The following is a 72,089-nucleotide window of genomic DNA, read 5'->3' as shown; positions in this document are numbered from 1 at the left end:
TTAATTACTAGGGATGCACCGAATATTCGGCCACCGAAAATTATCGGCCGAAAATGGATAAAAAGGCCCTTTCGGCTTTCGGCAGAAAGGGTTTTAGCACCGAAAAAATATCACCGAATGTCAGAACAGGGTTACGTTGGTAACCTAACGTGTTGTTGTGATGACGTAATAAAGACGCGGCGACCATGCTCGCGGCTGGCTCACAGGGGGGGGGAACATTGACCTTTGTCATCGAGATTGCCCTGAGCCTTTAACAAATCGTATTAAATAATCTGATGACAGACTGTAAACAGAATAGCTGAAATTTTAACAAACTAAATAACTCAGTTACCTCTAATCATTAACCCATGTTTGTATCATGTAGTTAACTCCGTGTGTTGCTGCTAGCATACATAACACCTGACGTGGAAACGTTACTCGTGGATGGGGCTGCAGAGCTGCTAGAAAGACGGTCGAACCCGGTACATTCCTCCGTCTGCATGCGGTGCACTTTTGCTAAATGTTTAGACAAATTGCTCGTGCTTACATGCTAAACTCTTATTGCACTTATGGTAACAAGTATTCTCCACATCGAGACGGGTAAAGTTTAACCACACCTCGGAGCGCGTTCTCTCCGCCATCTCCGCACTGTGCTCCGCTGCTTGTAGCAGCTGCGTGTGTGTAAACTGCCCCGCCCCCTCGCACACAGACGGGGGAGAGAGATCTCGTCTGATCGAAAATACATCATAGACGCATTTGTTGTCTTTGCATATTAGAAACGAGTTGGCGACACTAAGACTGCGATATCATGTTTTTTAGCAATAATACATGACATATATAAATGTACTGTATGCATTCAAAAGTGCTGAATAAATGTTTTATGGACCCATAATAGTGATTATTATTTAAGTTAAGTTTTGCCATAATCATGTCTATTTCCATAATCAGGTAGCTGAACAACATTGGTAAAAAATGTATACATTATATATATATATATATATATATATTTCTATTAATCATTTTCGGCCTTTCGGCATTCGGTTTTCGGCCAACTGTTTCCTATTTTCGGTATCGGTTTCGGCCAAGAATTTCCCATTCGGTGCACCCCTAATAATTACTGAGATCCTCGAATGCAGCGACAATCATTTTAAAGACGTCTAACAAGCAACAAAAAACAGCTAGTAACCTAAGAAGGAGGTTAGCCAAACTTATGTGGTGTGTTCATGTGGTTAAGACACTCTGGAAAAAACGCTACAACTTGTGAGATCGTCTGACTGCTGACTTTGTTCCCAGATATAACCTATGGAGAGCAATATTGCCATTACTAACAACACAACTACTGTAATAACAGCCAATGTGTTCAAAATGAACTGCCATTTACCGTAGGTCTGGTACACATAAGAATGTATCAACATAACAACAACAATATATCTGAACAATCCTTCATAATTAGATGTCAAGCCAATGTATTCTTAATCCCATGCAATATTGTATTTGTGTATTAAAAAGTGATCTGTGCATTATATCCATTTAACATAGATTACTGTTCATTACAGATTTCTAATTATATTTTCTGTGCTTCTAATTGGGTTTTGCAAACTGTCTTTGGATTAGTAAAATAAAGCCAATTACTATCTAACTCCCCAAACATATTGAAAGCAATGGATCTGAGAGGATTTACAGACAGATTTATAATACAAAACCATCGCTTTTACATCTGTGGGCCATTTGATGCCTGGAGCTCTCCTCTTAATCACAAAGCTGATTGTTTTCACCCAACACAACTATTTGGAAATAGTTGTTAATCTCCCTCCCAGTGGAGTCTGTTTTGGTCAGACATAATCTGTTGAGTCTGATTGAGCTGCATAATCCCTGGATGAGGAAGTGTAGGCCCCCGCCCCCGCCCCTCCAGCCTTTATTGGATATCTCTGTGGCTGGCTGGAGATGTGACCCCACCCCCGTCTCCTCTGGCGTAGCTTCTCTACTGTATGAGTCTGCCCTGGGGGCTAAACAATATGCTCCTATGTTTCTAATTAATCAGAACCTCAATCTGTGAGAGCAGATCTGTGCGGATCTGAGAGGCTTTCCCTGTTGATTGGCTTCCCTCCCTTCCTTCCTTTCCTCTGTCACCTCCAAAAATCCTTTCCTCATCCCTTCACCATCTTTTTCCTTTTCCTACCTGATACAACTCTCCATATATCTGGAACAAACTCCCAGAAACCTGCAGGTCCACTGAACAAACTCAACCGTTGACTTTAATAAAGTGTATTATATCAGCAAATTGTATTAAATTAGCTGAAAACAATCATATTAAGTTGAACCTAATATGTTTGATTTAAACTTCATATTATTGCTTTCAACTAACCTAATACAATTATGTGTAATCTGTTGACATAACGCATTTAAATAAAGTCAACGTCTCGTTTTCAGTGTAACCCCCACCCCCCATCTTTCCCTCTCTTTTCCTACTTCTTCTGCGTGTCAGGATCTGACTCAGGGTCAGCGTGTTCTGTCCTGGGTGCTCTGGTAGCGGTGAACATGGCACATCACAGATCTGAGCGCAGAGCGGCGTCTGCAGCTTCCTGTGACTCTGCAGCCGTTGGTGATGCAGTGACTGACAGCTGGGGGGCTCCAGGAATGAATGGAGGATCAATGACACATATCAACAGACTACTCTGAGCTGTGTGTGTGTGTGTGTGTGTGTGTGTGTGTGTGTGTGTGTGTGTGTGTGTGTGTGTGTGTGTGTTGTGTGTGTGTGTGTGTGTGTGTGTGTGTGTGTGTGTGTGTGGGGTGTGTGTGTGTGTGTGTGTGTGTGTGTGTGTGTGTGTGTGTGGTGTGTGTGTGTGTGTGTGTGTGTGTGTGTGTGTGTGTGTGTGTGTGTGTGTGTGTGTGTGTGTGTGTGTGTGTGTGTGTGTGTGTGTGTGTGTGTGTGTGTGTGTGTGTGTGAGGGTTAAGACTAGGGCTCTGCAAAATGGAGGGAATCAAATATCAATATTTCTGATTAATCACCGTACTGCAAAAACATTGGCGGCTGGACTATTGATTCCTTTACAAAATCTTCTTCCAGTGCGATTTTTTATAAGATTTGATGATCATCATAATGTATATATAATGTTTATGGTTAAAAGCCATAAGAACAGCTGGACAGGCAGGCAAGTTACCAGAAAATGAAATCACTTCACGACATATATTCATTAGAAAATGAATGTAAGAATGTATCTAGTTTAATATCACTATATTGATGACATATCAATAAATTGCTCAGAACTAATTCAGACGGACTTTTTGTCTTTTGGCCATATCTAAAATCATGTAGATCACTAAAGTTGAAGAATTTATTTGAATGATGAAAAATATCCATTTATATAATTGATTTTAACTTGAAATAACAATTAGTTTTCCTTCTGAATTTGTTAATATTAGTCACATAAACCAAGAAAATATGAAAAATATGAAATATAATACAATTGTTGTCTAGTATAGGTCTACAAGCATGATTGTCATCATTGTGATACAACCATTAAATGTCATTATAATCATTAAAGGTAACTCTTACACAAAGCCTGTGTGTCCTATTTTTAATATTCAAGCCATAGCAGAACCTTCCATAACTCTTCCGCCATTGACTTTGATCGTTTCCACTTCAGATTACTCTCTAAACACTCTGACATTGAAAGAAAAGTATCCCCATACAATGACTTGTGATAGTCACACACTGAGCTAGTGTGTGGATCATTTCCTCTCTTAGAGCCCCCTCTGCTGGGATCAGTTGAGCATCACTCCCATGCAGACCTTCTGTATAATCCATTCAAATGTCCCTTGTTAATAAACCTATTGCTACATAGAATGTCTCTTAATGTTTAGCCATTTACATTATTCTTATCTCTGGAGAAGTCTCTTTTAACTTGAAACATTTAGTCATTTGCTCTAAGAGAATTGTGAAATGTTTAATGTGTCTTTCTAATCCAGAGAAAAAACATAGCTGCTGTTCTCCAGGAACGTAACCTACCATGTTCACTGCAGGTATATGTGTACTGGGTAGAATGGAAAGAACAGGGACTTGTTGACATTATATTAACTTCATTATTTATTTATTTATTTCTGTCTTTTTCAATTAGGGGTTCCTAAGAGATAAGCTTGTTAGCGGCACACAGGTCATTTAGGTCAGGGGTCTCAAACTCAAGGCCCGGGGGCCAAATCTGGCCCGCGACTTCATTTTATGTGGCCCCACAAGAGCTTGCAAAGAATATAATACGTTTATTATACGGTTACATTCCACTTTACAGAAGCAGGTTGCCCATAAACTACATGTTCCACAATGCATCTCGTTTTGTGACATGCGCACTGAAGAGACTTGAAATTATTTGCCCTGGACTTCTGCTTTCAGACGTAATTAATTACTAAGTTATTATTCTATCCGATAATAATCCAATTCAGAGGCAATAATGTATGATAATACATTATATTATATATTTATATAGTTACAACCGGCCCTTTGAGTGCAACCTTTATGCGAATGTGGCCTGCGATGAAATTGAGTTTGACACCCCTGATTTAGGTTATTTAGGTATGCCTGGCCTAAATATTTTTATACGACTATGATAGATGAGGGGGGGGGTTAAGTGCATCTTTGGGCATTACTCACCTGTTATTGCAATCAGAAATTGAGTTTAGAAGAGGACTGAACTAAGACTAAAAAATATAATGCGATTACAAAGTAATTAAAGGGTGAAATACAATTCAATACAGTGCAGTTTAACGGCTGTATCAGACTCTGTTTTTATTATTTCCTTTTTTTGAGAGAATATGTGTTGTTTTTACTGTTGGTTGGTAATTGTCACGTACGTTCAGACCACACGGCAGAGAACAATAGACCATCTGTGATCAAGAACAATGGAACTGTCACAATAGTTTAAAGAGAAAGGGAGAGAGAGAGAGTAAAAAAAAACATAAATAATAGAGTGGAGCAGAGAGGGCCAGGAAGTGAGCATCACAAGGTCTCCCTCTACAAAAAGTAATGGCATTTTACACATATCATCCTTATCAAATATGTTTATTTAAATGTATGCAAATTGTTTTAATTGTCCTAAATATACATGTTGGTATCAGTTTCAAAGCAACATCTGGCATTGCAAAGGGCTCCCTTGACAAATGGATTTAAAAATATTGAAGAACATAAGAGCTGCAAACACACATTTTTGATACTTACAAGTTTTTTTCAGCAGGATAACTTCCATATGTAAATGCCATTTTTTTAATAATGAATGTGCAAATGCAATTGCCAGAAGTTAAAAGCTAGCATTAGGCTGTAGGCAACTACATTACGGTCGCACGGCTGCGCATCACCACCGCTAAGCAAAAGGTGGCTAATGTTGGCGTGATGACGCTTAGCAGTCTCAATTAGTCACTAGTTAGCTGCTGTTTGATGATGCGTAGGAGCGTTGGATTTTCACCAGTGGGGTCATAGAACCAAACATGAACATCTCCTGAGCTTACATTCATTTAGGCATCTAACCAAAAACACTTTCAAAAAATGGTTGACTTCAAGATGAGGGAACCGGAAAGAATGGTCACTGGCGCGTGTGTGTGTGTGTGTGTGTGCGTGTGTGTGTGTGTGTGTGCGTGTGTGTGTGTGTGTGTGTGTGTGTGTGTGTGTGTATGTGTGTGTGTGTGCGTGTGTGTGTGTGTGTGTGCGTGTGTGCGTGCGTGCGTGTGTGTGTGTGTGCGTGCGTGTGTGTGTGTGTGTGTGTGTGTGTGTGTGTGTGTGTGTGTGTGTGTGTGTGTGTGTGTGTGTGTGTGTGCGTGCGTGCGTGCGTGTGTCCTGGTTGCCATAGTGCTGACTCTCCTCGTTCTCCGAGGTTATAAAGTATGGAGGCAGTGATGTGGAGATGACCTCAGAGGTTATCTTGTTCCTCCTCCAGCAGGTCGTAATGTCCACTAATAGGATGCCCTGTATCCCCCAATGGTGTTAGATTGTGATGTTGAGTCAGCTGGTTTCTACAGAGCCTCTGGAAATATACTCTGGTAAGTAATAAGACATGAGCAATATAACATGTTTGGAGGTGTGAGGTGTTTGTAGATATATGATATGAGAAATCCCCAGACTGTCTACAGGAAGAGTTATTATCTTTTATATATTAGATGCTGCTTGTGCAACTTGTGTGGAGAGAACCTAGGTTGCTTTGTTTTTCAGTACATCCTGAAGCTGGTGTTTTTTGTCGGATGTAAAATGTAAGCATGGCAGAGTAAACGTTACGCTCCTGTGACATGGTTCTTCAACAAAACTCAATTCCCCCTTTTTCCAGCCAATGAGATTTGTTTTCAGTTGTATACAGTATGTCCGTCCTGTTGGCCACCACTTTGACTTGGTTACATTCAAAAAGTGAGTTTCATAGTGTCAGTTTGACTGTTTAACAGTTTCAGCCTCCCATCTACACGACACCGGTCTATTTTGTCTCCCATCCAATCTTTTCCATCCCACACAGTCTCCACTCTCTTTGAAAGCTCATGTTGTGTAACGAAGCTTGTCACAGCCGGATAGGGACAATTCATCCAGAAAGGTCTCCTATTGGTGGCGGGCCATCTAGCTTATGTGTAACAACCTTCAACCTATCCAGCCCCCAATGATAAGATGATGATCCTCCAGCCTACCTTCCTAAAGTCAGAGGTCAGCTCTGGTGTCTCAATAGAGTGGTGCAGGAATGAGTCCCAATCCCTCGACCCACCCTCATCGCATAGTCAATGGGTTTTTGGTTAAATGCCCTGAAAAAAGATCTGTTGTTAGTAAATAACCCACTGGTGAATGCCCCAAGATTTTACGAGTCTTAAAAACAGGTGACAAAATCAGACTACTAAACATCATAGTAATTCATATTAGCCCCCTTTACCTTAGCTATGGAGACATACATTTGAATTAGCCAAACGTTAGGTATTTACTTCTGACAATTGCATTTACTTTTCAATTATAATAAAAGTGGTCTTTTAATGTGTGTTATCCTGTGTTTGTCCAATGGTCAAAAAGAATGCATTCACACAACAAACACAACAAAATAAAAATGTTGTTTAAAAGAAGAAATATAAATAATGAATACAAATAAATAATGACATTTAAAATGAAATACGTAGGGCATTTCTAAAGGGAAATTACATACTAATAATCAATAATTAGTAATACAACCATATTTGTATTTACATTACATTGCATTTAGCTGACGCTTTTATCCAAAGCGACTTACAATAAGTGAGCGACTTACAATAAGTGTATTATAGTCATAGAGCGTTTATAAAATTGCATTTATTCTAAAAGGTTTTAAAAGTATATCGTATTTTTTAAATGTGTAAGATTTTGTTATTTTCATTACATTATTTATTATTATTATTATTATTATTATTATTATTATTATTATGATTTTAGTGAAAAGGCTGAACCTAGTTTGGACTATTGTTTATTTTTTATATATTTAGGAGGCCGATAGAAATAAGTAGCATTCTTGCACTGCTCCAATGTAGCACCAATGTTTTTTTGTGTTGTTTTTTTAATCTGACAGCATGCACACAGATCCACAGGACAGAAGAGCCTCCATCAACATGAGAAACTGAGGGGAGACGGTCAGCTGTACCTCGGACCAAATGTTGTGCCATATTGTCTGTTTACCATTCTGACCCTGAGCTGAACGCTTTATGCAAATGATATGGCAGTAATTTAATTAATGAGGGGAAAGGGATTTACTATCTGGCTGACATTCTGAGATGTTAAGGCTGACATATGGTGGTTTGTTTATCAGGTCTGCTGGAACACACAATGGTGAGCATCAGTAAACAACAAAACACACACTTACCAAACATGCACATGTGTGTTGTTGTGTCAACATGTATTTAGTCTGCATGTTTATAACAAATTGTTATTTGGAATGTAGTTTTTAAAAGTCAAACTAAAGATATTCTTTATTTTGTTTCACTAAGCATTACACATGTATCTCTATTTTACTCAAGCGGCAAACTCTTATGGGCTCAGAACAGTCTCATAATACACACATGCGCACAGAAGGATTCACACTTGTATTTCATGATCCGCAAAAGGATCCACACTTGTGTTTTTCAATGCACACACAAATGTATTCCGTTTCATATACATGTAAATAAAATCCAAATACAGAAAAAAGTTTTACATGTGTATTTTTGATCCTCACATATTTGTTTTCCGTTTAAATCCTCTGAACCTGCAAACACAATCCGCTTTCTGTGCACGGATCGCTGTGCATTCGTGTGTGGGTTTTTTGAGACTCCCCTGACGGTCAGCCGATTCGTACTTGTAATTTTTTCTATCTATAGCCAATCAGATGTCTCCTTCATTCTAAGCCAATCACATGAGCGCGCCCCCACGAGGGTAGATTTCTTGCGTTCATGACGTACCGCTGCATGTACGCATTTTGCGCAGTCCGGAGCTGACAGCTCCATGGAGCCTGCCTGCAGGCGCTAATCTCAGGACACCCTCCACTCTCAGTACAGCGCCACTTTCCGAACAGGAAATGCACGCAAATACAAGCCTTTATATTATTAAGGTACAGCGCCACTTTCCGAACAGGAAATGCACGCAAATACAAGCCTTTATATTATTAAGGTACAGCGCCACTTTCCGAACCATTGATGAATGCTTGTGTACACAAAAACGGCAGGCAAACCCGTTTTAAATGAGTGTTTCCTGTATGGCGAATACAGCTGCTTTATTTATGTCTGTATGAAGTTGTTGTGAGTGTGGAGGGAGCAGCTACAGGTTAGCTTCGCCTAATCGATCAGTGCACTACGAAGCCAGTGCTAGACAGTGACCTGTTAACGGGGGGGGAGCCCCGCCGGTCATTATCGGCCGATATTCACTCTTAATAGTTTGATCGGTGCTCTCTATAAAGGCCGATCAGGAGAGCTGGATCTGATCGATATGGACATAAACGCGAGTGAAGTATAACCGGACGCGAGAGAGAGATCAGATCAGCTGCTGAGTGAGTCTGATGGAGACACGCTGCTATGCATGATCACCTGATGCTCCGCCCTCTGTTTAGCGAGCTGACCGGACTGCGCAAAATGCGTATATGAAGTAATCTTACCCTCGTGGGGGTGCGCTCATGTGATTGGCTTAGAATGAAGGAGACATCTGATTGGCTATAGATAGAAAAAATTACAAGTACGAATCGGCTGACCGTCAGGGGAGTCTCAAAAAACCCACACACGAATGCAAAGCGATCCGTGCACAGAAAGCTGTTTGTGTTTGCAGGTTCAGAGGATTTAAACGGGAAACTAATATGTGAGGATCAAAAATACATATATAAAACTTTTTTCTGTATTTGGATTTTATTTACATGTATATGAAACGGAATACATTTGTGTGTGCATTGAAAAACACAAGTATGGATCCGGAAATACAAGTTTGAATCCTTCTGTGTGCATGTGTGTATTATGAGACTGTTCTGAGCCCATAAACTCTGGGGTAGAGCCGGGAAGCCAATACGGAAGTGCCACACACTGCAGTTCATATATTGGACGATAGGCGATGGCTGCAGAAAGGAGCAATTTCCATAGATCCCCATGTTAAAATGCCCAACTTTACAGCAGAAAAAAACATGTTTCTACCCCTGGCTCCATACATATTATTATCGATATAGTTAGATTCCACCTTCATGATTATGGATCTGTGAGTGAATTGTTTTCTAACGCGACCCTTTTATTTATATTAGGTCTTAAAGTTTGTGCATAAATTAGGGCGTGGTCACATTGAGTGACGGCTCTGTCAAGTGCCTGCCGCTGTTAGCTTCTTGTCTCTCTGCTAGCTGCTCCGTGAAGCTAGCTACAGGGACTCTGCCTGCTCAGCTCATCCAGGAAACACAACTTGTAGCCGGCCGTGGTTGTTTGTTCTTCATGCTTATATATCGGACTATTGTGACTCGCTCTGCGGTTAAAACAGACGGTGCATGAATGCGGTAAGTGACATTTGAGTGCTTTATTTATGTGTTAATGATTTTAATCAGCTACGTAATGAATGGTAAGGCTTGGGTTAGCATATAAGCTAGTGGTAGCTACATCGGTGCTAACGATGCTAATCGTAGCCTCCAAGTTAAAATCATAGACTGTATATATAAAGGTTACAACGAAATAGACAAGTGTTAAGTGGGATAATACTGTTGAACAAACGGCTTCTGTTTGAGGTTGATAAAATAAGGTTACATCCTTGTAACTTAGAGATATTTTATTATGTAGGTAGAACTGTATGGGGGACCCTGATGTAAACAAGACGAAAGTCTTTCTCTGGTCTGCATCCCCTTAACAATTGTATGTTTTGAGCTGTACTGTACTGTACCCAATATACAAGCTGTTTTAAACTTTTCAATCAATCAATGCATCTAAGGTTAATTTAAATTGGCTATGCTCAAGTATGTAGACAAGCTAATGTCGAAGTAGTGTATGTGAAATCAACCTCACAATAAGATGTGTGTATATTACAATTATTAATGTCATATTTCAAGATGATTACTTAGATATTACAATATGGTTGGTTGAGCTGGAGTTCATTATCGAGCTTACACGTTAACGTCACAGTCATCTGAAGAACGAACCCAAACCTTGTTGTTTTTATTAATTGCATTACCAAATGGGTATCAAATAAACAGTAAGCATTGGTAACACAACTTCCAAAGTTACAGTAAAATAAAAAGGACCCTGACTCGGACAATACACAATCCAACATGTTCAACAGAAGAGAATCAGTTATATTGTTTGTACACATGGCACTTTACATATATATATATTAGGGGTGTAACGGTACACGTACCCGTACCGAAATTATTCGGTACGGGCCCTTCGGTTCGGTACAGGTGTGTACCAAAGTGTACCGAACGAATATAACGTTAAACGTAAAAAATTGAGAACGTAAACAAATTTTTGGAAGTAATCTCAGCATTCAGAGTAATTTGCTCACATTGGGTTCAACGCGTCATAGAGCGAGCAAGTCATTTCATTGGATGAGAGGCATACTATGAGAGCTGGTCAGAGGGATGCGTTCAAATGTAGTCAGTAATTTGAGGAACTGTCGAAAATTAATGGCGAACGCAGATAAAGTTGAGCTCGAAAATCCTCCAGCATCATTGAAGTCTCCGGTTTGGGAACATTTTGGTTTCGCAGTTACGTACAAGGATGAAGGACAAAGACAGGTGGACCGAACCAAAGCTGTTTGTCGGCATTGTTCAACTAACATTGGTTACGCGGCTGGCAATACATCAAACTTGCACACTCTTGAAAAGGCATCACCCGAACGTGAATATCACCGGTACCAAAAGAAAAAAGACTGAAGTGCAAACCCAACTCCCACTAGCATTTAAGCCTCCACCACTCGCAGAGAGTTCAGACCGAGCCAAAGCTATTACAAACGCCAAATATCCTTATGTTGCCATGTTAGCAAAGCGCTACCTGGCTGTACCTGCTACCTCTGTCCCTAGAGAGAGGGTGTTCTCCACAGCAGGAGACATTGTTAGTGCCAGCAGATCTGCCCTTTCGGCAAGCAATGTGGACAAGTTAATTTTTCTTTAAAAAAACATGAAAATACAATGACAAGCAAGTCCTAATGTCAAACTGGCTGCTTAGGAACTAGTACAGTTCAGTTCAAATACAGATTATTTCAGTTCATCGAAAAGCTGCACCTTAATGTTTATTTTATTATATTTTGTATTTATTTGAGTGAATATTCACAGTTTAATAATAATTAAAAACCCAAAACTAATAGTTTATGTTTTGTGAGTACTAGTACAGTAAAGTTCAAATACAGATTATTTCAGTTCATCGAAATGCTGCACCTTAATGTTTATTTTATTATATTTTGTATTTGAGTGAATACATTATTCACAGTTTAATAATAATAAAAAATATATATATATATGTTTTGTTTTGTGAAAAAAAAATTCTGCTGTACCGAAAACGTACCGAACCGAACCGTGACCAAAAAACCGAGGTACGTACCGAACCGAAATGTTTGTGAACCGTTACACCCCTAATATATATATATATATATATGTGTGTTTAAAGTGTCCAGGTGATGCAGACAGGCTGGACCAGAGAGTGAGAGACAGAACTGGACTCCTCACAGCAGTGAACTTCAGCACAGGTACAAAGACTCTTTTTTCATACTGTACAAAGAACCAAGAAAGATATTGGTTTAAATGAATGAAGTATTGACTTGAATACACTGATATAAATTCCATTAAACAATACTAAATACTAGATCACCTACACATCAGTTAAGTTGAGGGTTTTATCCATGCAAAAAGTTACATTTAGATATTTAGCAATATGATTTTGTCAGCTAATTTAATGTATTAAAGGCAAAGATATTGAACACACAGTGAGAACTGCTACTATTTATCTCTCAATATTGTCTGAAAAAAATGTGGTAAAAGTGATTCTTTCAGTGAGACAACAGAGCAAGCTTCTACAGTTGCACTACGTTTTGATAACAGTTCAATATTATTTTGATAATAACATATATTTCAATGTTGATGAACTTCATACTGTTCATTCATAATCTGATTGTCTTTGTAGCTCTGTTGAAATAAAAAAAAAACATTACAATTACAAAATAATTATATCTACAGCCCCTAAACACACAAACACACCGCTTTCATAAATAACACACTTGTTCTGCAATAATATGTTTTATGTTTCCTGTCATTTTTGTTAGGAAAGGACATGCCTGAAAGACAGGACATTTTCTCCTTCTCTGAGGGTCAAGAAGAACATCCAAGAGGAACATTAAAAGCTGATGTTATGAGATTTTAAGACCAGTACAGGACATTCACTAAGAAACTACTTTTATTGTAAAAACAGTCAGCTGATCGAATGCAGCTATTTCCACATCTACACTCCATCCGCTGATTATTTCTATTTGCCTCATTTTATGAGCTTCACATCACTTGTGCCTTGTACCGCAGAGTTTGCAAAGTCACAAATAAATGGGGCCAATCTTCAGTCAGATGTGAATGTGTAATCTAACATTTTCAGTAAGAATAATGGACAAAAGGAGTGCAAATACAAATACAATTTATTGAAATGTGAACCAAAAGTTAATCAAATGTTTTAAATAAAAAGCACATATGGACAGAAGGTGTAAACCTGTTAAATGTATTAAACACATTTAGTCAAATAAAGTGACCGACTAGGCCTGTGCAGTTGGTATCAGCTTTGCCCAGCATGGGCTCCTTCATCAGCCCTGGTCCTCCTCGCAGAGGAAAGACCCTCAGTCCTCTCCAAACCAACAGACAGGACGTCCATCACACGGAGGTTTCTCCCTGAAGTCTCTGCAGCTCTCTGGACACCACGCTGTCTCAATACGTCCACACTGAATATGAGAGGGGGAAAATGAAAATAATAAATGCTTAGACAATAAGAAATATAAAGTTGACTGTTGAGTTGCTCAGTTTTTTTAGATTGTCAATATTACTGTATAACTAATATCTCAGGTTAAGAGGCACATTCAAATAAAGATTGGTCTTTAAATACATTTTGTCTTTTGAATTGTTTGTCTAAAGTCAAGGATCTAGAACTGGTACTTAGTTTTAATGATAGTCTGGTTATTATGCTGTTTGGAGGAGGCCTCAAAGGTAAGAGCACTAACTAGCTACCATCCCATGTACCTTAGCTTGACTTAAATGTATTAAACGTATAGTTAAGTGATATCAAAATATAAATAACTAATGTCATCCAAACATATTAATATTTGCTTGATTCCAGTGTTGAATTTAGCACAATTGCATACAAACGTTAAGGGGTTTTAAGATTCTGAAGTATTATGCTAAAAACTCAATAACTTAGATTATTATTTATAGTTTTGCTGAATAGTTTCATGTCCGCTTAACTTAAAGAAACGTAAAATGCGACTGCAGCGTGCAGATGGGGAGCATATTAGCTTAGCTTGGTAGCTTCAGCTAGCTCTGGAACTTCCAGCTCGGTGGCAGGAGGTTCCGCCTCTTTGCCCTTATTTGGAGCAGGCTGGAGAAGGCGGGAGTTGAACTCTGGCGTCACTGTTGAGCCGTTCGTGGCCGACTCCGCCTACTAAGGGCTTCACGGCAACTGCATAATCATATGGGTGACGTCACGGACCCTACGTCCATTTATATATACAGTCTATGATTTTACTCTATTTTCTTAAAAACAAGTTATTAAAACAAAAAACCATAATGGTATTTTGTGTTTTTTTGTGTATTTAAAATCTTTAACACTATCTTTGTTTCCCTTGTCCAGCATTAAATGTGCCCCTTTCATTCAATACCTGGACCCAGCAGGAACACCCCAGTAACATTCTTCTAGAACCGCCATTGGTGTATAACATCTGAGAAGGCTACTTCCTCCACCTTCATTAAAGCGCTGACAAGGATTTTATTTTGAAAGGGTGAACAGGAAGTCCTGTGTGCTGTTCCCGCGCTGCTCTGCCTGACAGACTGACTGCTCTGTGTCACAGTCTATGATCGCAGCTAACGGGGTCCACCCTTTACCGAGAGCAGACAGAGTAAGGACGGTCCGGTAACCTGCAGCTAGGTGTACCTCCGCTGCTGCACGAGCCCTGTCGGTACCGGAGGCGACAGTCAAAGGATGAGAGCGCAAGCACTGCAGTAATGATGCGTTTTATTGTGGACTGCCTGAGGACACCGCGCGCGAGGAACCCGAAGGATGAAGGGTAACGTTTAAACGCTCTTTAAGAATTATAACACAAATGTTCTAGCTGTATTCCCATTAGTCCTTTCCAAAAAAATATTTGGCGGTTTTAACTTTAAATAATTTAAAATGTAGGCTTTGAATCGAGAGTAAATGTAGGCTTTAAGTAACCTAGTGTAGTCTGCAGTAACATGCAGGCCTGCACAAATTGTGTTAACAGACGGGTTTAGTGAACATCATTAACCTATGGGACATGTCTGCCAAATGTAGCATCACTAAGCCTACCTGGCTGGGGGGTAATAAGCTTTATATGAAGTCTGTGGTAATAACCAAACCACACTTACTCAAGCTGATACAATGTTTGTCTTCACCTGAGTATTCCCATGTTATCCTAATTTAAAACATTATGGAGAAAACGCTTTTAATTAAGTCCATTATATTTGATTTAGTTACTTTTCAGATCGAATTTTGAGCCAAAACCTACATTGTGAGCCACAATGTACATGTTGAGCCACAATGTGTGACTAGATTAAACTTTCCAACAGTATGTAAATTATTTTAAATTGTCCTCACTCAGCCAGATTAATGTTTCTTTAATTACGCATACATTTATCCGCAATAATAAGCAAGTAATAGACCAATCGCATAACCCAGCTAATACTAATATCGATATTTGAGAGTTGACAACAAACAAACAATCCTTATTGTCCCTCAGATTGTCTTTAAAAATGGTGTTCAAGATACTGTATAGTCAGCGGAACATTTTACAACGTAAAAACCTTCTTGCGAGTGCTCTGGAAACTTAAATCTGGTATGGCATCTTTGTAGTCAAATGTTTTTTTAATTATCGGCTAAGATAAACATCAATATCCAGAAATCTGACGCACTGGCTGATACACACTGTCACATTTTGCAGCCAACATGTTTGTACATCCAGCAGACACAAAACAACAGCATCATTTATTTGAGTCATGTTTGTGTCCACCTGATGGTGTAAGTCAAATATTCTCTCTTATAGCTCTGCTTTTGTCTTCTAAAAACATCAGCTTCAACATGGCTGATATTGCAGTGTTTAGTGAATGTGCCATGATAGCTGATTTAAAGGGGCAATAAAGCTCTGCAGAGCTGCATTTGTGTGATAGTACTCTGCAGTGTTACTACAAATGAGTACCTCACACATAGTCATTTCATTGAACTAAAAAGGATAGTCCTTTTAAAGCACACATATCAATAAATCACTCGACAGAATAAGGTGATCTGTATATAAGGATTTTTCAAATGCAATACATACAAACAAATCCTGCATAAGTAGGGCTGAACGATGAATCGATTTTAATCGCAATTACGATTTTGGCTTGCAACGATTATGAAAACAACATAATCGAAATAAAACGATTATTGATTTAAAAAAAAAAAAAAATGTTATTGTTTTTTTAGGGCTGCACGATATTGAAAAAAACTGACATTGCGATATTTTTTTCCCCTGCGATATATATTGCGTTTTTTTAACTATATTTAACCGGATGAAGGATTGTAGTCACGGACGTCTGGATCTTAACTGGTTGACTCATCATACCTTAAGTCATGATCTAACATGTCCTGATAATGCATGTTGCTTACCCTCAAATAAGGGGGTTCATCTGTGAAGAAGAGAAGAACCTTTTTGGATCCAAAATAGTTCCAGATGACAGATATTGCTTTTCTTTTTGGAAGTAAATCTTCATTCTCGCCGGTATTGTCCTCCTGTGTCTCGCTCATTTTTTACCAGTGTTTTGATGGTCTGCAAACTAGCGGGGCGGGGCCTGCTGTGATCTGATCAAGAATGATTGTGATTGGTGGTTTGCTGTGCATGCAGAGCCTGCATGTCACTCACTCAAGTACCCCTGACATGAGAGCCGCGCAAGTTTTCCTTTTGTAGCAAGCAGCAAAACAATTGTAACATGACGTGTTTGAGTTAATTCACCTACTTAATATCACAAGTCCTAAAAAAAAAATGGAAAAAAAAACCTAAAAATAATTATAAAAAATTAATAAAATCGCACGTCCCTGCGATGTGAATATCGCGCAAGCCATATCGCGGTTATCGCCATGACACGATATATCGTTCAGCCCTAGTTTTTCAGTTGAATTATACTTAAAGTCCAGGGTAATCAACTGTTAGAAACATACTGATCACATTTATTTTTACAATAAATTGATGTTTTCAAATTAAATGGATAATCGTTTTTAATAATCATGATTTCAATTATTGACCCAAATAATCGAGATTATGATTTTTGCCATAATCGAGCAGCCCTAACACATAGTCATTTAATTGAACTAAAAAGGATAGTCCTTTTGTCTGATAAAGCACACATATCAATAAATCACTCGACAGAATACCTTAAGGTGATCTGTGTATAGAAGGGTGTTTCAAATTCAATACATACAAACAAATCCTGCATAAGCACTCACCTGTGTGCTCTGGTCAATAAACTATTCCCCGTGTCAGCAATCTGGACCATTAAACATATTGCCTCACACCTTAAAAGGCTTCAAATTCAGAGGCAGACGCAGCATCAGCAGATAGCTGCTGAGTTAACCAAACTGAAGACCTTTGTGAAATGAAATGCCTGTTTCAAATAGTCATGCATATTCCAAACTAATGTACTTAAGTCCATTTATGATGAAGTATTTTAGATCCATGTATTCTTTCAAAAGAGCAGAGAATCGGCATACTTAACAACTGAAGCATCATTACGTGGATGAATGACCACATGAAGAGATCCGTGCTTCCTGTCAGTAACTGGGTTAGAGGCAGCCCTCACGGACAGGCTTCAGATCATAGTGACACACGAGCAGCAGCAGTAATGCTCACACTGTCAAAGCTCACACTCAGATGGAAGGAATTGACGTAATAAAACCCCAATGAGGTGTAATCAAGTTGTACCTTTTAGATCAGAAAATATGAGATGCTTTATCAATAAGTCATTCAAAAGAAAAAGTATCTTCAATACATTCATCTGCTTGTCTTGGCCATGTAGCAGGAAATGAAACTCCTTTGTGGGGTCGATTTTTAGACCGGCTAAACAACATCTCACGATATCACCTTATGTCTGAAAAATGTAGTATTTTCTGTCTTTTCTTACATTGTTTAGAAATACAATTCCTGGGTAGGGTTAGGGTTACCCTACAAGTCAAGGTGCCTGCTGTCAAAAGCATTCGATTTAATAAAATAGTATTTCAATTAATTTCTTATATATAGTGTCCATTGTTTTAGCTACAGTAACTTAAACTTGCAAAAATAACTTTTGTCATATTTGCAATCCTGACATTAGCAAAGAAATCTAGTAATACTAAAAGTCTCTAAAAGACCAATCAGAGCTGAGGGAAGTCTTACCTGTCAATCACTGCTACTGAACTCCCATTTTAGTCATCTGAAGTCCCGCCCATCTACTTCCGCCCCATGAGACCTTATTTCTGAAAAATTATGTATTGAAGTCAATGGAGAGAGAAAACGTATCTTTCGATCCCGTTTGAATTGTGCCACGAATTACACACATGATGTTTGTCAATCTTAACAAATCATTTCCATGTCAAAAAAGTCACAGTTTGTCGTAAAACTGTTGAAATATAAGACTATGAAAAATACGCAACTAGAAAGACTACAAATCCCAGAGTCGCGTAAGTGATGTCATTAACGTTACACATTACACTCGTGTAACTCACCGAAACCTTGTAAAGCCGGTCCCGCATGCTGGCTCTTACGGAACCGACTAACTTCCCTTGTGTGTACTGTATGCACAGCTCTCAACGTGCCCAGACTTGGAGTGATTTTCACCTCTTTTAATACTTTCCGCCTCATTCTGAAAGAAAGAAGTGAAATGTTAACGTGGCGGCCGTCTTGGTGTGTGGTGCGAGACGGGAGATGTAGTTCATTGAGCGGTTTCACACAAAAAAAATTGTTACTTCACAGTTTTACGACACATTTTCATTTTTTTGACTTGCAAAATTATCTTTTAAATTGACAAACATCATATGTGTAATTCGTGGCACAATTCAAACGTGATCAAAAGATAATCTTTCTCTCTCCATTGACTTCAATGCATACTTTTTTCTAAATAAGGTCCCATGGAGCTCCCCCGGAAAGGGAGGGACTTCGCCACTCTATCGGAATGTGAGCTCCAGCTGGTGGGCGGGGCTTGGCTTTGGTTCCATAGTTTTCAACAGCATCACAAACCTTAAATATGTTTCTGAAAGCATTTATTTGTATCATCATAGATCATAATTAAACGGTAACAATGAACAATTAGCTGCCTCAATTGGCACAAAATAAATACCTAAATGAAAGCAGCTTTTTTTATATTTTACATTCCTTGTCTGCTATACCACATAGTTAAGTGATAAAGCACTCTATGAATAAAATGTATAACCATTATCTTATTTGAATATGACTACATTCATGACATTTGATTAGATTAGACTGAAGTATACACTCACAAAGAATTATTGTGTTTCAAATCGTAACCTTTTATAATACATTTATGAAGGGTATTGTTGAAACAGGATATAAGTGTTACATTTATCATCTTATTATGATGATGCCGTGAATTCATATTGATTGTTTCAAACATTTGCCTGTAGGCCTACAGACTGCTGCTCTGATGTTTTTATGAATGGCTCAGCCTCTGTTTTCTGTGTGTGTGTGTGTGTGTGTGTGTGTGTGTGTGTGTGTGTGTGTGTGGTCTAGCATTACTATACTTGTGGGGACCTACATCTGTTTACATAGTCACGTGTGGGGACTCGCCTCCCTTATGGGGACAAATTGGAGGTCCCCATGAGGGGAATCATTAATTTTAGGGTGAAGACTTGGTTAGGTTTAAGGTTAGGGTAAGGGTTAGGGTTAGGGTTAGGGTTAGGCATGTGTTGGTTATGGTTAAGGTTAGGATAAGTCTCAAGGAAATGCATGTAAGTCAATGTAATGTCCCCTGAAGTGATGTATACATGGTGTGTGTGTGTGTGTGTGTGTGTGTGTGTGTGTGTGTGTGTGTGTGTTTGTTATGGTTGCCAGAAACTGACCATGATCAAAATCGGAAAAAAAAATTGCATTTGCATTTCACTTCCTTTGTACTTATAAGTTCGAAGTAGTTCCACGAGGAGGAACTCTTTTTACCTGCCGCTTTGTTCATCTTTAGTCGCACGTGTGAGGGAGGGTGGGGGTGGGGGCGGGGGCGGTGTGTAGCGTGCTGCAGCAGCAGTCTGCTCTGCACGCAGGCTTCCTCCAAGTTTACAGTAAAACAAACTGGTGGTGTGACCAATGGCCATTTACAATTGTTAATACTATAATACTATTATTAGCATTAGTCTATATTTTGGTTGAAACTAAGCCAGAAAAAAAAAAAAAAACGTAAATAATAATAAAAAAATATATAAATAAAATCGATTTTTAAAAATAATATTCGATTATGGAGACTGTAACGATTAATTGAATAATCGAATAATCGCTGGCATCCCTAGTGTGTGTGTGTGTAACGGTTCACAAACATTTCGGTTCGGTACGTACCTCGGTATTCAGGTCACGGTTCGGTACGTTTTCGGTTCAGCAGACAAAACATAAAATATATATATATATTTTTTAAATTATTATTAAACTGTGAATAAATACTGTCAAATAAATACAAAATATAATAAAATAAACTTTAAGGTGCAGCATTTCGATGAACTGAAATAATCTGTATTTGAACTGTACTAGTACCTAAGCAGCCAGTTTCACATTAGGACTTGCTTGTCATTGTATTTTCATGTTGTTTAAAGAAAAATGAACTTGTCCACATTGCTTGCCGAAAGGGCAGATCTGCTGGCACTAACAATGTCTCCTGCTGTGGAGAACACCCTCTCTAGGGACAGAGGTAGCAGACACAGCCAGGTAGCGCTTTGCTAACATGGCAACATAAGGATATTTGGCGTTTGTAATAGCTTTGGCTCGGTCTGAACTCTCTGCGAGTGGTGGAGGCTTAAATGCTAGCGGGAGTTGGGTTTGCACTTCAGTCTTTTTTCTTTTGGTACCGGTGATATTCACGTTCGGGTGATGCCTTTTCAAATGAGTGTGCAAGTTTGATGTATTGCCAGCCGCGTAACCAATGTTAGTTGAACAATGCCGACAAACAGCTTTGGTTCGGTCCACCTGTCTTTGTCCGTCATCCTTGTACGTAACTGCAAAACCAAAATGTTCCCAAACCGGAGACTTCAATGATGCTGGAGGATTTTCGAGCTCAACTTTATCTGCGTTCGCCATTTCGACAGTTCCTCAAATTACTGACTACATTTGAACGCATCCCTGTGACCAGCTCTCATAGTATGCCTCTCGTCCAATGAAATGACTTGCTCGCTCTATGACGCGTTGAACTCAATGTGAGCAAATTACTCTGAATGCTGCGACGCAGCACCTGAGATTACTTCCAAGAACTTGTTCAGTTCTCAATTTTTTACGTTTAACGTTATACTCGTTTGGTACACTTCGGTACACTTCGGTACACACGTGTACCGAACCGAAGGGCCCGTACCGAAATTATTCGGTACGGGCCCTTCGGTACGTGTATCGTTACACCCCTAGTGTGTGTGTGAGAGAGAGACTGATGCATACTGCAGTGTTCAGTGATGGAGATGGAGGGGGGAGGAGTAGGAGGGAGATGTGTGAGGAGGACTAGAGGAGACGCGTGATGGTAGGAGGTGAGAAAGGAAGGAGGAGGAGAAATATGAAGGGAGGAGACTAGGGGGGAGGAAATACATTCTCCTATGGATGGATAGACATACTCTAGTGTTCTCACTCTGACTCATCCCCCTCTCCCTTTCAACTCTCACATTGGTGCATTCTGCCTGTGTGCACCCTGGGGACACAGACACACACACAGCACACACACACAGACACGTTCACAGAGCGGCTCCGCCTCCTCTGCAGTGTAGCGACAGCCAGCGAGGGCAGCAATGGAGGAGAAGGCAGTGAAGCAGGAAAAAATCGAGGGATCATGGGAGGGAGTGCAGGATGGAGGGAAGGCAGACTGGAAGAACGACTGCTCCCTCTCCTCCCTCCTTAAACACTCCTGTCTCCTCTGCTGGTCCTCTCCCAGGGACACCGACGTGGTGGAGTCGGACGAGAGGGTCCTCGCCAAGGCAACGGAGATCAGAGTAAGAAGACCGCAGCACCTGGCTCTGGTGTGTGCATGATTGTGTGTGTAATACATCCGTGTGAGTGTGTTTTGTGTTGGTCTCTCATAATGTGTTAATAACCATCATGTAGACAGGACACAGAGGACAGGTAGGTGTGTGTGTGTGTGTGTGTGTGTGTGTGTGTGTGTGTGTGTGTGTGTGTGTGTGTGTGTGTGTGTGTGTGTGTTTTTATGGTGCCTCCAGTTTGGGATTCCTCCATCACTGCATTTCCCATGATGCTCTCATGTGATGTCATGATGCTGTTGAACAGGCTGCATGAAGCTGTGCACACACTGCTCTGTGCAGGTCTGGGTGACTGCTGGACCCAGGGTTAGGTACCTTCTGGTTTGTAGATTTATTTCATTTCAATGTAATATCATGGCAATGATCAATTGACCAGTTATCATTTCTCACCTGTAATGACCTAAAAGCAGCCAGGTGCAAACATCCACTTTAAATGCCTTTCAGTTGATATGGTGTATAGATGTAGAAATGATATTAAGGATTTATATATATTTTAGGATATATATGTCTTTGAACCCAAGCCACACTGAAATAATTGAAACGTTGACTTTTAATTAAATGTATTATGTCAACCGATTTCACATAGCTGTATTGGGTTAGTTTAAAGCAATAATATTACGTTTAAATACAAGAATATGCTCAAAAATACATTCATGCGGCATGTCAGTGTTACTACTAAACACGATGTTTTAGAGAATTTAAAAAAAGAATGCAAATGTATGTGGTTTCCTTGTCCATAGGCAGACAGAAATAACAGTGCAGATATATAACAATATTGATGAGACATGCTGAGCGGTAGTACTATCAAAGCATGTATGCTAAAAAAGGATATTAGCTTTTTATAGGCCAGATCTTTTTCCATGAAAGTGAATCCGTCCCACTGCACTATGAACACCAAGCCCTGGACTACTCTGATACTAAGGATGAGCCAAGATCTACTGCTACACTGAGCAGAAGTATATACTCAAAAGAAGAAGTACTCATTTGTTTGGACTGACCATGTCCAAAACATATGTCTCCGGTTTGATATTGTTGTGTTTTCCCTTTAGCTGTTGTGTTTTTTCAAATGTTGCTCTGTGTTTGGGATGTTGTGGTTTTTTAAATGTATTTTTGAAATGTAATGGTGTTTTGTGAGATGTGATTTTGAAATGTTCTTCTGAACGGTATTAGTGTTTTTTTAATCCGTGTTTAATTTTTTTTTTAAATGTTGTGTTTTGAAACTTTTGAAACATGATTTGTGATTTGACCTTGAGGGCATCTTCATAAGGCTGATAACGTCCATCCAATGGGCTGATAAGAACTGCGCCTGTATGTGTGTGTGTGTGTGTGTGTGTGTGTGTGTGTGTGTGTGTGTGTGTGTGTGTGTGTGTGTGTGTGTGTGTGTGTGTGTGTGTGTGTACATCTCCATGCATGTTTAATCAGTCCATAATTAAGTTTTAATCACTGTAATAAATCCTGTGTGTATGTGTGTGTGGTTGTGTGTGCATGGTTGTATGTGTGTTTATGTCTGTGTGTGTGTGCGTGGTTGTGTGTCTGTGTCTGTGTGTGCAGGAGCTGGAGAATGCAGTGACAGTGGAGCACCTGGAGCTTCAGGAGCAGCAGTCGGACCGCAAGGAGCTGGAGGAGACTCTGGGGAACCTAGAGACGCACAAAGACAAGCTGGTGCAGCAAGTGAAGGCAACACGGCAGATGTGCTATGAAGAGAGTCAGAAGGTAAAATACATGAGGACCTCTTATACCTCATTCACACCAACGCAACTCCGGTTCAAGCTCCGTGCTAGAGCTTTTCAGGTTCAGAACCAGTTCTTCGGTTTAGCTCTGGCTCTTTTCACACCGCCCAGAGTCCGACTGGTAATGCGTCGTTGCGTCATCGTTTGCGTCATGACGTAACCGTTTGCGTGCCTGCTTCATAAAGCCAAACCGCGCGGATGAAATCAGTTGCATTCATTTCTTATGGCTCTATCTGCAGCTTTTCCGGAGTCATTTCTGTGGTTTAGTTATATTCTTATAAAAAAGTGTACTCGTGTCAATAAAGGTTTTTTTAAAACACAACTGCTTCCGAGGTCGGTCTTATTTCTTAAGGTGGACTGAACCATGAGTGTGGAGTAACGTTGTATCTTTCATTTAAATGAACTGTAACCTTCACCCAGGTATGTAACAGCTGTTCTCAAATGAACACGGGAAGTACAGTTTAATATTTATAGTTTTATAGTTTTATAATGAGAGGTGATCAACGTGAATGCTCAGGTTCCACCTTAACACGCAGACACGTTGCTTCACCATGAGCAGAAACCTTTATATATACAGTCTATGGCAGAAACTCTGAAACTCTTGTTAAGTTTCTCCATCGTTGTGTACAAACCAAAACGCGGGCTTTTTCTTGTTGTTCAGGAGTTGATATGCCCCTGCCCCCGCCTCGACGTAAGCGTGACGTATGCGGTGCTTTTGCTCTGGCCGGCCAATTTTTTGGTGCTTGAAATGAACCGGATTCCGGAGCTAAGAGGCTGCTCCGCTGCTGTGTGAAGAGGAAAACCCGGTGCTTTTCAAGCTCCAGCTCCGAACCGGCCCTGAAACACTGTTGGTGTGAATGAGGTATTAGATACATTTCAAAATGTGTGTATATACAAGCTGTTATATCTGATGTGTAGCTACCTTTTAAGATGCTTCCGTCTATGCCGTTTCTCTTTGAGGATTCGTCAGTCTGTGATGCTGCTTCATGTTTGTGTTTGTTGACATGTTGGGGTTTCTCATTGATCTCGGATATTTTTAAAGAACCAATTCACTTTAAACCAAGTGGAGCACAAACAACACTTAGTCTCTTATGTCGAGCTACTGAGTAGTTCAGGACAAGTGGGATATTTGGATGCTAAAAAAGAATCTTGCTTTATTGTCAATATAGTTATTGTTTAAATATAATTGTCTAATAAGCAAGGGTTACCCTACTTATTTGACTTCATTATGACATTTCGATGTACTTATTTCAATGATCCGGTAAGCAATACTTTTTTTTAATTCATAGGATGCAAGCTAAAAATAAGTTGTATTAGCTCCTCATTAGCTTTCTTACATTCGATATGCAGTGTAGCTAGCTTCATGGCAAACTGGTCAACATATTGACTCACTGCAGAATATATCTCACAGCGGCTATTGAACTGTGAAGAGGTTCAGCAGGTCACATGGCTGCTAGATGGACCACACAGCTCATTACATCACATGTCACTTGACACTTTTATCCAAAGCAACTTACATACATTCATTACTGGGGGAGATCCCCACAGGAGCAAGTTGGGGTGAAGTGCCTTGCTCTCCCCTGATCTGAAGACCAGCGCACTACCTCACTGAGCCACAGCCTCCCCTTTACTGTTAATCATTGACCTTCTTATATACTGCAGATCAAATGTTTCATCTTCACTTATAAAAACACGTGATAATTTTTTTGGATGATACTGTAAATCTGAAATGAAGTGCAGTACAAGTATTAAGTAGAAGGTGATGGGAATACTTGAGTTAAGTACAAGTACCACACAATAGTACCTAAGTACAGTAATTGGAGTACTTGGCACAACATTTGTTAACTATAGCCAACATGTATGGCTTCCCGTTGCTCACCGCATCCACTACAAACTCCTGGTCCTCACTTACAAAGCCCTCAACCATATGCCCCCCCCCCCCCCCCTACCTCATCCTCTACCAACCCCCCCGGTCCCTCAGATCCACCTCAGCCGGTTTGCTTTCCACCCCCAAGGCCAAACTCCGGAGCTTCGGGGACAGAGCCTTCTCTGTGGCAGCCCCGAAGCTCCGGAACCCCCTCCCCCAAGACCTCCGTGAGTCTGAGTCCCTTACCCTGTTCCAGTCCCGCCTCAAGACTCATCTCTTCAACTCTGTATATCCATAAGCCCCCCCCCCCCCAATCAACTTCCTCATGACTGCCCTCTCTGTTTATCTTATTATTCTAAACAACAGTATAAATTGCATTTCCCCTGTACAGTTTGATCCTCTGAAGCGTGCTCATTGTATCGGTGAAGTGCATGTGACAGGTAAAGACTAATCATCCCACTGTGTATTCCTGGCAGATCCTGTCCCTGCAGGCGGAGGAGGGGGTGAAGGAGAGCCAGGTGGAGGAGTATGAGAGGGAGCTGGCCAGAGTCAGGTGGAGGCTGAAGAGGCTCAGAGACGAGGTGAAGCAGGCCAAGAGGAAGGTGGAGGAGGCTGGAGAGAGGGACACCCCCCTGCAGGACTCCATCAGGCAGTCTTATGAAGAGATCCTGCAGGTACGGGGGGGCATGCATCTTTACACCTGTGTGAATTATTCTGTGATACTTTGAAGATGCGGAATGGCTGTAGAAGGCAGAGTGAACGTCCACCAATCAGAATTGCAGTAGCCAGAGCCCTAACCCCTGCAGTTGACCTGTACAGTAGATGTCTCCTTGGGGAAGATGTTCAAATCCTAATTGTCCCCAACGGCATTTCAATGTTCGTGTTTATGAGCGGGTGCACCTTGTATGACAGCCTAAAGTAGAAGTAAGGAATACTCTGTTACAGTAAAAGTCCTGCATTCAAAATGTTCCTTAAGTAAAAGTAGAAAAGTATTCTCATCAAAATATAGTGAAAGTAGCGACAGTAAAAGTAGTCATTGTGCAGATTGGTCCATTTCAGAATAATATATATGATATGTTTTATAATGATTGATCATGAAAGTGTTCTCAAAGCTGGTAAAGGTGCAGCTAGTTTGAATGACTTTGTATACTGCAGGGTAGCTGGTGGATTTACTCCAGGTGGAACTAAAGTCTGAGTTAACACTTGGTTATATTTCACATCATTCATCCAGATCTGTGAAGTAACTAAAGGTAGTTAATAGAGTAAAAGTACAGCATTTACCTCTGAATTGTATTGCGGTAGAAGTACAAATACCTAAAATGTGTACTTAAGTACAGTACTTGAGTAAATATACTAATTGACTGTACACCTCTGCTCTGGATGAATGAGTGTGTTAGGGGTGGATGCTGGCTTGTGTTCAAACTTGGAGAGGTCGCTAAGATCAGAAATATGCTATAAATATGAAATATTAAAGAGGGCTATGGAACTCTCTATGATGGTTGAGCGGGTCATATACCGGGGCTTCTTCCCCACTAACGGTTTGATTCAACCAGGGGACCTATGACTCGTGTCTCCCCCTCCCCCTCCTCCTTAAAGGAAATTGTGTCAAAATATACATAGCTTTTTTCTGAAAGGATCTTATCTTCTAGAGCAGTCAAGCTAAACAAAAATCCAACTAATGACATGCTTTTTGAATAAGAAATCTATCTGTTTGCCCCACAATAAAGATATTTCTACTAGGGACATTAGAGATGAATAAACTGTTTGATTTAATAACATCTTTTGATTGGAGCGGCCTTTCATAGCACCCAAGGACAGCTCAGATGGATACAAGAAACACTTAACAAGTTAACACAGCAAAAATATTTAATAACAGGGAGGACAGAAAAAGAGACATACTTTAAAAGCAGTTATGTATGGGGGACAGGAAGTAGCATTGATGAACAAACCGGACGACTAAAGTGAGTAGGCTGAACAGCTGAGTTTAGGAGGTAACCCTAACCCTACCGTGTTGAATAAGATGTGCTGGATTCGACAGGGATGGAGTCTGGAGATGTGCTGTCCAGGGTGACACCGAGGCTCTTGGCCATGTCCTATTTTCCTACTTTGTTGGTTCATTTGTCTCTCACTGTTTCCTCATGTTCCATACCCGCCTGTTCCCTCAGGAGGAGCACACGCTGTGCTCTCTGTCAGGCAGTGCCATGACTCCAGAGAGCCAGCTGGAGGAGTCCACCTCCCCTGCAGACACCACGGAGGACGACCCACTGCCCATGAGGCCTTGGGGAAGGAGCCAATCACTGCCTGCCTATGCTGACCTCATCATGGTAAATCACAGTAATGATGCACCCACACTGTACTTTGGCTAGTAAGTCCTCCAACAATGCAACATGCTTGTTGTAAATAGAGTAACATCAAATAAAAGCACTGTCCAGTGGAATCAAATCAGTGCATATTCTAATAACGTATAAATAAATATGTAGACTTCAAACATAATGTGTTTTAAAGCATGAGAGCTGCCATTTGTAATGGTGGATAGCAGGGCTGTACCCGAATATTCGTTCGTTGGAATACTATTCGGGTTTCAATTTCGTTATTCGGATATTCGTTTGTTTTTTTTCGGCTGCCAAATTGAACAAACACCATGCGATATCCTTTTCAATTTCAAACAACACAAATTGGGTTACATTAACAAATAACTATAAAACAACAATACTGTAGCATAACAAAATGACTGCCGTGAATACACCGAAATACACGTGTTGAAGCGGTTCGCTGCTGACCGCTCCCCCACGCGGGCCGAATATTCGCTGCTGATTACTACCGAATATCCGGAGCCCATTTTATTTTCTGTGAATGAGCATTGTTCTCTTTCTCTGTCCAATTCCTCTCTGTCTGTGTGCAGAGGGCCAGTGGCTCGTCTTTCTGCAATAATCTGGCAGATACCAGAGAAGAAGCAGACGACAGTGGGACCAGCTCCCCAAAGGTAGCAACTTTACCACAAAACACGTCATCAAATAAACACGTGAAAGATACAGCTGTGGTGAAGCACAAATATATGAAATATTTGTAGTTGCAGAGTGTATGACAACATATTGCAGGCTGAAATCATACATGCTTATTTGAATTGTTACACAGTTAGTAATGATTTAAATGTATGAACACACTGTCTCCAGTCTAATGATGTAAAACTGTGTTGTAATGTTTCACAGATGGACAGGTCCGACATAGAGGACGAACCAGAGGACGGGGTGTTCAACCCTGAAGGGGAGAAAGAGAGAGAGAAGGAGGAGGCCACTGTTAGTCCTGATGCTGTCAACCAGCTGGACTTCTACCAAGCAGACCCCTTCGCCCACTGCCAGAGTGAGCGTATGTATCACTGTCAGGCTGATAGGGCCTCTCGCTGAATCACTGCGTAACAAAAGGACGTTTTCTTTTGGACAAATATCTGTCACAGAACAGGTTGCACTGTTGAGCTCTAGTTCATTGAATTACCATTTTCCAACCAGACCAGACATATGAGATAAGCACATGCTGAGTTCTGTGATGATGATGAGGATGATGATGATGATGCTACATTGTAAATAACACATTCCCCATATGTATGACAGAGCTGTTAGCATCCAGTGGGCAGTAAAGTATACTATATGACATACATTTAGCTTTAAACCGCTTATAATAAATAATTAATGTATGAAAAAAAAAAAATCAATTCAATATTCAAATAAAAAACCAATCATTAATTTTCTAATTATTCACATTTTTACTGCAGTTGCAGTCTTGGTAAACTGCTAAACAAATGTTTACGTGGTTTGTCCTGTTTTTCTCACCATGTATCTTTCTTTTTTATTAAATTATTTTACAATTGATGTCTGATTTGATTTGTAGATGACCTCTTCAATGAAGACCTGTTCCCTAAAACTGACTCGTCTGGTGAGTAATAATACTCTAGTTAACTACATTCATTTCACTTTAAGGTGTTCTACTTACCAAAAACGGTGACTTTATTTGTATTTGAAACTCTCTGAAAGCAAGTATTATATAATGATGGATTCAATGCTTCATTGTGTTTATATGTACAAACACAAATCTAGTGTCAACTCAATCGTAGGATTCAAGATGCTTTCAGAAAGTGGGGTTCACTCAAATATTAAACTCCAGTAAAATGTTGAAGTGCTTGTCCTTCATACTTTTAATCCACTCCAAATACTGTTTACTGTGCAATATGCATTGTTATTGATTTGACCAACAACCCTGTTCAAATGACCTCAACATATGCATATCATTTTTCATAATGAATGCTCAAATACAACACATTTTGCAGCAAATGCTTAGCATTTGATTTGACTTATGTACCACTGCTTCTGGTTTCAGGGTTTCTATCTGCCGCTGACACAACTCTTACTGGTACAGCTACTGTTGTTGAGAGTGCTTGTATCATGGGGCCTGGTTCAGCTTTTCTCTTAGTTTTCAATATGATCTAAATTATTAAACCATTGTGACATGTCACTGAGCTTTTATGAATTCTCTGTTTGCTAGGTGGATTTGCTTCAGACCCTTTCAAAGGCAGCGACCCCTTCGCAGCAGATGTTCTGTTTCCAGAGGGGCAGGTCGATGATGGGGCGGGAAATATTGGGGATGAGGCCGACACTAGTCTGTCCTGCGCTGAAACCAAAGCCTCAACAGGAACTCAGTGCTTCGAGTCTGAGTTCCCCAACGAAGACAGCGACATCGAGATTAGCTACAGTCAAGAGGACCTGGACGCCATCGCCCAGGGAGACGATCCTCTGGGGTTCAAACCCATCCAGAGCTCCTCTGAGGAGCTGGGGCCGGTGCCGATCCAGGGCTGGAGGTCCCAGGGGCAGTACTCCATAGAATCAGACCCCAATGGGTATGAGCTGGACCTGGGCGCTGTCTCCCCCCCCTCTGACATAGAAGAACTGAGTCTGGGATATCCACCTGAAGAGGCTGCCACCAAGACCACAGCAGGACTGGAACAAGGTCATTTTACACACACACACATACACACTTTTCAAATGTTATACTCATTTTTATACTTCCGTCCTTGGGTCTCTTGAAAGGCACTATAAAAATTGAAATTATTGTTATTATTCTATCGTATATATTTGTTATACTTAAGTGTTTTAAACACATGCATCTTGCTTTCCTACGTATTAATGTCTAAGGGCAGTGGTGGAAAGTTACTAAGTATATTTACTCAAGTACTGTATTTAAGTACACATTTGAGATACTTGTACCCAAGTATTTTCATTGGGTACTATTTCATACAGTACATCTACTACATTACAAGCAAGCAATTGTTTTAATTTTAACTCCACCACATTCATTTTAGAGATTTAAAATCTGGTTACTTTTAAAAGTCAGATGTTGACACACAATAAACAAACACAAAACACTTTTAAAATATGCATAATTGCTATTAAAACATCAAACTTTATATTTAAGTAACTAAAACAATAGGTGGGTTAACTGAAAATGAATTGGCAGCAAATTGTTAGTTCAAAAATATTTCACAGTTCCAGCTTCTTAAATGTGAATATTTGCTGCTCGTTCTTTAAAATCTTTTTTTTTTTAAAGATGAGTACTTTACTTCTTATACTTTGTGTACATTTTCCTAATCAAACGTTAATACTTTTTCTGTAAAAACACTGAGTATGTTTACAGTGTGGTGTTAGTCATTTTAATCAAGTAAATAATCTGAATACTTTTCCACCACTTTTCCACCAAAGTACTTCTTCTTTTAAGTAACTAAAAGAAGAACGAAACTGAGGTATAGAGTCAGCTGATCCTTTACGATTGAATAAAAGTGAGATCTATTATTTTATATTATATATAAATGAGTTGCTTAAATAATATGAATACAAGTATTAAGTAGGATGAACAAACAGCTTGATTCCTGTGGGCTCCTGTCTTTGAACTTCTCCCCATGGATATAACCAGCTCTGCGCAGCACCGTTGTTACTGGTTGATTTCGTCATTTATCCTTTACTGGCCTCCACATGAACTACTATGTGACATTTGGTCCTCTTTAAATCCATTTCAAATGTTTCTCATGTCCTAGCCTTGACAGCTTAATGTTTTCTTCTCTAGGTCTGAGTCCTGGTTCAGCTCCGGCTGTTCCTCAGCTCGCAGAACAACTCACAGCATGTGTTGGCGACATGGAAGAGGAACTCCAAAAACCTGCGACTCCCCAAAACTCCCAAGACTCCGATAACCTTTTCAATCTGCCAGACTCTGATCAGAACAGAGAGCTCAGCTTCGATTTAAACTACGAACCGACCAGTCAGTCTTCCTTCGACCCATACGGCTTCAAACTCAGTCCAGAGCATTCCAGTCACACCCTCCTGGACCCTGATGAGGCTGAACTCAGCCCAGAACCCACTGAAAACGACCTGATCTTTGACCCTGAGCCCTCCTCTAGTCAACCAGACCAACTGACCATGGATCAGTATGAGTTTGACATCACTTCCTCCCAAATGGTGCGGGACTCTGACCCTTATGGCTTCAAGCTCAGCCCTGAGGAAGAGAACCAAGAGGTCCTGGACCTCTCTGGCCATGATACCCAGGAGGCAATGGACCTTTGCAACTATGACGACACAGAACAGGTAGAACCCTCTAACTATAGCAACCAGGAAGTACTTGAACCTGAAAACCAAGAAGTGCTTGAACATTGTCGCCACAATGACCAGGAGCTGCTGGATTTGTGTAACAATGGAAACCTTGAAGTGCTGGAAGCTTCTGGGCTGGACAACACCGGGTTGGTTAGCAATGAAAACCAGCAACTCCTAGATATCTGTAGTCATGACAACCAGGAGGTGGTGGATCCCTATTGCAATACCATGGAGGAAGAACTACTTGAGCCTTGTAACTATGATAACCAACAAGTGCTGGAACCTTGTAGCCATGGCAATCAGGAACTGCTGGATTTCTCCCTTCCTGAAAATAAGGAAGTGCTGGATTTAGATAGCCACGGCAACCAAGACTTAGTGGATTTTGGTAGCAAAGAAAATCAGGAAGTTGTAGTTTCAGGTAGCCACTCCAACCAGGAACTCCTGGATCTCGGTAGCAACGAAAATCAGGAACTGCTAGATTTAGGTAGCCATGACAACCAGGAGGTGCTGGACTTGTTTGGTAAGGAAGTTCTCCCTGAAGCAAACAACAACCAATACTTTGTGGAACCAGAGCATGATGTCAGTCCTACCAATAACAGCTCAGACAGCGATGTGGCCTCAGAGGACCTGCTGGGACTGGACCTCAGCAACACCAGTATCTGCTCCACCAACAGAACATACACTGCCGACCCCTTCAACACCTCTGCCCCCCACAACTTTGCTACATTCAACGCCCCCAGCGGCCCCAACCTGCTAGAAGGTGACCTCGGTTCAGTGTTTGGAGCTGGAGGATACATTGGGTGTCCTGATGTAGCAGACGACCTGGCCCCCCTGGAGAGAAGGCAGGCCAACCCTGTAGCAGAGCCGATACGGCCCTTCAGACCAGTGAGGCCTCCTCGGCCCTCGCTACGGGTGAGTGGGAAACACACAAATGCAACTCACACAGGGTGATCTTCAGATTATCGGTTCTTGAAGGTCCCATGTCATGCTTTTCCGGTTATTACCCGTCCCCTTGTGTGTTATGAAGGTTTTTCTGCATGTAAACGGTCTGCAGAGTCACAAACCCTCAAAGTACACCCTGTAGCGAGTAAAACTCTAACACAGAAAAGACCTGTCTATGCTGCCCCAGAACGCCTCCTTGGAGATTTCTCTTTTCCCATTGTTTTCTTCCTGGGTACTGTGACGTGTCCATACCCAAATGGACCCATTGGTCAATCCGTGGAGCCTTCACGTTATGTCCGCGGAGCCATTAGGTTAAGTACGTGGATTGGTCCAAATGGACCAATCCACGGACCTCACACACACTCAATCTTTTCTCAGCTGCAGCTCCGCCGATTTCCCCTCCCTGCGACGGGGCGAGGCTGTGAGTCGGTGTGTGTTCGGGCTGGGTTTCACTGTGTCTCGCAGACGGCCACTGAGCTCATAGGGGGGGGGGGGCAGGAGCTCCAACAAGCCGTTTAGGACAGAGTGAATACACATACTATACAGAGATGCTGTATGAGAAACCAATGTGAGTTTAGAACATTGCACAATATAAATCTATTCTAGTAGACCTCAACAATGGAATTATGATCAGTAGAAATGGCCATGACATGGGACCTTTAAGCTGCTTTTTCATTCCATTTGCTCTTTGCTCTCCGCGAGGTTGGGCGCAGAGACTTGCGGTGAAAACAGCGAGTTAAGTTTTCTTTTTAATGGTTATGTACCCTGCTAGCTTGCGCTAACAAAGTCAGCGGCATTGTTACGGCCGCCGCCTCCCCGATCCTGTTAACTCTGCTTCGACTGTGTTTTATGTGAATGAGCTGTGCGGTTGCCCTGATGTCATTGGCTACTCATCTCCTGGTCCGCCCCCGAAGATTGTGATTGAAGCATGCCGGGCCCGACGCGCTCCAATCCCAGCGCACACCTTCCGGAGACGACTATAAAGCCTGTGGACAACTATCAGTCGGGAGGCTCTGCTGTGTGAACAGACGCCTCTCGCTACTCGCTCTTCGATTGCATACAAATCTGTTAACAGTGGTTAACTCGAGTGGTCCGTATTTAGTTAGTGTTGTTGTGATTAGATGTGCCTAGAGTAGCTTAGAATTACGTTGACTATTGTCCTCTAGCTTAGCTGTGTTTTCCTACAGTCTCCTTTAGTTAGTTTGTACCACTTTAATAGTGAGGGTTGTTTTGTTGCTATTTTGTTTATTAGTATCTATTCCTTTGTTATTGATTAGGCTCTCTTTTTAGAGTCCTCCCTTTGTTTGGTTGCTTATTTAAATCTGCGCCCTTTTGGCCTTTTTGTTTGCTCCAGGCTGCTTGTCTGCCATTTTGTTATCCTGTTATTTGATAAACTGCTTGTAATTTTTACCAATTCCAACTGGTGTATGTTGCTTTTTCTCTTCCCCTAGTCGGGACCTAACAGGCATTGAGTTCAAAGTTGAAATAATTTGAATTTTGAGCCCAGCACTCTACAGTAGCACTTCCACCTAGCTCTCACCAAAGAAACACAATGGCAACTTCAGCACAGAGTCAGTTCACTTTCTCGTTATTGCAGCTATAGTATCAGAGACCCAACCCTCAACGGAGTCAGGAAACATCCAGATTATACTCATTATAATGTTTCGATAAGGTCCCATGTATTTGGTTCTGCATTTTGGATGGTTGTGTGTTTTCAAATTCTATCCCCATTCCCTTTTATTTCTAATAATTGTTTGTGGTTGGTACTTTATTATCGGATCCAAAAGGTTTGACCCTTGAAAAGTGAACCTTTCATAGTTTGAAATCAAGTGGTACAGATAGACGACAGTGAGTTGATTTATCATGCTGAATTCATTTCCTTTGAATGCTCATTGGCATGATGTTATGGTTCCATATCAATTAATTCCACCTTGTCACACTGACAGGGTCCCCTTAGGGGGCGTGCCCCCCACTTTGGGAACCACTAGCCTAACAGAGCATTTACATGCACAGAAACCTACATATATAACACACTACAGGGAGAACCCAAAAAGAAAAATAGGGCCCCTTATTCTTATCATGAATTCATATATGTCTATACTAATAGATTCAATATAAATAATAATCCTGTTCCTTGTCTTTTGTGTGTTTCAGCACAAGGAGAAGGCTCAGTCCCAGAATCAGGGCATCGACCTGAAGTGATCTCTCACCAACCATCACGCATGTGGGGGTTACCACGTCAACAGGTTCCCATGAGCACCACACAAACACAAGAGATGGAGAGGAAGAGGAGACAAGTAAGAGGACGTGCCACACCATGGAGGCAAAGGGAGGGTGGGAAAAAAGGGGGGTGATTAAATAGATGGGAGGGAAAGAACATTCTGCTGTTATTCATTGCAATAATTCAAGTTCCAGTTTCTTTTGATGCTTCAAGGGGACACTTTAGAGTCACAATGGCAAGATGAGAAGTATGCAGGATGTTAAACTACAACTACCATGGGACAAACTGATGCCATCAGGTGTATTGGCTATTTATACAAGTCAGGGTTGAGAAGAACAATATGAAAAAAATGAAATTATTCAAACTGTTCTGAAGTGGATTTACCCTAAATGGCTGATTTGGCAGTCATTCATGAAAAAATGAAATGATCTGTAATTTATTCACAATAGCTGCTGCCAACTCCCTCCGTAGTCCTCTGATCCTCGTAGTTCAGCTTCCCATCCCTCCCCCCTACCGGTAATGACATTAGTCCAGATGAAAAAAAAATATCTCCTATATTTATTTGAGCTTTTTTATTTGAGTGTTGGAGCATGTGTAAGTGGACTTAGGAGATCAAATGTAAATAAATGATATACTCAGCTATTGTGGTTTTCAGATTATCTAGTCAAACAGTAGTTTTAGGGTTTGATGGATGAGAGCTGTATAAAGTCAGGTTGTACAGTGGATATCTCTACCGTCACCATGGTAACAGTGTTTTCAGTCGTCAGTAACTAGGTGCTCCTTAAAGAGTGTCTTCACTGCAGGCTTAAGCTGTGTTTCCTCGCATGATATGGCATTAGCATTTCATTTCCCACTGCGGATCACCGGGAGACTCGCTTTCATCTGCAGGAGATGAGGGTCTTACCAGCCAGTAGGAATGCAGCATTAGAAGCAGAGTTTCACTGCCATCAGCGCCCCCCCCCCCATCATGTGTCTGTGTTGTATGCTGTGTTGCACCTGTATCACTCCCCAATGTCACAGCATCATGGCGAGGAGAACACCTGCACACCACTGCCCAAAGAGGTGCAGTGAAAACATTGGAGGTCAGCAAAAAAAAATATTCTAATGATGTTGAATGACTCTTTAAGCATTTGATCATTGTGGACGTTATAATAATGCACTCCAAAACAAATGGACCACCAATGAGTTAAATGGCCTTTGCATCAGTGTCCCAGTTCCATATGATAAACCAATACAAAGCAACAAGTATGCACTAATGTCGGCTGTGTAACATCCTGGTTGTTATTATACAAGGAATAGATTTGTGTATCTATCCCATGCCTTTACATAAAGTATGAGCTGACTGACGTAAGTGCAACTTCGATAACTACTGCCAATTCCAGTAAAGGAAACAAAACAGCCACAAACACGTTAAATAGGATTCATCTCTTTATGAGCTGCCACTGGTGTCTAGGGCTGAACGATTAATCGATTTTAAATGATGCAATTATGAAATCGCAAAGCAAAAAAAAGTCTTGTGTGTCAGTCATCCACACCAATCAGAAGTGCTGTGCTCCACATGTACCAGCCATTGTTAACCAATCAGAAGTGGCCCATGATAGAAGGTGATAGACAGATTGATCCAATCACCTGCCAAGTGCTTTTGAAATACTTTTCCAAATGGCTTCCAATGGAGCTTTCCTAGATGGTGAAACAAAGCATCTGAGTCAGGTTAGTGATGCTCCATCACATGTTTCTATTACAGGCAAACCCAACGGAAGTTTCATGTAAGTTTAGTTCTTTCACTCGTAGCTCGGGCTGCGGGGTGCTAGAGACGGGAGCACGTTGACACGACCTTCCTAGCCGGAGATATGGCCGCATTTTACAATAAACTTCCGTTGGGTCGTTTAAAAACAAATATTGCAAATCAAATCGCAATATCTGTCAGAAAAATCGCAATTAGATTATTTCCCCAAATGGTGCAGCCCTACTTCACACCACTTATCTTCTTCACTATTTACAACTGTGAAAAGCTATGATGCCGCATACTGTGCACTTTGAAGTTTCTTTGTTTTTATCTCTCTTTTCTCACTTTGTTCATTGTTTACTCAATCTGATTTAGCTTAATATTCATACGTAAACATCAGCAGATCTACCAAAAGATAGAATTGCTACAAATATTTGAGAGCACTGAAGTTTATTTCTACACTGTAATATTGGAACGCATATTATCCTAAAAAACAGTAACAAGTCGGCCATACTATATGCTTTACAGATTGGTGCAGTGAAGTTAGCAGCCAACAAAAAAACATGACTTTGAGACGAGGAAGTGGTCAAATGCTAACTCATTTCTGGGGTTAAAGGACTGGTTCCTGTACCACATGACATGAATCCTCATCACTTTCAAAGTATTCACTAAGACTTGTTCAATAAAGCTGCCTGGTTTCCTGGCCTGTTTCAGTTGGGAGCAGCTCATTTCGTTTTTCTGTGCATTGTGGCATTCAAGTTTAAACCAAAGGCACATACAAAAGTCTTGCCAATGTAGTTAGCATGCTGACACCATTGTAATGAAGTGTCAACCTGCTGAATGCTCTGCACCTGCTCAGAGTCTGAAGTTTGGAACTGGGACACAGCTGGGATCAGACCCCAGGTGGATCTTAGCCGAGCAGCTGACCGCTTTACAAACAAGAGGGCCTTCATTAGCTTTGGTCAACTCAAAACTGTTTCTTACAGCCAGGTCTGAACGACCTGTGAGAAAATCTCTTCCGACATGCTTACCCTTATCGAATCAAAGGCATCAGAGAGGGGGAGTGATAACAAATAGAATTGGGCTTTATGGTTAATGTAGTCCTGACTGCTCTACTAGCATTAGCTCCAGGCTATCTGTGAGCACAGTCCTGCTGGTTGGATCAAAATGCAAACATCTCCCATTATACCTTTGTCAAACCTGCAATAAGTGTTGTTTGCCACATGGGGGCAGCAGAAACAAGCTGTGAATATACAACATTAGCAAATCCTTGCCTTTAAGTTAACTTGGTGAACTTGTTGGCAAACATTTGCTTACAGAGCAACATGTATTTGTGTCACCTGATGAAGGACCAATATTCAGTCTCTTTTAGCTCTGCCTGGTCAACTCCTGAGGGATATCTCCGTCTCTAGCCGTTAAACCCTCCACTCTGTCCACTAGCTAGTCTCTCACTGTGCTGCTGAAGGGTGCAGCTGGACAGTGAAGCTCACCAAAGCTCTGCAAATACTGTCTAACCAATACATGTTATTCCCTGGGCTGCAAAGCTTTGTACATTCAATATACCATGTAACCAGTTCATACAAATACGATGAAACTGTAAGTATATAGAATTATCCGTGTATAAAATGAAAAATGTGAATATTGGTGTGTCCTATGCACATGAGGAATATATATCCCAGATGACAGTCCCCTCACACTGGAACAAACCTAGCAGGCTCTGAAGGAACATTTCAGTTCATATTAGATTTCAGTTCACGCCTACCTCATAACTACTTTGCCATGATTGCATGACAGCACTGTGAACCATGTGAAAGCAACATTCTGTGATGTTTGACTCTTTGTTAATATGTGCAGTCAGGAAGACAATGCAAATTAATGAACGGTTGTTTTAGCGAGAGGCCTCAATCTGACATTATGATGGCTTTACACCAAGAGAAATGAGTCTACAACAGTCAAAGTTAACCTGAAGGCCAGTTATTGATGTCCTTAGCTCTCCTGCCAAGTGTTGTTGAAAACGTTTCATAGTCACTACACTGAAAAAACTGGAACGTTGACTTTAATTAAATGTATAAAATAGAAATATCACATAACTGTATAAGATTAGTTGAAAGTTAAAATAAAAAATATTATTGCTTTCAACTAACCTACAGTTATGTGAAATGTGTTGACATAATACATTTCAATCAGGAGAGACTTCATTTTGTTTAAAGAACATTTATTGACACATGCCACATATGATAAATGTTAAATCTTTGGCGGTTAGACCCCGATCCTGAAATCGTGTATCTAAAGGGGGAAATGCAGCCGTGAGCATATAGGGAACCCCCCGGGGTCTAGACACTGGTGGTGATGATGAAGATCTGGATTTGATGAGGAGATGGGATGAAGAGGAGGAGTGATGAGGTCTTTGGGTTAGATCTCCTGGCTCTGGATGTGATGAAAGGAGGTGGATGGGGAGGAGGCGGGCCGCAGCATGAACACCTGAAATCACAGCTGACTGCAGGAGAGAGGAGAGCCATTTGACTGCAGCACGCTGATTGGCTGCTGGAGAATGAGGTGAAGGTAATAGGTTAAAGAGAACGCCCACAATGAGCTGGTTAAAGCAGCTGTGGAGTGGATGTATACACACACCCAGTCTTCCTGAAAGAACTTGCGCTGAGCTTCATTTAATTAAAGTCAACGTTTCAGTTTTTCAGTCTATGGTTATCAATTCCCTGCACTTTGCTGGCAGTGCTGCTGTAACATGTAACATGTTACATGAACATGTTACATGTTACATGAACATGTTACATGTTACATGTAACATGTAACATGTAACATGTAACATGTTACATGTTACATGAACATGTTACATGTTACATGTAACATGTAACATGTAACATGAACATGTAACATGAACATGTTACATGAACATGTTACAGCAGCACTGCCAGCAAAGTGCTGCTGTAACATGTTACATGTAACATGTTCATGTAACATGTTACATGAACATGTTACATGTAACATGTTCATGTAACATGTTACATGAACATGTTACATGTAACATGTTACAGCAGCACTGCAATATCGCAATATATTGCAAACAATATCATTGATAAATATATAATCAACGTTATTAGAGCCATACGGTGCTAAAAGCTGGCCATGTGACATTTTAATTGATTTGCACTTTCTGCTTGTTTCTGCTTTATTTAAATTGTATTGAACAGTATCTGTTGATAAAGGTGACCAAATATGTGAACATATCTTTTCACTACATCAGAATCCAATGATGTAATCCAATTGTTCTTCAGAACATTTCCAGATTGTCTGCCTTGAGTTCCCTAAACGCATGAAGTATGATATCAACCTTTCACTCACTAACATTAAAACACTCTTTGATTAATAACTAATATCTGTTTCTTAAATTGTTTAAAGTGTATCTCTGTACAAAGGCACATGTAGCACAATTAACACATTATTCCATGCACTGTAAAAATGACCAAATGAACAACTTATTTTATTATTTACTCAGAAGGATGTTAAATGATTTGGTCTTGCCGACATATTTATTTATTTATTTTTGTATTTATCTTTTTTTGTATTTATGTACAGGCTGCTTAATATGTTACATGGTGTAGTCACAGACCTGATCAGAATTGAACTGTAAACAGTGAACTTGTTGAGAGACAAAGTGCTTCTGGAGTTTTCCTTCATTGATCCTCCTCGCAGTGCGCGTGTGTTTTCTATGATGTATGCACTTTAAAGCCATGGTTGAGTGAAATGATATTCAAAGGAACTGGTGTGTACTGCCATGGTGAGCCATGGTTTCTCCATATGATAATACATTTATGTGTGATGTTGTATGTGTTGCCGTCTAAATGTGAGGTTCTGTGTTTGAAAAATGAAGAAATAAAACTCATCTATGATTAAAACATGGAGTCTGGTTTGTCTTTAAGAGACTGCTGATGTTCTCTTATATCATTATAAAAATGATATGAAAAACCCCACGTGCTCAGTGCATGTGCATTCACTTGGGCATCTACACAGAGTACCAACTCAGAACATGAAAGTAGACAACCCACTCACTGTTTTGGGGGGCTTCTATCAGAGAAAAGGGGATTCAACAGGCCATTCACACGTGTCTCTGCTATGTCACATGCAGGCTGATTGAATCCACCTGCATCCGTTTGCTCTATACTAATAATAATAATAATGAATTTGATTTATAAAGCGCCTTTCATTGCTGACAGCAATCCCAAGGTGCTACTGGAAGAACACCAAAGAAGTAAATATCTCACTTTTGAAGTTTCAGAATGCTTAACCAGCCCAGCAGTTCAGTCTGGCTTGGCTTTGGATCAGGGGGTTGCTGGTTCTAGTCCTGGACCGGGCCATTTATTTACAGAGCGTGGACTGGTACTTTGAGAGGTGCCACTTCATCTATTTTGAACTACCAAGGTGCGTACTTTAGCAAGGCACCAGACCCCTGTACAGAGTACCCTCTGCTCCTAATACTGAGATGGGTTCAATTCAGAGTATAAAGTCCCCATTTGTGCGCTGCTGTGAACATTTGTGACGATTGCATGTGGATTCCATTCAATTCCTTCATTTGGTTTGTTCAGCAGCTAACTGTGTGTCTGCCGTTTGCTGCTGAGCAGGCAGTCTGAGTGGGTTGTTGTAGTTCTCTCTGAAATGTAGTTGTTGGGTCATAAAAGGTCATTCTGATGACTGTTTGCCACTAAAAGCAACATATCTTACTTTAGCTCGGTCAGATACATGCTAACTTTCTATCCAATCCCCACAATACAAAAAACAATGTTCAAATCAAGCAAAATGTTTTTTAGTAATAATAGGATCTGAAGATTTTATTTGTTTGTGAATGTTTTATTGCTTGAATCTTTTTGATCAACAAAAGGTACTCTCGTGACACATACAAATAATCATTGATTTTAAATGATTCCATAAACAAGCTTTTTTTGAAAGATTAGCTGAATCTGGATTTCGAGGTGAGTTTGCCCATGTTGCTGCAGTGTCATGGGGCAGCCACTAGGGGTCACTAAACACTTCATGTCCTGTCATTTAGTGGTTACTTTCATTTGGTCCTGACAGAACATGAAGGAAAGATAATAATACAAAAATAATAATACAATTGTGTTGAGAAGAAACAGTGTGAGGGAAACAGGATTTACATGACAGGTTAAAAAAGGAATTAGAGGGTATATTTGTGAGAGAATGTTACACATTGAGTCTGCACTAATACAGTTTAATCTAACGCCAGTTCTTCCTGTTTGGAATGTAGCTGTGGTAAGAATATGATATTTCAAAACTAAATTGTCCATGATTGTTGATCTCCTCGTGATTTTTGGACCACATTTAAACACATGGGATTAATGCACTGGTGGCTCACAGTTTTATGTACAATTTGACCTAAACTTCAACTTGTATTTCCTTTTTATGATGCTTTATACTATGCCGTACATGCTTTTCTACTACACTAAAGTTTTGAGCCAATTATTGTACTTTTTGTTCCTTTACATTGTTCAGTTTAGTTACTGTAGTAGTTATTCTGCAGGCTTGTGTCAGTAATACAAATATAAATCAACTAATCAAATAATGTACATATGGATGTGTAACCAATAATATATATATATATATATATATAATATATGTTATTCTGAGAATAGATCATTCTTCATGATAAGTACTTTTAGTTTTGGTACTTTCATCATATTTTGATGCTAATGCTTTTGTACTTTTAGTCGAGTTTTGAATGCAGGACTTCTCCTATTAAAAAAATAGACTTTTACTACTTTTACTAAAGTAAAATATTTGAGTACTTATTTCAACAGTTGATAAATGTGAACAGGTTTACAATTCAGATATTAAACACATAGAGGTGTTAGAACAAGCAGCACAACTAACATTAACACTAATGTGAAAATACAATAAGAAAATAATGACAAATACAGTGAACAAAGAGAAAAGGAGAGAGTCCAGCTCCCTAAAGACACACACCCACACTTAGACACACACAGAAACACACACCCACACATAGACACACACAGAAACACACACCCACACATAGAGACACAGAAACACACACACACACATAGAGACACAGAAACACACACACACACACACACTAAACAGGTGTGGATGACTGAGTTGAGTTTCTCTGTCGGCAGCATCTGCAGCAGAGGACGGTCACCGTGACGATAATGAAGAAGACTGTGAGCAGGATGAAGATTATACCGACCCAAGTGCCCAGGTGCAGCTCTGCAGGGGGGGGGGGGGGGGGGAGTGAGACAGGTGGAGCTGTCAATCATCAGTCTGAACACAGTTTCTAGCCATCTGTTTACAGTGCTGGACAGTTACTACCATGTACTCAGTACCGGAGTACTGCATCTAAGTACTCCTTTGAGGTTCTTTAGTTTTTACCTTTTTGAAATATTTGTTACTAATAACATTATTTTACCTTGTATTCTGCAACATGTTTTGTTTGTGACTTTAAACATTCAGATACATACTAATAGGACACATTATAATATAATGTATCAATTAATATATAATTTAATCTATCATCATTATTTAACATCATTTCATTTCTTTCTTTTTTTAAGCTAAGAAGCATTTTATTGTTTCCATGATGACATTCAGAACTATAACCAGCCGAATATATTGTGATTCATACATTTATAGATCACTAAATATTATCCCAAAGTATAATGTAAATTATTCTTAAATGGGTTCAGTATCTGGACTTTTACTTTTAATTATATTCTGATGCTTAAACCTTGCACTGTATTTTATTCTTGAAATATTACTACTTGTATACTACTTGCATACTTGAATTTTCCATCCCACATTAACACAAAAAGGTTTCAGGGACGTTTCATTTTAAAGAAAAACGTTTGCGCTTTCACTTTTGTACTCTGTTATTCCTGTTATTCCTGTTATTCCCACATTTAACATGAATTGAAGACACTGAGTGTCCTTAGCTTCACACAGTTCTTCAAAACCCAAGAGGATCAGCTTAGCAGATGTTTTGTGTTTGCCTTTAGGGACATACTGTGTTTGTGTGAGTCACTGTGATGGTGAACAAAACAATGTTAGTTCCTAAAAAGGAATGAAGGAACTCTTGAAAATGACCACAAAGTACGTCAACCAGAGAGGCCTGTGAGCACCAAACTAAAGTTGTTGTTCTGCATAAAAGCCACACCCCGGACTCATGACCCGGCCAGGCAACTGATGTGTGGTGTGTAGTGTGTGTTGTGTCGTGTGTATAGAGAGCCGCACCATGCAGGATGTTCTCCTCATGAGGTGTGCACAGCTGCTGGCTCCACGCCCCCAGCTGGCTGCCTTTGGGTCTGGAGGGGATGAACGCTGCGGCCATGAAGCAGTAACTCTCTCCTGCATCCAGCTTCGACACCTCGGCCATACTCGAGTCAGATATGATGTCTCTCTGATAATAAAGAGGAAATATTACAATCACTCACTTAAAGCTTGGGGAGGTAACATTAGAGAAGGTAGCAAAAGTAAGCTAGATTTAATAAGAAACACAACTAAAAAAAAAACACTAAACTCGCTATATTTCAATAATAGTAGCAACACTAGCTACAGGTCGCTTACTGAGTAAAGCTCACTATCAGAACTTTCTTTTAAATCATCTTGTGTAGCTGCTCAATTTCAGTATAAACCTTAAAACTTGTTTTATTTGATATCTTTATTCATCTTTAGTAGGACGATGGCATATTTACCACATGTCTCAGTGTCTCAAAGATTAGCTTTGTCTTACAGTGACAACATTTGAGTTATCGGTGACGTTCATTTTGTTTAAAGTAATTTCTTGAACATTAATAGTTTCTTGGTAAAGCAGGTATCAATATTAATAAAGACATGGGGAGTTCATAGTTATATGCTGCTAAAATCTTGAAAGTTAGCTGACAAAATTCTAATTTCCATTAAAGCGTGCAGCTAGTTAGCTTAGCTTAGCACAAAGAATGGAAACAGAGGGAAACAGCTAGCCCGGCTCCATCCGAATGAATAAAAAATAGCTACCAGCTCACTAAAGCTCACTGATAGACATCTTGTCTAAAGTAAAACAGGTGCCAGCAGGTGGACAGAGACACCCCTACCACCAGGCTTCATGCTAAACTAAGCTAAGCTCCTGGCTCCAGCTACATATTTTAGTCCTTGACATTTTATAAATCATAGTTTTACTAAATAGAGGTAAAAGCTTTACAATGTTTTGAAAAATGTGGTTTAAAGAATTAATAATTTTGTATAAGTTTAAATTGTATAATTCTATGGGATCAAATGTTTTTTTTTGTAAAAAATTATGGTGATTAATAGATCAGTTGACAATTTCACAAGGAGAGTTAGCCAAAATGACGTGAATAAAGCACAGTGTTGGTGAAGAGCATATAATAAATGCTAATATATTGTGTCCATGTACTTATTTTGTAAAGCTTTCTTTAAAGCAAAGTTTAACCAAAAAGTGTTTGTCCAGTGTATAAAGATACATTGTATCTGTGTCGGGTTGGATGACATAGCTCTAACATGAATATTTTAATCAACCATAATAATACAGTAATTTACATTTGAAACATCGGTACCACTTTACAATAAGACTACCCTTATAAAGGGTTTACGAATAGTTTATAATTCATTTATTAATTAGGTTGTGAACACTTTATAAATCATTAATAAGCTTTTATAAGACATGAGATAAACAGGGCAACTGTGACCGGTTGCTTGCCAAATAGTGAGCCCACATGTATCTGTACCGCTAAGCCTTGTATTGGCTACTTAGCTTACTTCGTCTTCTTCATCAGCCAGCATCCTTGGTATCTGTTGTTCTCTGAGTTGATTCCCCTCCTTCCATCTTGATGTTTCTTGGCATCTCTTATGACCATTAATGAATGAGTCACTAACATAACTACTGAAAGGGAGCCTTATTGTAAAGTGTGAAACACATCACCATCTATTGATGAGTCACTAACATTTATAACTACTGAAAGGGTGCGTTGTTTTTAACTTTAATACACATGTCCATTTATGGATGAGTTATAACATTCACGCTGACCTAATACACATTTTTCACATGAAATGCAAAGTAAAATGCAAAAGAGCCAAGCAAAACATTTTATTCACAGATGAAGAAAAATTAGGACTCGAAGTAATGACTGTTTAGTATGACTGATACACATATGTAAACATAAAAGCTTTTCTCAGACATAAATGTAAGACTTGGTAAGACATAATGGTACTCAGACTGGAAAGGCTTTGTGTATATCCTTGAACAAGCGTCCAAGCAGTCCATCAGGGTGAGCAGAGCCAAGAGGACCATTCAAGAACCTTGAGGTGTTCCTCCAACAAACTCTCTGTACGGTTTCCTCTCAGTCTACGGACGTGTCCTTTGACGGTCAACCAAGCTGTTATGGTGTAGTGGTTGTACCCCATGTTCCTCAGCACTCTCCTGTATGCCCTCCACTCATCACTAATAATGCTACTTCCTGACTTGACATGCCGTCTAATCAGAGGGACAAGGTGGCATCTTGATCGTTTCTCCACTAGTTTCAACACTAGTCTCCGCCTTTTGTCTTTAACTCCCATCATTCCGAAGACCCATTTCTTCCTTCTCTAGGTACAGTATGTCCAAAGCGTCCACGTACATACTAACAAAAAAATAAATCATAACATCATCTTAGTTAACAACAATATGCACACAAATTACAGTAAAAATTGTTGCACATCATGTTTCAAAATGCCATACTTGTTTATTAGGTGCATTGTATAACATCATTTAAGGATAATTATACAGTAATGGTCCATATTGATTTGTATTCTCTTGTACAAAAAAGCCCAGTCAATAACTGCCGAACATAGGAACTCGGTACAATACCTTCTCCCAGACACAAATACTAAAATAACATAGTTTACTATATCAGCATTGGTGTTACCAATGCTTACTATTTATTTGATACCAATTTGGTAATATAATTAATAAAAAGAACAAGGTTTGGGTTTGTTCTTCAGACTGTGACGTTAACGTGTAAGCTCAATAATGAACTCCAGCTCAACCAACCATATTGTAATATCTAAGTAATCATCTTGAAATTTGACATTAATAATTGTAATATAGGTTAGGTTAATTTCACATACACTAGGCCGCTCTTCAACACTACTTTAGTTTGGCATTAGCTTGTCTACATAATCGATCATAGCTAATTTAAATTAACCTTATCAATGCATAAAGTTACCTACCTAATAAAATATCTCTCTAACTTACAAGGATGACCTTATTTTCCAAACCTCAAACAGAAAACGTTTATTCTACAGTATTATCCCATTTAATGCTTAACACTTCTCTATTACGTTTTAACTTGGAGGCTACGATTAGCATCATAGCTACCACTTGCTTACATGCTAACCCAAGCCTTACATTAATTAACTATGCTGACTAAAAACATAAGCAACACATAAATAAAGTACTCAAATTTCACTTACCGTAAAACCGCATTCATGCACCGTCTGTTTTAACCGCAGAGCGAGTCACAATAGTCCGATTTAAGAATGAAGAATAGTCCAAAAGTCTAAAGTGATTTGTTTAACACTTTACAATAAGGCTCCATTTTAACAATTATAAATGGTAGTAACTCGTAAATAAATGGTCATAAAGAGATGCCAAGAAACATCAAGATGGAAGGGGGAGAATCAACTCAGTGAACAACAGATACCAAGGATGCTGGCTGATGAAGAAGACGAAGTAAGCAAGGTAGCCAATATAAGGCTTCGTCATCTTGCCAAATAGTGAGCCTGTGTTGTAGTATGAAAACTATGTTAGAACTGGTTTATAAATGGCTCTTAATGATAAATAAAGTGTTTACAACCTAATTAATAACCTAATTATAAACCCTTTATTAATCCTTTATAAGGGTAGTCTTATTGTAAAGTGGTACCGAAACATCTAGCTGATAAATTATATTTATAAAAAACATTCAATGTACATTATACAACTGTTCATTCTCAGTGCTCAGGTGAGACTGTATGCCTGCACTCTGCAGTGTCTCAGTGTGGTCTTTGCAGAGCAGTGCTGTACCTTGCCTGTACTTCCAGGCTTGTTGTAGCTGATCTTATACTTGAGGTCATTTTTGAGGACGTCTCTGAGGCTGAGCTGCTTCCCACGCCGGTGAATCCCGGTCAGAGGATCTGTGATGTTGACCATGACTCTGTTCTCATCCACAGCCTCCACCGTGATGTCCACCGCACTGATTTTACCTGAGAAGAGGACCAATCAAAGGGGACCATGAGACATGAGAGAGTTCATAAGAGTCCTATTCATAAAGCTGTGGGTCAGTACTACAGGCCCTTTTTTTTTTACTGTTGTGCTGGCTAACCACTTAATGCTTTATCCTTCTTTCTTTTTTTAAAGAGGAGCTTCTGTGTCTCAGTAGTGCAGAAATGAGTTAGCATGTTACCACTTCAGATTCCCTGGTCTCAAAATTCAATGGTATTTGAAGGTGTTTTGGTTGGAATCTGAAAGTGTGGTTCCACAAGCTGGTCACGTTTTGTTCCTCGATGTAAAATATATCAGTAAATACCCCACTGGTGAATGTCTGAAGCTTATATGTGTGAGAACACAGCGGTTGCTAACAAGTGACTACATTTTTACTTCTGGAGATTGCATTTAAGCCTCAGGAGGTAAAAAACTGGTGTTAGCATGTGGAGATTATCCTGCTGAACAAAATGTGTAAGTATCATAAAAGTGTTTTCCAGAGATCTCATTCTCTGCAGAAATCCAATGGAAAAACCTCTTTTTGCAGAGGGGGCACGAGCAATGCTTTCTTGTGTACTTCATACACTCAAGTACAGTGTTCCATCTTCCGAGCAATTTTATTTTTCTATACATGTTTCCCCAGTGGCCCATCTTCAGTCATCCTTGTCTGCAAAAAATGATGTTCCCATGCAACCACACTGCTTTTGTCAAATATATTTCATGGGAAATGTTTATTCCAATAAATTACTATTTTTTGGGACACATATCTGAAATACGTTTCTAATCAGGTTGCGGAAGTACATGTTGGGAGGAGGAAGGGGTTGAGGGGTTAGTCTCCTGTGTGAAGTCCAATCTATGTTGATTTTGTATTTATTTAAATTAATTAACAAACATATCTAAACTACAATCTATTTATCTAATCTAAGTAGTTTTATTTGTTTTGACAATTGAACGTTTAAAACGGCACCCAGTATCCGGGTGAAATTATGTTTCCCTCTGAACACTTTAGATAATGCAGTTATGTTGTATGGAATGTAAATAAAAAATAAAGAGATCTTTGTCATTGGGTTCGGCACAAGACAGATAAGCTGCCTGTTGCAGGAAAACACAGCAAGAATCAACAGGTCTGCTGCCTCTGATACTGCCTGCATGAAACTCTATCAGCTGAACGCCTCACACAGAGCAGGCTGAAGCTTGAAGGAGAAACAATGGTTAACAATATGAAACCATTAATTCAACAGGTGCCTGTTCACGCAGTTATCTGTTGCTTTAAAAGATATTACCATAGCCGTGGGTGAGGCTCAGAATAGGGAAGGCTAATATCCAACTATCGTACTAAAATACCACAGAAGAAGTAGCCTACATTCATTTACAACAGCACGTCTATGCACCTACTTACCAACAATAAAGCAGCACAGGAGCTACAGGGGGGTAATGAATGTAATCTACTACATGTAGGTTACTAGGCTACACCATAACGAGATGCAGTAATGCTGGGCTAAATCACCGTTACATAATTGAAATACAGGTTACTAATTGTTAACTGTTGTACAACAATGCAACCGTCAAAAATGCATAGACAAAGTTTATGACTACAAGTCAAACAACCACAGCCTAAGTCACAGGTAAGTCTGTGTGGATTTACTAAATACTGTAGCTGTGAGCTAAAATGCTAATGCAGAGACACTCACTGTCACTGTGCAAACATACAAACTACTCATACATGCTGCTGGCTGCAGCTCCAGGTACACAGCATGTGACAGAAGTTCAGACCTATCATACGCTGGAACTCGGTGCTAACAATAAAGACTCATCCTGTCAGACGGAGACAATAAGTGTTTTTTTAACCAGCTCTTTTGGTTTTAATGTTAGGTTAGCCAAACTCGAAAAGCTGTTCCTGTTTCTATGAGCCTCCCCATATGGGGTCAGATCAGTCGCAAAAATAAATAAATGCACACAGAAGGATAAACAAATGTAATTCCGGATTTATATATAAATGTCTCCATCCACACACATATTTTTCAATGCACACAAAAACTTGTCATTTTATGAATGTAACAAAGTTTCACAAATATATTTCTGATCCACACACAAATAGTTACATCAAAAACCTATTTGAGTGTTGTTACATTTATATAAAAAACGCTTTCTGTGTGTGAAACTCTTTGCATTTGATTGTGAATTTCTCAGCATTTGAGTGTGAATCTCTCTGCATTTGTGTGTGGATTTTTGAGACTCCCCTGACGCCGCTAGATTTAAACATACATTTTTTTTATCAGATGTCTGCTTCATTTTAAGCCAATCACATGTGTGTGTCCCCAAGAGGGTGTGCCTGATGCGTTTGCAACGTAGCGTAACATCTACGCGGTTTGCGGAGTCTGGGGGTGTGACAGATTCTGGGGGGGTGACAGAGTCCGGGGGGGGTGACAGTTCAGAGTTCATCTCCAACAACATGGCATCTGGAAGTGGCGCTCCCGCTACTACACATCATGTCGTTAGTCATGCAATAATCTCGAATTATTAATTATTACTTTTGCTTCATTATGAAGGTAGCTCAGTTAGTTATTGTGCTTTTCTGGTGCTTAACTGGTTCTTCTCTGTAGCACCACTTGTGTTTCCACCGCTCAGAGCCCGACTGGTGCTGCCTCTGCTGCGTCATGACATCACCGTTTACGTCGCTGATTTTCTCCCCAATGCCGCTCACAACAACAACAATAGGGGATTGCGTCGGGTCAATGGTCGTGTTGCTTTTAATCATACAAAGCCAGATTAAATTAAATAACTACTTCTCAACCCTTGTACTTTTCTCTAGAGTGTCGTGGTCCATTGTTTATTAATGTGGTTCAGCAGCATTTACCGACCGCTGCAGTGCTGCTCGTCCACCGGAGTTTAGTCTCCCGTTAACTCACGGCAGAGTTTAGTCTCCCGTTAACTCACGGCAGAGTTCAGTCTCCCGTTAACTCACTCAGAGTTTAGTCTCCCGTTAACTCACTCAGAGTTTAGTCTCCCGTTAACTCACGCAGAGTTTAGTCTCCCGTTAACTCACTCAGAGTTTAGTCTCCCGTTAACTCACTCAGAGTTTAGTCTCCCGTTAACTCACTCAGAGTTCAGTCTCCCGTTAACTCACTCAGAGTTTAGTCTCCCGTTAACTCACGGCAGAGTTTAGTCTACCGTTAACTCACGGCAGAGTTTAGTCTCCCGTTAACTCACGGCAGAGTTTAGTCTCCCGTTAACTCACGGCAGAGTTTATTCTCCCGCTAACTCACGGCAGAGTTTAGTCTCCCGTTAACTCACGGCAGAGTTTAGTCTACCGTTAACTCACGGCAGAGTTTAGTCTACCGTTAACTCACGGCAGAGTTTAGTCTACCGTTAACCTGTTAAGCCCTGAGCCTGTTTTTCAGGCCTCAGGCTCGAAAATGACATGCCCAGAACAAATATCTTCACTTCTAAAGGGTTAAATTAGTAATCTTTTTTCTCAAAGTAATGATAAACCTGTGAGTTGGCTGTAAAAGTGTCAGAATCAATATAGATGTTTTTATTTTAAAGGTCCCATGACATGGCCATTTCTACTGATCATAATTCCATTGTTGAGGTCTACTAGAATAGATTTACATTGTTCAATTTTCCACACTCACATTGGTTTCTCACACAGCATCTCTGTATAGTATGTGTATTCACTCTCTGTCCTACACGGCTTGTTGGAGCTCCTGCCCCCCCCCCCCCCCTCCCTATGAGCCCACTGTGTTCTGATGAGTCCACCACCGTTACAGCGGAACATCAGTGATTATGTGTTACAATGGCGTTTGTTAGCAACCAAAAAATGACACCAGTAATGACAAACAGATGAGAATGCTGCGTGGGGTCTGGGTGCCGTGTTGGCGGCACGTTGCGGGGCTCGCTGCTCCGCCCTTTGAGACTCGAGGAGCCGACAGTGTGAGCTGTATTACTGGTGTCGTTTCCTGATTGCTGTGTGGGGTCTGCGAGACAGCGAGACATGGCAAAACTCAGCCTGAACTCAACCTGAGCACACACACGTCGTGAGTGTGTGGCGAACTGTGAGTGGAGATCCACGCAGCTGCGGCTGATAAAAGCTCTATGCAAGTCAATGGGACTCCCTGATAGTTGAATATCGATGCTAAAGGTCCCCCCACTGCGTTTGATAGTGACACGAAGGGATCCTGGTGTGTGAGGAGCTCCATGGATTGGTCCATTTGGACCAATTGGTCCATTGGGTCGTCGTTACATCACTTGGTTCCCGGAAGAAAGAAATGGAAAAAGAAAAATCTCCAACGAGGCGTTCTGGGGCAGCATAGACAGGTCTTTTCTGTGTTAGAGTTTTACTCGCTACAGGGTGTACTTTGAGGGTTTATGACTCTGCAGACCGTTTACATGCATAACACACAAGGGGACGGGTAATAACCGGAAAAGCATGACATGGGACCTTTACGGCCCGTCCACACAGCGGCATGCATTGAAGCTTCAACGCTTCTGCCCATTCACTTTGAATGGGGTGACGTCATACTTTGCCGAACTGCATTGTGGGGGCGTTGCTTCGCTTTGCTCGCGTTGCTCGCTTCAAAAATTGAGCAATGTTCAACTTTTGAAGCCTCTGCAGAAGCATCAGCCAATCAAATCATATGCCAGTACAAGCTCTAGCCAATCAAACCGCTGCTTGTGTGTCCGGGGCGGGAGATTCATGTGATTGGTTGTTGGTCGATTTTCAGACACGCCCGCCGGCAAGCTTCAACGCACGCCGCAGTGTGGACGCTGCGTTAAAGTCAATTCAGATTGAACATAGTGTAGTAAAAGAAATTAAATTATAGTTTCCGTCTAAAGAAAACCCATTACTTATAGTGAAAACCACCCTTGAATGATGGGATAGTAGCCAAAAACCTTTAGGAATCCAAACTATAACATATAATAAGTACCCTGTATGAAGTTTGATGCAAAACAAGTGAAATTTGACAATTTTAGAGAGATTTAGAAAAAAAAAGTCTGACTTCTGGGTACATTTGGGTGTATTTGGCGTATCTCTGGAACCCATTGGTCGATTTGGGTGATTGACACCTCTTTGTAACCGTTAGAGCCAATATAATTGAGTGGAAGGTCCTAAATCAATCTAAACATTACCATTGAGGAGTTAGAATGATGCGCTCGCAGCATGCCCTAAACCGGAAGCTCCATTACACTGTATATGAAAACTACGTTTATTGACATAAATGTTATGATGGATTATCAGTAATCATTTCAATGTGACACAGAGACATTGGATTAACCTTCAGCAGCGTTTATATGCGTTTGAATGCCCTTGAACACAATTTTTGATCAGAAAACAGCAAAGGTAAGACGTATTTTCCGTTTTGGCCCCGTAAAGTGAAGTTGTGTGTTGTCTTTCCTGGCTTTCGCTGCTGTGAGTTTTGGTCGCACAGTGGTAATACTTATACCAATGGAATCTGTGGAATATCAGCTTTCATATGATACCTAGTTTGTGCAGATTGCCGCGGGGGCAATCGGGCTTAACCTGTTGAGCCCCACAGACCCGCGCAAAAGCGCAGCGTCTGAGGGCTTCTTAACATTTAACAAACTATGAATGTGTTATACCCACCTAACGGGAAGAAACTCAGCTAACTGACGATACGAACCATTTTTACCGAAACAAAACACAAGTCTCACAAGAAGCGTCTAAATGAGCCCTGAGCGAAAAAATGCTAATGCACTTAGCACAGAACTCACGGTGGAAATACTTTATTACTTATCGGATCTGCACAAACACGATATCAGCTAGCAAACTGAGATTCCACAGATTCTAGAAGTATTAGTATCATCACTGTGCGATCAAAACTCGCGGCAGGGGAAGCGAACCCAGACATCACACAACTAGATGTCGTTTTACGGAGCAAAAACGGGAAATATTCTTACCTTTGCTGTTGTTCTGATCAAAAGTTGTGTTCAATGGCATTAAAACAATAAAAACGCTGCTGAAGGTTAATCCAATGGTTAATCCAATGTGCTGTCTGTGTCACTTTGAAATAATTACTGGTAATCCATCATCATATTTATGGTAATTTCAGTTTTCCGTTTTCACAGTGTAACGTAGCTTTCGGTTTGGGCAAACTGCGTGTGCATCACTCTCACTCCTCATTCAGTGCTTCTCAAAGTGTGGTCCGCGGACCACTGGTGGTCCGTGAGCGCCCCCTAGTGGTCCGTGAGTATATTGGTAAAATTTCACATTTGAAATAAATAAATTGATTTAAGTTTTTCGCACTCTCGCGGGAATATCTCCGCAATGGAACGAGCTTAAGTTTCACCTTCATCACACATGTTTCCACTTTTTGTACAATTTTCAGGCGATTTGTAAAAAACGATGTGTTTTTGGATATTTGTGGAGTTAGGTGGTCCGCGAGTATTTTTTTATTGGTTAAGTGGTCCTTGGTATGAAAAAGTTTGAGAAACACTGGTGTACGTGTATGTGGATTTAGGATCCCCCCTCGATATTGGCTCTAATGGTAAAAAAGAGGTGTCAATCATCAAAATCGACCAATGGGTTCCAGAGAAACGGCAAATCCACCCAAATGACCCCAGAAGTGTTTTATTTTTGCTAAACCTCTCTAAAAAGGTCAAATATCACTTGTGTTGCATCAATCTTGCTTTTAAGTCTCCGATCCCATCATTCAAGGGTGGTTTTCACTATAAGTAATGTTTTTTTTTTGGACGGACACTATAATTTATATTTTTTTACTATGTTCAATCTGAATGACTGTCACACAACCAGCTGATAAATATCCCCCATCCCCATAAGTGAATGTGTTTCAGTATACTATGAATTGACGCTGTTTGGCATCACAACGGTGTTATGAAAGTTTCTCTGGTATAAAATGGGGGATGTTAGCATAGTTACCGAAGCTAATCTGACTATCTTGACTACTTTTCTACAGGCACATTTTACCGGCGTATTTTTCATTATGATTCTACTTGTGATGGTCGGTCATGACAACCTGTGCAGCCCATGTATTTGATTCCATCCGATAGCAACAGGAAAACGTCTGCCTGCTCTCCACAATGATCAATGACAGCGAATGGATGGTCAAAGTAAGGTACAAATAAACAGAATTACACTAAGCCTGTTTAGTGTTGCCTGACTTTATAAAGTGTGTTGTTTTTTTTAAGTGTGTGGTCGCGTTCTTGTCACTTTGCTCAGCACTACTGTTTGTTACAACTTGTATTTGCCGAACTCGCCATGAACTGTTATTGCTCAGGTTAATCCCAGTGGATCGTCGGAGCTGTTAGATTAACATTAACATGCTTATTGTAGTTCTAAATGCAATGCCTTGAGGCCTGTCGCACCATCCTTGATGGAGCATATGTGTGGGCTGGACCTGTATTTTACAGGAAAGGAGTGAGCAGAGGGTCGAGTTGTCGATTCTTGTTCTGTTTTCTGTGACTATCTTCCTCACCCTGACTTTCAGTTGCGTGCGCTACTAAAGAGACGTGCTACCATGGAAACCAAACAATGGTGTAGCTGCATTAAAGTCCGAGTGGAAACAGTCGTGAGTAAATCTGATTTTGTCAGAAATCGGGAGAAATGTGGGAGAAATATGACCCCGGGAGGAAACCGGGAGAGGGCAATGAAATCGGGAGTCTCCCGCGAAAATCGGGAGGGTTGGCAAGTATGACTCAGGGTCCTTCCCTGATTAAACTAGGGAATAACTGGGCTACATAGGGTAGCAGTAGCCTGCATATTAGAGGTTTATGATGCATGGGTTTTAAAGGTCCCATGTCATGCTTTTCCGGTTATTACCCGTCCCCTTGTGTGTTATGAAGGTTTTTATGCATGTAAACGGTCTGCAGAGTCAAAACCCCTCAAAGTACACCCTGTAGCGAGTACAACTCTAACACAGAAAATACCTCCTCAAAACGCCTCGTTGGAGATTTCTCATTTTCTTCCTGGGTACTCTGACGTGGGGATACCCAGAGGCCACACCCTCTGCCAGCCTTTCACGAAACAAAGCTTCCCAAACCTTTCAGCGATTCATGCCGGATATGTACAGCGTAGGGCACTGAAGAACGATGCTGTTCCTACTTTGTTTGGACCAGCGGGAGATTCGGGTACACAACCTGTAAGTATTCATTGTTGTTTGTGTATTTATGATGTTTAAAACAAACAAGGTATCTACCACGACTGTTTAAATGGGTAAACGTTTTTCGGGCTACTAAGTTGGGATCGTAGGAGAAATGCTCTCTGCAGACCCATTCTCACAGCGTTATAAACCTTTTTCTTACTCAATATCAAGCCACTCTTATTGTTTTTACTTCGGCTGTGAGTGTTTGTGTGTGCTCATGAATTTCGCTTATTCTCGCTGTATCGCAGAGAGGCTCGTTTCTGCGATCTGCTGTGAGGTATGGAGGACGGAACATGACATAAGTATAAATAAATAAATAAATGTGTAAATGTATGAAGAAATAAGGAAATAAATAAATAAATACAGGAATAAATAAATGAGGAAATAAATACAGAAATAAATAAATGAGGAAATAAATACACAAATAAATAAATGTAGAAATAAATACAAAAATAAATAAATAAAAGAATAAATGCATAAATAAATATGGAAATAATAAATACATGAATGTATAAATAAATAAATAAAAGTCTAAAATAAAACAGAACACACGTTATTATATATCTTTAATATAATTCTACATTTACGGTCACTTACATGTATTTATTTATGTATTTCTGTGTCCGTATACTAATGAGGTGGGCGGTCCTAACCTCAGTCTGAAGTATGATTGGTTACAGGAGTGTGATCATTTCTGACGGATTGGGTTTAGCAGAAGTGGCATGATTTTGTTCTCAGGAGGAGAATTTGAGAGAATATTACCCAAAAAGTACACAGTAAAAGTACTTCATTTTATTGTTGGTAGCAGTCAAACTAGGACTGACTCCAAACAGTGTACCTTTTATTAAGAACTTATGGTAAAAATTATTTGTATCGCTCTGAAAAAGAAAGCAGAAAAAACATGCATTATTTTACTCTTGTACTAGCGTCAGAGCCGCTTCTCAGCGATTACCGTAAAGGCGTGATAAATCGTGCACTCAAAAATGAAGAGCTGCTGATTTGACCAAGCAAACGCAAGAGACGGCTGAGGTGACCGCAATAACGAACGTGTGCTTCAATAACATTTGGGGGCAAGTCCTCGTTCCACACGAAACTGGACATAGTCTTTTGGTTCTCCATTCTCTAAATGGTCCGCTAATGATCTCCAATGATCTCATGGCTCTTAAACCAATAACCATAAATAAACCTGAGTACATTTGAATTGTCAACAATTACAACTGTGGATAAACCATGGATGTATAAAGATAAGGGCTAAACAGTAATGCTCCTCCTGCATTCGAATCAGCGCTATCAGCCAGGCGTTAGAAGTAGAGCCCAATCTGCCAGAAATGATCACACTCCTGTAACCAATCATGCTTCAGACCATACTTGCCAACCCTCCCGATTTTCGCGGGAGACTCCCGATTTCATTGCCCTCTTCCGGTTTCCTCCAGGTTTCCTCCCGGGGTCATATTTCTCAAGCATTTCTCCCGATTTCTGACAAAATCAGAGTTACTCACGACTGTTTCCACTCGGACTTTAATGCAGCTACACCATTGTTTGGTTTCCATGGTAGCACGTCTCTTTAGTAGCGCACGCAACTGAAAGTCAGGGTGAGGAAGATAGTCACAGAAAACAGAACAAGAATCGACAACTCGACCCTCTGCTCACTCCTTTCCTGTAAAATACAGGTCCAGCCCACACATATGCTCCATCAAGGATGGTGCTACAGGCCGCAAGGCATTGCACTTAGAACTACAATAAGCATGTTATTGCCCCCCCCATTTCTTCATACATTTATTTACACATCTATTTTTTTTATACTTATGTCATGCTCACAGGCGCTCCAACAAGCCGTTTTGGACAGAGAGTGAATACCGGTGAATACACATACTTTACAGAGATGCTGTATGAGAAACCAATGTGAGTTTGGAAAATTGCACAATATAAATCTATTCTAGTAGACCTCAACAATGGAATTATGATCAGTGGAAATGGCCATGACATGGGACCTTTAACAATAGTAGGCATCTATTCTTTTGAGAAGCCTTTTCTATCCTTCATTACCCCTCGTCCTGGACTATAAAATAATTAGACTTATGGACAGTTTAAAAATTCCTTTTAAGTATTTTATGAAATAAATAACATTTACTGTGTGATTTGGAGTTTTTGAGCTTGAGCATGTGACACCTACTCTCTTTGTAGGGGTTGAAGGGATCAGAGTACGTGTGAGGGTAGTTCTCCAGGTCCTCCTCATAGTTCACCAGATCAGGTTCAGTCTGGATATCAACCGTGTAGGCCCTGCACAGGAAGAGAGGGACATGTCAAACACATTCAACATTCATGGTGTTTGGATTTTACACAGGAAGTAACACAACATCCTGAAGCAATATGGTAATATGCTCAGATATCTATAAATTAAAAAGGAGAAAGAAATGTATATTAAGTGAGTTTACTCAAACTAAGATTTAAAAAGATAGAAGAGCATGTTTTATTTGGAAGACTTGTTGGTTTTATAGTTTTAGATATAGATGTATACAGTAGATGATATTGTTTTACATGAAGATGATACATAAAGTACTGGAAGACTCAGTTAAGTGTCTTCACTTTGGTTTAAAACTAATTTTCACAGACCAACACTGCCGAGCTGTGTGATGATCCTGATATGAGTGTGTTAGTCATTGCCCTGACATCAGATTTAAAGATTTAACAAACTCACAGTTTATTAGCTTCATTAAAATGTATGATTATATATCTTGAAAAACAGAAAATGTGTGTTTCTGTAGGACTATTTTAAAACACAAGTGCCTTAAAAATAACAAATTAGATGAATGTCAGCTTCCCAGATATCTACTGAACATTATAGTTATAATTCAGGTGATAGAGGTGTGTACCTGTCGTAGGGTGTGAGGTGTTCGGTCAGATCACACTCTGACTCGGTCATCCGGATGCAGTCTTGACTCGAACTCCAATTATTGTCATCACTGGTGGTCACATGACAAAACAACGAACAGAAAAAATGTTTGTATGTGTGTAATAAAAAATAACTCATGGTCTGCTGACCGACACTTTCCATTCCTGACAGGATCTGTTTGTGTGAAATAACAACAAAAATACATTTGAATACAAATAAAACGTTTTGGAGAAGATTGTTGCATCATTATGAGAAAAATAAACTATAATTAGATTAAATGGTCCGACAGAACCATAAAAATGCTTTTATAGCTGCCATATTTTAAGTCCAATTTTTTTTGTCAGACAACCCAGCTTCAGTTCCGAGAGTGCTCTGTGTTGTAAACTTAGGCATTGACCTTGAATAATTTAAGCGAGGATAGGTTGAAGATAGGGTTGCATAGTTAGTTGAATTTTAATCAAACTTGCAATATGGCCCAGTGCAGAGGCCTTTGGGGCAAATCCGGCTTGCAAAGAATATCATAAGTTTATCATACAGTCATATGCCGCTTAATAGTAGTACGGTGCCCATAAACTACATGATGAATTCATGAATAATACGGTGGCCTTGAAGTGCAAGTCAAAACAATATTTCACAAAATGCTACAGCATTTCAGAAAACGCTACAGCATTTCAACTATTACGGAAAGGGTATTCCTTTAGGGAGAACACTTCTTGTTTGTGATTGGACAGAGCCAGCCAGAGAAGCACTGCTGTGATTGGTTGTTTTTGCTGCCAGTCAAGAAATGACGCTTCGTGATCGGTCAGCACCCGACAGCGCCACTTATTTCCTGCTTGGTACTATTCAGCTGTTTCTGCACACATTTTAAACTGAGTTGGAAAGAATGGAAGAAGAGATGGAAATCTTAAGGGAATATTTTTACAATGGATATACATATGATGTTATCCTCAACATGCTGTCAACCCATCACCACATCAACATGTCCCAAAACATCAGCCGTTAGCTGTTAGCACACAGAGCTCACAGCTCCTCATATCTGTTCAGAAACTGGACAAAAGTTAAACATGAACACAGACTGTCTGTGTCATGGTGAATACAGTCGCTGCTTTATTTCTGTCTGACGTTGTTGTGAGTGTGGACGGAGCAGCTACAGGTTAGTTTAGCCCAGGGGTACTCAAATACAAATCTTAAAGGTCCAAAATAAATGTTTCAATAAGACAAAGGTCCGTTTATTACGGTCATTCAAACTTTTAAACAATTGCAACAAGATTCTTAACACGAGGTTGCAAAAATAAAAAGTCTCTGTATGCAGCAGTTTTCATTGTTATTGTTTCTGTGCTTGACCCCTCAGAGTCGCAGTGTAAGAGCTGCACAGTTATGAATAAAGGCAGCTGCACCCTCTTTCATTCAGCATTCCCATTATTGCTTTATAAATGTCTTGCCTCCTTGTGTGTCCACTGAGGTTCGTCAGGCCCAACACATCTTCAACAAACTCCCCCTTTGCCTCATCATAACAACTCACAAACACCAGCAACTGAGTATTGTCAGTGGAGTCAGTGGACTCACCCACAGCTAAGGAAATGCACTGTGCATTTTCTATTCCATCACAAAGCTGATGAATCAAATCACCAGCCAGTATTTATGTTCTTCTGGTTGCTGTGGAATCTGAGAGGGGGATTTGCTTGATTTGACCTGTTATTTCCTCTTTTTGTTTGCCTTCAACATGGTCTCCATCACTTCAGTCATGCATTCTTTTATACTTCAGTTATTATCCAGTGGAAAGTCCTTACCTACTGGCCTAGTTAAATCAAAGTGGTTACTTTTTTTTGGCTGGGCAGTGTAGTTTTACACACCGTCTGATTTGACTTTCTCAGGACTTAAAACAGTTTTTTGGGGGCAGACCCCCTCAAAGAAAACAATATATTTACACACGTAAGGTCATCATCTTAATAGTTGTGTATGCTCATCCGTGAGCAGAGCATCAAGTTGACATGTCTATTACAGCTGAATGCGGCGATTACCATTTTGTTCAGCAAAACGCCTCACAAACGTATTAAGATCAACAGCTTCAGTGCGTTTTGATTCAATGCTGAGTACAGCCAAACTGACAGTCTCTTCTCCGTCAGACCGCAAATACCTCATTCCTTCAGCGCTTGGGTCCGAATGCTTCTCGTTTTGCGCCGTCCAGTTCAAAATGAAATCGCCGCCAAATCGTATGTCCACGCTCGCGCCAGGACCGGGGGAGGGGTTACATGATGTGCATCTTGTGCTGCATTCACTTGCACTCGGACATTAGAGACTTTCTCTCATAAATGTCCGATGAGCCACAACTTTTCTTTCAAAACAAAGCTGCCAACTGGGGTGGCAGCTGGGGTGGCAAGGCCTATTTTTAGGGTGTCAGTTGCCACCCCGGTAGGTGAAACTAGGCTACTAGCTAGAGTACAGATGGAACTAGATGAGCTGTTAACTCTCGCTCTGAAATTTTTTTGTTTTTGTTTTAATTCTCGCTCTGACTTAGACAGGTTGAAAGAGACACACACATGTTTCCCACCCGCATTCCGCGAAGACCCGCCCTACTGTGCCTCTGATTCGCAGATTGTTTGGGGGGGAAAAACGCTGACTGGATGCTGAATGTGATTGGACCAAAGCGTTGACACACACAGGTGGAACACAGTGGAACAGTCAGACATGCAGAGCGCTGTTTGCAGTGGACATAGCGGAGAATTTTGACTCGTTGCGAATGCGTTGTGGCGATGTCTCACATATAATACAGAGAGATCATACATATGAAAAGTATAATTTGCTCAGAGTCCGGAGACAGTGCTGGTTCGGTCCGGATCCGGACCGGAGTCCGTAGTTTGAGGATGCCTGGTTTAGCCTGATCGATCTGATCTCCATTCAGAAAACACATATTTTAAAGGGGACCTATCATGCAAAATGCACTTTTTTATGTCTTTTATACATAAATATGTGTACCCAAATCCTCCGTACCCAAATATTTTAAAAAAACGGGTGTACAACGAGCGGATACAGATTTGCTACCGATATGACGTCAAATCGGCGGCGGACCCACAGAAAGTTGCTATCAGAAACTATGCCTGATGTGTTTTGGACGTGATCTCATCTTTGTTTACATTAGCAAGCCTCGCTAATATTCAGAGCTAACCTGTACTGAAGAGCACATGTGTTTAAAAAGCAGGAAATAAAAAAAGGAGCTCACCTTGTGATAAACCTGCAAGAGAAAAAGCATTTGAGCTCCATACTGTTTCAGAAATAATCTTTGATGTGGATAAGAACAGGATGGCGTTTTATTACAACATAATTTAACTTTATCTCCGGTAGAATTCTGATCAGGCATTAGCTCCGCCTCCTCTTTTCTTTTTTTTCAAGCTAAGGACCCAAAATCCGCGTTTCTCTAACAGGGCTGCAAAAGAGGGGTATGAGCAGTATGAGGCATGGCTACAATGGGTGAACTGTTTGGTATTTTAAAGTGGACCTATCATGCAAAATGCACCTTTATACGTCTTTTATACATGAATATGTGTCCCCGGTGTGTCAGGGAACTCACCAAGTGTCAGAAAACACAACCCTCTCTCTTTTCCTCCATACCCAAATCTCTGAAAACAGGGCTGCAACGGATCTGATACAGACTGATACAGATTTGAAAATTCTCTGACGTCAGAAACGAGGAGCTCCGCCTATATGGGCAACTCTCCACCTATCAGGAGGAGACAGCCACGGCCATTGCCGTTTGAAAGCGCTGGAGACGCTGTAGTACATATGCCAGGCCTGTAGGTGGTGCTGTAGTCTGCCACAAAAGCAGCGAAGAAGACTTCTCAGATTCAGCTCTTGCAAAAACAGGGCTAAAATAGAGCAAATAGAGCGAAATGAGGCAAATAGAGCGAAATGAGGCATGGCTAAAATGTATGATCTGTTTAGTATTTTTTTTTTTTAAACTTTGCAGACATGTTTTGTATAGGTATGGCCCAACAATATATTTTTCCAATATAATGAATTAATTCATGGTTTTTACTAATCGCTCGAGTTTCACCGCGGCTGTCAGCTGTGTAAGCCCCAGCCCCCTCACCAGTGCGTCCTGTTTGAATGACAGGAGTATATATCCATGCAAATACTACGGTAGATACCAAATACAACAAAATTAACATATTTTATCGTGATTTAATTGTAATACATGTTTCAAAATGATGCCGAAGTAACAACATGCTGATACCGGTTAGTAAAAACCAATAATTAATGCTTTGGCAAGTGTGCAGACAAGATGTCAGACGAAAAACCTTTAAAATGTGTGTTTTCTGAATGGAGATCGGATTGATCAGGCTAATCTAACCTGGAGCTGCTCCGTCCAAACTCACAACAACGTCATACTCTTTAGTGGTTCATTAATAAAACAGATGTTTCAACGTGTGCCTACTTTGTTCATGTACTGTTGAGGTTAATTTCAGTAGCTGTGTGCTATAATGTATTTACAAAGTATGAAGAGGAGGCACCTTTAGAATAGGGAACCTGTTCAGGTCAATTAGAGTCAAACTACTAGCTTATTGGTTATGAACAAGACTTCACAACATGTTCTTAGATAGAAATACCCAATTGTTTGAGTTATTCCAAGAGCAGCCAGGCTGTGGACGCACATGAAGCCCAGGAGCCCGACCCTATTGTTTTAGACAGGGCAGATGTGTGCAAATCCTTTAAAAGGGTTAACCCACACAGGCTCCTGGACCTGATGGCCTCCTTGGCCGTGTTCTCAGGGTGTGTGCAGTTCAGCTGGCAGAGGTGTTCACAGACATCTTCAACAGGTCCCTGCTGCAGTCTGTAGTCCCCACATGCTTTAAACACTCCACCATCGTTCCTGTCCCCAAAAAGTCAAAAACCACCAGCCTCAACGACTACCGCCCAGTAGCACTCACCTCCATCATCATGAAGTGCTTTGAGCAGTTAGTCAAAACACTCATCACCTCCTCTCTCCCTGACTCTCTGGACCCTCTGCAGTTTGCCTACAGAGCAAACAGGTCCACAGACGACGCCATAGCCCCCCCCCCCCCTCCACACTGCCCTCTCACACCTGGACCAGAGGAACACATGTGAGAATGCTGTTCATTGATTACAGTTCAGCTTTCAACACCATTGTGCCCTCCAAACTGGCCATCAAGCTCAGAGACCTGGGGCTCAACAGCACCCTCTGTGATTGGATCATGAACTTCCTGACGGGCAGACCCCAGGCAGTGCGGGTGGGAAACAGCACATCTTCCACGCTGATCCTCAACACCGGATCCCCTCAAGGCTGCGTGCTCAGCCCTCTCCTCTACTCCCTGTTCACACACGACTGCGTGGCCACACACAGCTCCAACACCATCGTGAAGTTTGCTGACGACACGACCGTCATCGGCCTGATCACCGACGGCGACGAGACGGCGTACAGAGAGGAGGTCGAAAACCTGACATCTTGGTGCCAGGATAACAACCTCCAACTCAACGTCAGCAAAACAAAGGAGCTGATTGTGGATTACAGGAAGCAGCAGAGAGAGGGACACGCCCCCATCACCATCAATGGGACTACGGTGGAGAGAGTCAGCAGCTTCAGGTTCTTCAGTGTCCACATCACTGAGGACCTGACATGGACTCTTCACTGAGGACCTGACATGGACTCATCACACCACCACCATCACCAAGACAGCTCGACAGCAGCTCTTCTTCCTCCACAGGCTGAGGAGGTTCAACATGGACTCCAGGATACTCTGCAACTTCTACAGGTGCACCATAGAGAGGATCCTGACCTTCTACAGGTGCACCATAGAGAGGATCCTGACCAGGTGCACCAGAGAGAGGATCCTGACCTTCTACAGGTGCACCATAGAGAGGATCCTGACCTTCTACAGGTGCACCATAGAGAGGATCCTGACCTTCTACAGGTGCACCATAGAGAGCATCCTGACCTTCTACAGGTGCACCATAGAGAGGATCCTGACCAGGTTCACCATAGAGATTATCCTGACCTTCTACAGGTGCACCATAGAGAGGATCCTGACCTTCTACAGATGCTCCATAGAGAGGATCCTGACCTTCTACAGGTGCACCATAGAGAGGATCCTGACCTTCTACAGGTGCACCATAGAGAGGATCCTGAGCTTCTACAGGTGCACCATAGAGAGGATCCTGAACTTCTACAGGTGCACCATAGAGAGGATACTGACCTTCTACAGGTGCACCATAGAGAGGATCCTGACCCTCTACAGGTGCACCAGAGAGAGGATCCTGACCTTCTACAGGTGCACCATAGAGACTATCTTCACTGGCTACATCACGGCCTGGTACGGCAGTTGCACCGCCCTCAACCAGGGTTCGAGTTATAAACTGAGCTCTATGGGGGTCTTTAAAACTAACGTGTGCGCACGCGCACGCGCTCACGCACACACACTCAAACACACACACACACGCAGCACATGCATTATTTGTGATTAAAATAATGGTTGTTGGTAATGTATTAGCGACCCCCACAGATGTATGATTTCACTGCGTCCGTGGGAGCTCAGACCCTTCCTTATGGGTGGTGAAAACTACACAGCACATCACCAGGACGGAGCTGCCCTCCATGGAGGATCTTTACTCCCAGCGGCTCAGGAAGAAAGCCCTCAGGATTACAAAAGACCCCCATCACCCCAGCCACAAACTGTTCTGTCTCTGGTACTGCAGCATCCGGACTAGAACCACCAGACTCAGGGACAGTTTCATCCCACAGGCCATTAGACTGTTAAACACCTGAACTTTTGAAAGAACATCCATAACATTAATCTGTTTGCAACTTATATATATCAATATTCCAATTACTTGTATATAGACTATTCTGCACTGTTTCTATTATATTCTATTTTATCTTATTTACTTGCATTATTTTATCTGTTTTGTTGTGTTGCACTGTTGGAGCCTGTGACGTGAGATTTGCATCGTCATAACTGTAGCTATGTACAAATGACAATAAAAGCCTTGAATCCTAGAATGCTATATCGATACACAACCGTGTGTTTTTACAAACTTAATTTTGTTGTTGTTCTAATTGTCGAATATCTGCTTGCAATTATTTTTGTATTGTGTGTGTGTGTGTGTGTGTGTGTGTGTGTGTGTGTGTGTGTGTGTGTGTGTGTGTGTGTGTGTGTGTGTGTGTGTGTGTGTGTGTGTGTGTGTGTGTGTGTGTGTGTGTGTGTGTGTGTGTGTGTGTGTGTGTGTGTGTGTGTGTGTGTGTGTGTGTGTGTGTGTGTGTGTGTGCTTACCTGGAGACGGAGACAGTGTATTTGTAGTTAGATTCTGCAGTAGTCCAATTGATGATGGTTTTAAAGTCCAGAGAAACCCATTTTAAATTCTCTGCTTTGGGCACGTTGTTTTCTACGAACAAATGCAACACGGAATTAACAACGTTATTTCCTCCTGATCTCTGAATATGCTGGAGAATACTTTGAAATCCTCCTCCCCAGTCTCTCCTTCCTCGTATAATTAAAGCCAGACTCTGCCACTGAGAGCTGGATATGAGCCCAGAGTGAGAATGTAACCAAATGAAAACAGTCATATACATGCAGTTCATCCTCTCTGTGTTCCTACAGCAAACACTCATGCAACATTCCATTCCTGTTCTCATGCCTTCATTTCTTGCAGCGTCTTATGAATGTTGTGTAACACTCAGTTTGGTTTATTAGTTGCTTAATCATTACCACATGTCCCAAACAAAATGTACTGCGTCAGGATTAGGTGAATCACGGAACATTTAAGGATACAAATTAAATGAAAAATGTGCAAACTTCTTGTTACATCATGACACATATTTGCATCATCACCATACTGAACATTTCCAACATTTGTATTTCAACAAAAATAAATATCTATTGTATTTAAACTACAGTACGCTGTAACATTGGATCATTTAGAATAGTGGAGTAAACATGAACATGTTGTATGACTATCAGAGCATCAGATTGTCACAAAACTGATCAGCATTTTGATAAAATAAAATATGCGATGTGTGATATCTAAGGGGCGACCAGTAAAAAACCCACAAACTGCTGACTTCCTGATCCTTTACCTGACATGATCTGGGGGAGGGAGATAGGGAACTTTTACTAAGAATAAAATTAAAATAAAATGGTGGGAAAGTAGCTTCATAATTAAGAAAATTATAAAAACTATATTTGTAAAAAAAGAGTCCAACACAACCTTAAAAATACTTCTCTAGCTGCTATAAATTAACAACATTAACAGTTGTATCTCCATATATTTTGGTCTAGAGTTTGCCGGGAACATTAGATTAACCTGTTAAGCCCTTGGCCTGTTTTTCAGGTCTCAGGCTCGAAAATGACATTCCCAGAACAAATGACCATATCTTCCCTTCTAAAAGGGTTAAATTAATAATCTTTTTTCTCAAAGCAATGATACACCTGTGAGTTGGATGTAGAAAAGTCAGAATCAATATAGATGTTTTTATTTTAAAGTAAATTCAGATTGAACATAGTAAAACATTTTAAATTATAGTTTCCGTCCAAAACAAAAACCCATTACTTATAGTGAAAAGTTAAACCACCCTTGAATGATGGGATAGTAGACAAAAAGCTTTAGGAATCCAAACTATAACATATAATAAGTACCCTGTATCAAGATTGATCCAAAACAAGTGACATTTTACCTTTTTAGAGAGGTTTAGAAGAAAAAAAAACACCTCTGGGGTCATTTGGGTATATTTGCCATATCTCTGGAACCCATTGGTCGATTTTGGTGATTGACACCTCTTTTGAACCGTTAGAGCCAATAGAATCGAGGGAAAGTTATTAAGGAGTGAGAGTGATGCGCACGCAGTTTGCCCAAACCGAAAGCTACATTACGCTCTGAAAACTAGGCTTATTGCCATGAACAAATATTACGATGGATTATCAGTAATCATTTCAAAGTGACAGAGACATTGGATTAACCTTCAGCAGCATTTCTATACGTTTTAATGCCCTTGAACACAACTTTTGATCAGAAAACAGCAAAGGTAAGATATATTTGCCGTTTCGGCCCAGTAAAGGAAAGTTGTGTGTTGTCTTTGCCAGCCTTCGCTGCCGCGAGTTTTGGAATCTGTGGAATCTAAGCTTTCAGATGATATCTTGTTTGTGCAGATCCGATGAAGTATAAAAGATCGCTAACGTGAGTTATGTGCTAAGTGCGTTAGCACTCTTTCTCTTAGTGCTAATTCAGAGACTTGGGTTTTGTTTCGGTAAAAAAATGTCATATTGTCAGTTAGCTGAGTTTCTTCCCGTTAAGTGGGTATGACACATTAATAGGTTGTTAAATGTTAAGAATACAGTTTCGTATATTTAAGAATATTGTTGTGATAAGGGCTACCGGGCTTAACAGGTTAGTTAATATACACATTAAAGGTCACCTATTGTGCAAAATCCACTTTTTCATGTATTTTATACATAAACATGTGTCCCCTCTGTGTAAAGAGATTCTGAAAGTTTCAGGAAAAAAGATTCTCTCGCTTTTTGAAAAAAACTGTCTGAAAATGAGCTGATCAGATTTTGGCCACTTTATGATGTCTTTATGAACGTTTTTTGGCTTGTGTAACCATTAGCCAATAACCAATTGGGGCGGTGGTGGCGAAGTCGGTAGGGACTTGGCTTGGCAACTGGAAGGTCACCAGTTCAAATCCAGGAAAGACCAAGTGCTACCGAGGTGTCCCTGAGCAAGGCACCGTTCCCTACACTGCTCCCCGGGCGCCGTTCAAATTGGCAGCACACTGCTCCTAACACAGGATGGGTCAAATGCAGAGAAACAATTTCCCCACGGGGATTAATAAAGTCAACCAAGTTAAAGTTCAATTTAAACACAACAGGTCAAATATCAGCTTATCTGGACAAACACACTATTTATATGATGGGGGTGCAGCCCATTTTTTTATTCTAAAAAGGGCAGCTATGAAAAAACTAAAAACAGGAGGATTACGGTAAACATGGCACCAGAAGTCTAATCTCCACACCATGCCAACACAACAGAACGGCTGAATAGAAAAGCATGTGATAGGAAACATCAACTTTATACTACATTTAGTTATTGTTGTACTCTTTACTCCACTACATTCATTGTACAGACACATTCAAATAATCCCCATATTTACACATTGATGTACCCATTAATGCATAAATAAATACAATAAAATCCTCTGGTATATTATTCTGAAATGAGCGATTCTCCTAGCTACTTTTACTTTTGGTATTTTGCGTATTTTAGGATATTAAGTACAATATCTGAGTACTTCTCTCACCACTGGATAGAACCACATGGGAATGATGGAGACAAGTTACATAAACGTTGAACTATCTATCTATCTATTTATCTATCTATCTATCTATTTATCTATCTATCTATATATCTACCTACCTATCTATCTATCTATCTATCTATCTATTCATCTATCCCTCTATCTATCTATGTTGTTGTTATTGTGTTGTTGTTGCTGTTGTCTTACCTGCAGCAGTGAGGATCCACGTGTACAGACAGACCCCCAGACAGATCACAGTTCTCAGAGATGCCATGTTAACTCAACCTAAAATCCTTCCTCCTTAGAGCTTGACCCAGTTAGATCTGAACCCAGAGAGGAGGCTGTGAACGAGATTTCACTATGGAGCTCCACTGGACTGAGAGAGTGGGGAGGGGGGGGGGGGGGGGGGGGTGCACTGGGGGACGGTTCAGGGCTCCGCCTGCTGATCCCTCCCACATGCCTGCCTGCTGATGGAGGGTTCTGCAACAATGTGCTCAGTATGAACCCTCCCTCTCACCACAGTTCAGATTGAACATGGATGTGCTTGAGCCGACAACCCTTTAACAAAGTCCGTCTGCAGCTGACCCTCGTGTAAACTCACAGAAACATGAGGGCTTTTTGCACCCACTGAAACAGTAGATCCTGTCTCTGTGTGGGGGGGGGGGGTTAACTGTTTCTGTGGAGACTGCTTTATGCCGCATGTTACTGGAAGTATTGTCCCAGGTGGTCCAGTTCCAGTTCATGACTTAGATCAGCAGAACTTATTGTCTTTCTAAACACACAGCAATACTGAAACTCAGAAAATGATAGAGAATCAACATTTCCTTAAATCTAATCCTAGTTGTAACTGGTACATGGTCATACTCTGTATGCCTCCGGGACAGGAGAGCAGCCAGGGGATGTGGGACTGAAGACAAGTAGCAAAGAGCAGAGCTAAAGCTGAAGGTATTTTTGGTTTTCTTGTGAAAAGTGGCGAGGACCTCCTGGTAGCAATTAGAAACCATGTGACCTCCACACACACAAAACACACACACTCACTCACTCACTCGCTCGCTCGCACGCACACACACACACACACACACACACACACACACACACACACACACACACACACACACACACACACACACACACACACCACACACACACACACACACACACACACACACACACAGAATGAGACACTGTTAGTATTACTCAACCCTGTCTAATACTTACACTAATATACAATTTACACAAATTATTTTTATAAACAAGACTTTGCCCAGATTATGTTTGTATCAACATAAAAGGAAACAGTTATTTTTGGCAGGATGTTCATATCAAATGCATCTGTAAAACATCTAAGTCAGCATTTAATTAGCATTGAATGAATTATTATTTATGATGGTTAGTTTGGTGGCAGAGTGTCTCAAAGTACAGATTACACTGATCTAATGTCCAATCCTTGTGTTTCTTGACCCAAACAATTCTCTTCTTCTTGTTATTCATCCTCAGTAGTGGATCTTTGCAGCGATTGGACCATGAAGGCCTGATTCACGATGTCTCCTCTGAACAGTGGATGCTGAGATTTGTCTGCTACTTCAGCTCTGTGAACATTTATGTGGGCTCTAATCTGAGGTGCTTTAATGTGTTCTTTCTGAGCCTGGTAACTGATGTTTTTATCCTCTGCAGCAGAGGTAACTCTTGCTCTTCCTTTCCCGGGGGGGTCCTCATGAGAGCCAGTCTCATCATAGCGTTCGATGGTTTTTGCGACTGCACTTGAGGATACATTCAAAGTTCTTGACATTTTCCGGATCGACTGGCCTTCATTTCTTAAAGTGATGATAGACGGTCACTTCTCTTCACTGAGTTGACTGGTTCTTGCTATAATATGGATTACATCAGTAGTCAAATAGGTCTTTCCACTGTGTACTAACCCTACCTCTGCTCAACACAACTGATGGTCTCAAACACATTAAGAAGGCAAGTCATTCCACAAATTGACTCTTGACAAGGCCACACGAGGACAATAACGGTCGTATCTGCTACAGTTCACTATCAGATAGGCGCAGTGGCGGTGCCAGGGTATGGCTGGGGTAGGCCAATGTAAGGTAAATGGCTTAGCCCCACCTTAGCCCCACCATGAACAATTATGTTAAAGTAAGCAAAATAAAGTCCGCCAACTCGCATGGAGTAAATTGCACAGACAGTTAGTAAGATTGATTTCAGTAGCCACTTGTCTGGAAATACCGAAGACTAGAAACGGTTTTGAAAACTTTTGTCACGTAGTGATCGTCTTCTTAATAGAACATCTTTGATAATGTCCTCTGGCCAATCAGAATCACGATAACGGTGTGGTGTTGTTGCAGGAAGTCCCGACGGAGAATACTTTTGCTGTAGTACATCTCTATATACATCGATACAACATTACGTGTTGATAGAAATCAACACGTAATGAAATAAGACCCCACGGTTTGATGATTGATAGGTGTGTGGGCTGTCTTTCATTTTGACACACAGAACAATGCGGGCTATCCACCCTTATC

At 40.6% G+C, this 72,089-nt stretch overlaps 2 protein-coding genes across 10 annotated transcripts; one reads left to right on the top strand and one right to left on the bottom strand.

Moving 5' to 3' along the window:
- The first annotated feature begins 14,444 nt into the window (after nt 1-14,444).
- On the top strand, nt 14,445-36,738 carry LOC117532459. Of its 9 annotated transcripts, none has more exons than XM_034195808.1 (12): nt 14,445-14,689; nt 21,774-21,831; nt 23,428-23,589; nt 25,950-26,147; nt 27,639-27,797; nt 28,376-28,456; nt 28,683-28,839; nt 29,359-29,403; nt 29,845-29,877; nt 30,010-30,471; nt 31,582-33,014; nt 35,199-36,738. In XM_034195808.1, exons 1-12 carry the CDS (start codon nt 14,628-14,630, stop codon nt 35,244-35,246), a joined length of 2,898 nt encoding a protein of 965 aa, XP_034051699.1. In that variant the 5' UTR covers nt 14,445-14,627; the 3' UTR covers nt 35,247-36,738. The 9 variants fall into 9 exon arrangements, with proteins under 9 accessions (XP_034051699.1, XP_034051697.1, XP_034051693.1 ...); XM_034195806.1 differs by having other exon boundaries at nt 21,774-21,858; XM_034195802.1 differs by lacking the exon at nt 14,445-14,689 and having other exon boundaries at nt 21,359-21,858; nt 28,683-28,833.
- Nucleotides 36,739-41,833: 5,095 nt separating this feature from the next.
- On the bottom strand, nt 41,834-69,905 carry LOC117532453 (tissue factor-like). The gene is made up of 7 exons (XM_034195792.1): nt 69,769-69,905; nt 66,545-66,656; nt 59,242-59,331; nt 58,542-58,648; nt 48,072-48,250; nt 44,267-44,432; nt 41,834-43,246 (listed from the first exon to the last, which is right to left on the bottom strand). Exons 1-7 carry the CDS (start codon nt 69,833-69,835, stop codon nt 43,113-43,115), a joined length of 855 nt encoding a protein of 284 aa, XP_034051683.1. The 5' UTR covers nt 69,836-69,905; the 3' UTR covers nt 41,834-43,112.
- Between the last annotated feature and the right edge of the window lie 2,184 nt (nt 69,906-72,089).

The sequence above is a fragment of the Gymnodraco acuticeps genome, unplaced genomic scaffold, assembly GCF_902827175.1.
Source record: "Gymnodraco acuticeps unplaced genomic scaffold, fGymAcu1.1, whole genome shotgun sequence".
Classification (NCBI taxonomy): Eukaryota; Metazoa; Chordata; class Actinopteri; order Perciformes; family Bathydraconidae; genus Gymnodraco; species Gymnodraco acuticeps.
This window is presented reverse-complemented; position numbering and strand designations above follow the sequence as displayed.

Excerpts from the sequence above, each read along its gene's own strand:
- LOC117532459 (XM_034195801.1), top strand. The coding sequence starts at position 21,631 with ATGGAGGAGAAGGCAGTGAAGCAGGAAAAAATCGAGGGATCATGGGAG. Across the intron at positions 21,859-23,427 it reads GACCGCAGCACCTGGCTCTG|GAGCTGGAGAATGCAGTGAC; the intron begins GTGTGTGCATGA and ends CTGTGTGTGCAG. Across the intron at positions 30,472-31,581 it reads CACAGCAGGACTGGAACAAG|GTCTGAGTCCTGGTTCAGCT; the intron begins GTCATTTTACAC and ends TTTCTTCTCTAG.
- LOC117532453 (XM_034195792.1), bottom strand. The coding sequence starts at position 69,835 with ATGGCATCTCTGAGAACTGTGATCTGTCTGGGGGTCTGTCTGTACACG. Across the intron at positions 66,657-69,768 it reads GTGGATCCTCACTGCTGCAG|AAAACAACGTGCCCAAAGCA; the intron begins GTAAGACAACAG and ends ATTTGTTCGTAG. Across the intron at positions 44,433-48,071 it reads AGCCTGGAAGTACAGGCAAG|AGAGACATCATATCTGACTC; the intron begins GTACAGCACTGC and ends CTTTATTATCAG.